The 70,609-nt window shown below is 35.4% G+C and overlaps 7 protein-coding genes across 16 annotated transcripts; 1 reads left to right on the top strand and 6 right to left on the bottom strand.

The window, feature by feature from the left end:
- Positions 1 to 23,313: 23,313 nt before the first annotated feature.
- Positions 23,314 to 26,593, bottom strand: LOC110702146 (pyruvate kinase, cytosolic isozyme). Its single transcript, XM_021879822.1, has 4 exons — positions 26,395 to 26,593; positions 25,954 to 26,213; positions 24,674 to 25,135; positions 23,314 to 24,448 (listed from the first exon to the last, which is right to left on the bottom strand). Exons 2-4 carry the CDS (start codon positions 26,209 to 26,211, stop codon positions 23,636 to 23,638), a joined length of 1,533 nt encoding a protein of 510 aa, XP_021735514.1. The 5' UTR covers positions 26,212 to 26,213; positions 26,395 to 26,593; the 3' UTR covers positions 23,314 to 23,635.
- A 1,201-nt stretch (positions 26,594 to 27,794) lies between these two features.
- Positions 27,795 to 34,552, bottom strand: LOC110702145 (transcription elongation factor SPT4 homolog 2-like). Its single transcript, XM_021879821.1, has 5 exons — positions 34,361 to 34,552; positions 34,131 to 34,222; positions 33,814 to 33,869; positions 29,323 to 29,384; positions 27,795 to 28,125 (listed from the first exon to the last, which is right to left on the bottom strand). The coding sequence occupies exons 1-5, from the start codon at positions 34,448 to 34,450 to the stop codon at positions 28,072 to 28,074; spliced, it is 354 nt and encodes a 117-aa protein (XP_021735513.1). The 5' UTR covers positions 34,451 to 34,552; the 3' UTR covers positions 27,795 to 28,071.
- A 1,713-nt stretch (positions 34,553 to 36,265) lies between these two features.
- On the bottom strand, positions 36,266 to 41,415 carry LOC110702144 (WD repeat-containing protein 26-like). Of its 3 annotated transcripts, none has more exons than XR_002507453.1 (5): positions 41,124 to 41,415; positions 39,939 to 40,723; positions 38,800 to 38,901; positions 37,598 to 37,962; positions 36,266 to 36,665 (listed from the first exon to the last, which is right to left on the bottom strand). XR_002507453.1 is itself a non-coding variant. In XM_021879820.1 (4 exons), exons 2-3 carry the CDS (start codon positions 40,590 to 40,592, stop codon positions 38,803 to 38,805), a joined length of 753 nt encoding a protein of 250 aa, XP_021735512.1. In that variant the 5' UTR covers positions 40,593 to 40,723; positions 41,124 to 41,415; the 3' UTR covers positions 36,266 to 36,665; positions 38,800 to 38,802. The 3 variants fall into 3 exon arrangements, 1 of the variants encoding a protein (XP_021735512.1); XR_002507452.1 differs by having other exon boundaries at positions 37,598 to 38,227; positions 41,124 to 41,414; XM_021879820.1 differs by lacking the exon at positions 37,598 to 37,962.
- On the bottom strand, positions 36,267 to 38,646 carry LOC110701869 (uncharacterized WD repeat-containing protein C343.04c-like). The gene is made up of 4 exons (XM_021879478.1): positions 38,572 to 38,646; positions 37,598 to 38,227; positions 36,594 to 36,665; positions 36,267 to 36,383 (listed from the first exon to the last, which is right to left on the bottom strand). Exons 1-4 carry the CDS (start codon positions 38,644 to 38,646, stop codon positions 36,267 to 36,269), a joined length of 894 nt encoding a protein of 297 aa, XP_021735170.1.
- An 801-nt stretch (positions 41,416 to 42,216) lies between the features above and the next one.
- LOC110701868 (protein FAR1-RELATED SEQUENCE 5-like) lies at positions 42,217 to 45,788 on the top strand. Its single transcript, XM_021879477.1, has 5 exons — positions 42,217 to 42,331; positions 42,820 to 43,199; positions 43,319 to 44,037; positions 44,401 to 45,562; positions 45,675 to 45,788. The coding sequence occupies exons 1-5, from the start codon at positions 42,217 to 42,219 to the stop codon at positions 45,786 to 45,788; spliced, it is 2,490 nt and encodes an 829-aa protein (XP_021735169.1).
- Positions 45,789 to 50,620: 4,832 nt separating this feature from the next.
- Positions 50,621 to 57,490, bottom strand: LOC110702143. 3 transcript variants are annotated; one of them, XR_002507450.1, is made up of 8 exons: positions 56,806 to 57,490; positions 56,050 to 56,148; positions 54,701 to 54,878; positions 53,549 to 53,646; positions 51,681 to 51,742; positions 51,461 to 51,593; positions 51,048 to 51,145; positions 50,621 to 50,955 (listed from the first exon to the last, which is right to left on the bottom strand). XR_002507450.1 is itself a non-coding variant. In XM_021879819.1 (7 exons), exons 1-6 carry the CDS (start codon positions 57,274 to 57,276, stop codon positions 51,476 to 51,478), a joined length of 1,026 nt encoding a protein of 341 aa, XP_021735511.1. In that variant the 5' UTR covers positions 57,277 to 57,490; the 3' UTR covers positions 50,621 to 51,145; positions 51,461 to 51,475. The 3 variants fall into 3 exon arrangements, 1 of the variants encoding a protein (XP_021735511.1); XR_002507451.1 differs by having other exon boundaries at positions 50,621 to 50,936; XM_021879819.1 differs by having other exon boundaries at positions 50,621 to 51,145.
- A 2,170-nt stretch (positions 57,491 to 59,660) lies between these two features.
- On the bottom strand, positions 59,661 to 66,850 carry LOC110702142 (methyl-CpG-binding domain protein 4-like protein). Of its 6 annotated transcripts, none has more exons than XM_021879811.1 (7): positions 65,178 to 66,850; positions 63,843 to 64,039; positions 63,592 to 63,714; positions 61,894 to 62,018; positions 61,678 to 61,785; positions 59,972 to 60,068; positions 59,661 to 59,827 (listed from the first exon to the last, which is right to left on the bottom strand). In XM_021879811.1, coding segments are annotated over exons 1-5 (1,920 nt in total). In that variant the 5' UTR covers positions 66,651 to 66,850; the 3' UTR covers positions 59,661 to 59,827; positions 59,972 to 60,068; positions 61,678 to 61,783. The 6 variants fall into 6 exon arrangements, with proteins under 6 accessions (XP_021735503.1, XP_021735505.1, XP_021735507.1 ...); XM_021879813.1 differs by having other exon boundaries at positions 61,921 to 62,018; XM_021879815.1 differs by having other exon boundaries at positions 61,894 to 61,944; positions 63,577 to 63,714; positions 65,178 to 66,848.
- Between the last annotated feature and the right edge of the window lie 3,759 nt (positions 66,851 to 70,609).

Genomic DNA, 70,609 nt, shown 5'->3' with positions numbered 1-70,609 from the left:
GCTGAGTAATCACCACATATCAGAATATAGAGTATAATTGAATAATAGACAATACTAGCTCAATTAAACAATGTAGTTCGAAGCTACATTACACATTGTACTCTGAAAAATAACCTTTATTAACCCAACCTCGAACAATAATAATCCTTTACTCAACTAACTCGTAACCAATAAGTGTGCCATGCTCTTTGTTTTATACCTAGCCCTGGGCATGAGTAATTCGAATAACAAACCAACAAGTATAAAAACTTGAATACTCCCAATAACTAGAAAACACCTTGAACCAGACCACATACGAGCCAATTCCCACTGTAGGGGACCATAGAAAAATAAATAATAAAGATTGTACCTCATTCTTAACTCATGATCATTATCTCATTACCAACAAGCCAAGGACTAAGGTCTATAACGCCGAGCCTCAAACCAAGAACAATACAATAATTCTCAACCATTTGATCTCATACATCGATCAAATAACCATTCACATGATAATAAATAATATCTCAATATTGGCACAGGTTCCCAATTCATATATATGACGACATATTCGGCTCATCAAATATCTCAACTCTTATAGAACTAATACTAATACCCAAAATTAATCAAATCTCCACCCAAAAATAATACTCTGAATTAACAACCCTAAAACCTTGATAAAACAATACTCCCTATAACAACAACATTAAAAACCCTAGAAATAACACAATCAATCAATGCGATAATTAAATCATATAATACCACACACTGATTATATATATATAAATCATGATCATATATAATTCACAAATTATAAAATTTACACATAACAATACGGAGTACAATTAATACTAACAATTTATAATCAAACAAATCAAAAAAATTAATTAAGGTAGTGTGATTACATAAAATAAATAATACAATCAAATTATAAACCAACGATATAAGGGTTAATGGTGTGATTAGTGATTACCTTTCGGAACAATTAAACATATACGAAGTATAGAGCAAGGTAAAGCATTGACTCACAACTTGCAATTCACACGCATGATATTGAAAAGATAAGTGGGCTCATATAAATAGAAAGTTTGGTGGAAGATTAGGCTACAAAATTGGTAGATAATTTGATAATCAAGAGTAAGTGGAAATTGTAAACTCTTAAATTGATGGAAGCATGATCACGTACAGTAAGGAGAACGGCTACTCCCATTTTTTTTTTCTAAGATACAATAATTTTATTAGGGTATAAATAATTTATAGTTCGTAAACAAGAGTTCTACTAGACATAAAATAGGTTTTAAAAATTACTTTATTTATTTTTTTCTGTAAAATATATTATATAAAATCGTAAAATATCCGGGTATTACAATTTACCCTCCTTAAAACAAGTTTCGTCCCGAAACTTACAGTAGAAAAATAACTTACTTGTAAATTTGAAAGAAAGTAAAAAAAAAAATTAAACTTCCCCATATATAGCATATAGATAGAGTACTGAAATAATAGGGATATTACAATGAGCCTTTAGGGAATATTTCAAGCGTTAACCCTTAACTTGAACCCCACTGTGATCATACACTAAAGTACGGTGGCGTCCAAAGGGAAAGAAGATAGAGCAAAAGAGTCGCCAAAAAGTTTTATGAACTTGTAAACCGTTCACGAGGTGAAGGTTACACCCCTTAGCGATCCATGAGATCGTCAAATCCATAAGGTCTTTAACCAAATAGGGTTCGGGGATGAAGGTACAAATCCAACCTAAAAGAAATTAAACCTGCCCTAATAATAGGCCTCTACTTTATTCAGATCGTATTCATGTGCGCTTTCTGACTAACATGCAATCAATAGGATTACCCTAAACCTGTTTATCTATGTTGGTTGAATATTAATGCACAAATAAACTATTATTGGCGATCACTTGAATTATAATCAAATTAACCCTAAACAAGATTATTAATTATCTTATTAAGCGTGATTACAAGTACAAATTCCCTTTAAACATGAATAAAAGGCGTGATCAAGCAATAACAATAAATATCAAGCAACATAATAATAATCATCAAAATAATAATTAAAATAATCATAATAATAATTATAAATCATAATAATAATAATAATAATATTCATAATCATGTTAAAGCATAATAATAGTAAGATCCTAGGCATGATACTAACAAGATTAATAACAAATCCTAGCATGTCACTAAGCAATAAAAATCATATATTTAGCCCTAACATGATACTAATGATCATAAATATTAGGAAGAACATAGGAGGCATCATACTTTTAATCATACTTAATATTAAAGTTACCCTAGACATGATACTAGGAATCATAATAACAACCTAAGCATGAACTCTATATCATAACATCAATAAAAAACCATTAAAGTACTTACTTGGATGTCTCGTACCTCTTTCTAATAACAAAATACACGCGTTGGTAACTTCAAGGAAAGTAATAAACAACAATTAAATTAAATAATTGAAAGAGAGATTTGGGACCAAACCCTTAGAAACTAAACCTTTCACGTCTAGGGAGAAGGCAACTTCGAATATGACTAGGTGTATCTAGATCTAATGAGTGCGGAATTTTTATATTTGAGAGAAGGCTAGTTTAGAAAAGAGAGAGAGAGTAATCAAGAAAATCTTGATGAGAGTTGGTGAATGAAAACGGGGTTTTTAGAAGATTATTTATAGAGAAAATCAGCCAAAAAGATAAAACTTCAAAACAGAGTTCTGACGCGGATAAAACAATGTTAGCGCCAACGCCGGACATTGGCGCCAGATGCCAACATTAGCGCCAGGCGCTACAGCTGGCGTTGGGCGCTGACTCAGAAATTCACACGTTTTCTTAAAATCAGATAGAAATTGCAGTACAGGAGGATAAAATCGTATTTTCCTCAAAAACGTTCTTTGATTCTGATTAAAACTCTAAAAAAGTCAACAAAAGTCAATTTATCAATGCTAATTGAATTAGGAATGAAAAGAACCTTTTAAAAGAATCTAGAAGACTAAAACCATTCCTAATTGCATTAGGAATGATAAATCTATATTAGGCCCTCCTCTAGATCATTGGGCCGCATATAAGGCTCAAACCGGGCCCAATTTAGTAATTTGGCCATAACTTTCTCAATATTCATCGGAATTGGGCTTATAATATATCGTTGGAAAACTCTTTTCAAGCCTCATCCAACTACACTATTATTGGACCCATATCATGGACCAACCAAACTGGATTGGCTGTTTTCTTAAAATAGGTTTTCAAAAACAGAGAGAAGAGAAAAGAAGTTAAAACTATCCGCAACACTAAATTTTCCACACTTTCACTTCATTCGATTATGATTCGACGCGAAAGGTACTCATCACTGGGTTTGGTTTTGGGGAGATAAAAATGGATGTCTATAGAAGCCCCCACTTTGACTGAGTTTGGAGAAACGCAAGTTTCGAAAAACAAAAGTCAAAGTAGCGATAGGGACGGAGAATGATTCAGAACGTTCTGAGATCCTAAATCAATCTTGTAACGCCGATACCTACAAACTAGCGTTAGTAAAACAGATAAAAGAGTTAAGAAACGCGTATCTTGCACCGTCGAGCACACGTCTCTGAAAGTAACCGATTTGTTGTTGTATTCTGTTTTGATGACCTCCTGCCAAGAGAATGCCATCCTGCTTAAAAACCGCTACGCATGTAACTGCTTCCAATATTGAAGATTGCTTCGCTTGAAATGGTCCTCTTCCGATTTGTGACCATCTTCCACGTCTAAGGGAACATGGTCGTAGACAACTTCTCTTGAAATCACCTTCAGTTGTTTATGACAACTCTCCACAATCTAGGGAACGCTATCTTGATGTTTCAATGTTCACTCGTCTCTGAACAAAGAGCTTCTATTTTTTTTGAATATGTTCATGCGCCTCTGAACAAAGAGCTTCTTTTTTTTTAAAATATGTCCACGCGTCTCTGAGCAAAAGAGCTTGAAAGAAACGTCCACGCGTCTCTGAACAAAAAAGCTTTAAAGAAATGTATACGCGTCTCTGAACAAAAGAGCTTGAAAGAAATGTCCATGCGTCTCTGAACAAAATAGCTTGAAAGAAATGTCCACGCGTCTATGAACAAAAGAGCTTGAAAGAAATGTCCACGCGTCTCTGAACAAAAGAGCTTCGATGCTTGAATGTTTGTTGCGATAATATTCCGAAGACCAACGCTTGTCGATCTCTAAAACTCGCTTGAACTTTGCTTCCGCTATGCCAGTACGTCGGCGCTTTTGATGCTCTTGAACCATTATGTCGGTGTCTCCGTGATGAGCCAATGCTTAGGCGCTTTAAGCTAAGTGAGACGATCTTTCGTCAGGTCGATCACTTATTGCGATTGTAATCAAACCGACTACTTAATCATGTCAAATTGCTTATAGGGGCTAACTAGCATACCAAGGAACCCAAAATTGCTGTATGAAGTCGAAATCACCTTTCTGAAAGACTTCGAGCTCTGTCGCTGCTGAAATATCTCTGGCGCCAAGAGTTGACTCTGTCGCCAGACGTTGTGATCTAGCGCTAGGCGTTAAAACCTGCTGCCAGACGCTAGATGTTGTCATCTGGCGCTGGAGTAGGGTCTTCCCTATTCTGCTGCATCTGTATTTATTTGTTACTATAGAACTTTGCTAATATCTATAATTATCTTAGGGTTGACCTAAGGTTTAGCGTTGCTTGACTCATTGACTTGACACGACTCAAGATATAAACTTGACTCGCTGTGATTGACTCGAGGTTGACTCGACTCAAAGTTTTTGACACATGTGTTAGACTCAAATCAAGGTGATATGACACGACATGACTTAATGTGTACATGACTCGTGTGTGCATTGTAATGTGATCGTGCGACTCGAAAATGTAAAAAAGCAAAAATTTTCCGTCATTTTTGTGGAGGGTACCGACTTTCTCCCGAAAAAAGAAAGACACGAAAAAGAATTGAAGTGAAGTTTTTGAAGGTGCATGTTGAATGAGCTTAGTCAAATGTTGTTTCTCACAGTACAAGGATTGTAACATCTTAGACTATCCTAGTTAACTTGATAATGAAAGTATTTAGGTAACTTAGGCGCGGAGGCTAAGCACTTCATACTTCGATGCAATGATGATTATGATTTGATATGAGTGATTTTGATATGACAATACATGCTTCAACGTTGTGTTAAGATTTCATGACAAAGGGTTCCTAAGGGAAGTATATTTGGTAATGTATTTGTGTGGTGTGTGAAAGTGATACTAAAGTTAGGCCACAAGGGCTAAGTGTGTGGAAAGATATTATTTTTTTAAAAGAGTCAAATGATGGTGACTCTTAGGTTAGGTAAGCTAATGATGTAGGGATCAAGCCCCCAAGTCTAGCTCTACATGGATAGGGATGAGCATAGGAGATCCCTTGATATGATCATGGTGTAAGTGTGTGAATTTGAATATGAATGCATTTTTATTACGGCCGCACCTCGATGTGAGGTTTCCTACGTATCCGTTAGGAATCAGGCCGAACGTAGCTCTAGCCGAACCTCGCACAAGTGTGTATATACCTCAAAAAGGTCTTTTGAAGGGTTGTAACGTGGTTAGGCTAAAGGTTATAGAAGAAAGGGATAAAAGCTCAAGACCCTAGATAATCCCCCAAGGTGTGCAACCTTGCTTTTGAATCTTTATATTTATGCTTGAGGTTTTCTACTCTTTTTTAGCTATTTCTTTTGCTTTAGCATTTATTTTATTTTTATAAGTGTGGGTGTAGACACCCATTTGTGTCTCCCCAAAACCAAACCCAGTGATGAGTACCTTTCACGTCGAATCATAATCGAATGAAACGAAAGTGTGGAAAGGTCTAGTGTTGCGGAAAGTTTTAATTTCTTTTCTCTTCTCTCTGTTTTTGAAAACTTTATTTTAAGAAAACAGCCAATCCAGTTCGGTTGGTCCATGATATGGGTCCAATAGTGGTGTAGTTGGATGGGGCTTGCAAAGACCTTTCCAACGATATATTATAAGCCCAATTCCGATGAATATTGAGGAAGTTATGGTCAATTTACCAAACTGGGCCCGGTTTGAGCCTTATATGCGGCCCAATGATCTAGGGGAGGGCCTAATATGATTTATCATTCCTAATGCAATTAAGAATGGTTTTAGTCTTCTAGAATCTTCTAGAAGGTTCTTTTCATTCCTAATTCAATTAGCATTGATAAATTGACTTTGTTGACTTTTCAGAGTTTTAATTAAAATCAAATAGTATTTTCGAAGAAATTATATTATTTTATCCTCCAGTACGGTAAACTTATCGGATTTTTGAAAACGCGTTGAAATCAAGCTTGGCGTCCAACCCCAGGCCTTGGCGCCTGGCGCTAGCCATTGGCGCCTGGCGCTAAGGCTGGTGTCTGGCGCCAGCTAGCCAGGGTTGGCGCCAGCTCTGTTTTCTGAGCGTCAGACTCTGTTTTGTTAATTTATCTTTTTTGGCTGATTTTCTCTATAAATATCGTATTAAAAACTCCGTTTTCATTCACCAATTCTCACGATCATTCATCTACAATCAGTTTTAATTAGCATTCTTTAATCTTTCAATTCTTTCTCTTTCTCCTCTTAAACTTGGTTTTCTCATACAAAATTCCGCATTCACAAGATCTAGAAACACCTAGGCATATTCGAAGTTGCCTTCGCCCTAGACGTGAAAGGTTTAATTTCTGAGGGTTTGGTCCCAAATCTCTCTTTCCATTATTTAATTTGATTGTTGTTTATTATGATCCTTGAAGTTACTAACGTGTGTATTTTGTTATTAGAAAGAGGTACGAAGCATCAAAGTAAGTACTTTTATTGATTAATTGATATTATGATGTAGAAATCATGTTTACATTGTTATTATGATATTCCTAGTATCATGTCTAGGGTATTTTTAATATTAAATATGATTGTTGCGATGCTTCCTATATTCTTCCTAATATTTATGATTGTTATTATCATGTTAGGATTAAAGATTTGATTTTTATTGCTTAGTGACATGCTAGGGTTTGTTATTAATCTTGTTAGTATCATGTCTAGGATCTTGCTATGTTTGTTATGCTTTAATATTAACATGAACATGATTATGATTATAATTATTATAATTTATAATTTATGATGATTATGATATTATTATTATTATTATTATTATTATTATTTTGATGATAATTATTTATTATTATTATAATTATTGTTCATGATTATTTATTATTATGTTGCTTGATACATTATTCTTTATTGCTTGATCACCTTTATTGCATGTTAAAGGGAATTCGTACTTGTAATCACGCTAAATAAGATATTAATAATCTTGTTTAGGGTTAATTGTGATTATAATTCAAGTGATCGCCAATAATAGATTTATTTGTGCATTAATATTCAACCAACATAGATAAACATGTTTAGGGTTAATTCTATTGATTGTATGTTAATCAGAAAGCGCACATGAATACGATCAGAATAAAGTAGAGGCCTATTATTAGGGCAGGTTCAATCTCTTTTAGGTTGGATTTGTACCTTCATCCCCGAACCCTTATTTGGTTCTAGACCTTATGGAGATGACGATCTCTTGGATCGTTAAGGGGTGTAACCTTCACCTCGTGAACGGTTTACAAGTTCCTTAAAAACTTGTTGGCGACTCTTTTGCTCTATCTTCTTCCCTTTTGGACGCCACCGTACTTAAGTGTATGATCACAGTGGGGTTCGAGCTAGTGGGATTTTAAAGGCTTGAAATTATTCCCTACAGTGGGCAATCTCGATCATGCGGTCTATCACCCACTTAGCATTCATGTTTCTCAGGCACGATACCTAGCACTCGATAAGAGACGCAATCTGAGACGTGTTCATATCAAAGCCATGTTTATGTCAATGACATTGGAACACTTGCCCTTTTGTACACTTTAATTATTTTCTATGATTTTTTGAAATCACTCAAGCTTTTTATGATATTGAAAATTGAATAAGTTTCACACCATCCCATCCCAAGGTTAGGTAGATATGGGTTGAAAAATGAAAGTTCTATCGTTAGACGAGGCTCAAAGTGGTTTATCAAAAAAAGGATTGCATATTTAAAGGGTGAAAGGTAGTATGATGTGGCTACAAAGGGTGCCTCAAATCATTAGTATACCTTGTGCTTAGTTTGACATGGATTTTTTTTTTTGATAAAATGCAATGGAATGCGATGATCATATGCAAGGAAATAAATGCTCATTTTATTAAAAGGGAAAAAGAATTAATCTACAAAATTAATCTAAGGGAAAAGAAAGGTGCCTATGCTAGACTTATTGGGGAGAGGAAAAAATGAAAAGAAACAGAAAAAAGAGGTCATGAAATCTTGTCGTTGCAGCTCGCCTCTTGCCTTGTGTTCATCATCACTTGGTGTTCTTGCCGACTGGAGGTATTGGAAGCCTGTTATTGTCGATCAAATATTGGATTGCCTCCTTTAGCTTCCAATAGCTCTCGGTAGTATGACCCCTACCTTGATGGTACTTGCAGCGCGCATTTGGATTCCAACTAGGCAATCTCTTCTCGAGCGGGGGATCTTGAAGAGGTCCAATAGGAGTAATGAGTCCCTTGGCATGGAGTCGATCGAAAGCATCATTGTAACTAATTTCGATAGGGGTAAAATCCTTTTTTTGTTGCTTTCTAAATCCTCGATTATCCATGGCTAAGATCTCATTAAGGTCGAAAGTACCAACACTATTACTAGAGTAGGTGTTTTCGGAAGAAGAAGGATAGTCGTTCTTCTTCCCTTTACAGCCACTGTTACTATCGTTACTAATCTTGGCCTTCTTGTCGCGCGGAGGAACATGAAAGAGATTTGAATCAATGAAGTCTTGAACACGATCATTGAGGGCGAGACACTTTTCGGTAGTGTGACCGCGACCTCTATAGTATCGACAATAGGAATTTGGATCCAATTGGGAAAACGTTTTTCAGGTGGAGGGTCTTGACTGGGACCAACGGAGTGAATATGACCTTGGTCATGAAGACAGTCAAAAGCCTCATTGTAAGTCATTCCTATTGGTGTGTATTCTTCAATGATTCATTTTGCCCGTGGCTTAGGAGCATTGGGTTCTTCATTAAATCATTGGCAAGAATTTTGTTCGATAACCATCACCCGATTTGCTAGTCCTTCTACCACATTCAAGAGCATGACAACGACATCTTGCAGTTTTCAAACGTCCTCTTTTAAACTTGACGAGTCTTCCCTGGTATTATCTAAGAAAAGACTTTCATCCCCCTCAATTATGGCCACTTCATCGAGAGAGGTTATATAAGTTGTCTCGATTATGGGCTCGCCTACAGGTGTGATAAGAAGTTATGGATCGAAGGATGTTTGATCTTCTTCAATGGCTAGAACCTCGAAAGTTTTATTGTCATCGATCAGATCCTTGAATAGCTTCTTTGAGTTTCCAACACTCCTCAGTGTCGTGACCCTTTACTTGGTGATATTTGCAGTGCTTATTAGGGTCCCACTTGGGTGGCCTGGCTTCTGGAACTGGATCTTTGATGGGCCCTATGGGCATGACTAGTCCTTTGTGATGTAGCTTCTCGAAAGTTGTTTCATAACTCATACCAAGTGGAGTGAACACTCTTTTCGACCTTTGGATTCGTGATTTAGAGGCGTTCGTAGCATGTACTTCATTATTGGGAGAGGAAGAAGAAGGATGACCGTTCTTATTTCCTCTCACACTATTATCTTTCAGAAGGTCATCTTCAATGTCAATGCCTATATTATACACAGCTGTGAAAGTATTCAAGTTGTGTTGATATTTTAAGTGTTTTGCATATTTTTCTTGAAGGTTTTTTATGAACATCCTTACAGAATCTTTTTCGATAGGAACCTTAACCATATTAGCATAAGTTTCCCTCCATTTGTTGAAGAAAGAAGTGAACCCTTCGTTTTCTTTTTGTTTTAACATCTCAAGTTGTTTGTGGTCTGTTTCATCTTGAATGTTACATTTATATCTATCTATGAAAGCATTTGTTATGGAATCCCAAGAAGAGGTTTTCTCTTTGTCAAGGAAAAAGAACCATTGTTGACAAACGGACTCAAGGGATAAAGAAAACAAAGAATGAAAGACTTTCTTATCAATCCCCTTAATATTCATTATGGTTTCAAAAGCTCTTGGATGAAAGTAAGGGTTATCTGTTGCCTTGAATTTTGGGATGTCGTTGGCATTGAACTTATGCGGAAGAAGTTCCTTGTCCAGCGAGACCCCTTGTGAACTAATGCCCTGAAATTTATAGTCACTAGATAGCTTGCTCAAGCTTTCTTGCATGAGGTTCATTTGTTGTTGCTTCACAGGGTCATCAATTTTGAGGGTTAAAGCCTTTAACGCCTCAGTCACGTCAGTCAATTGACTCCTAAGTTCATTGACCTCTTCTTGACTTGCCATTATCTTTTTAGCTTTCTTCTTTTGACGGATCGGTTTATCAAAAAGTAAGACTTGAATAAAGAGGTTGTCCTTGATTAATCGCCCTTCTCTCCTCGACCAAGTAATGTGGAAAAGGAATTTGGGGATATTCATTGTTAATTATTTGACTCAAACTCTATTCAACATGCAGTGGATGGAGGAAGTGAAGAAAGATGATGTAGATGGAGGGATGTGAGGAATTAGGAATAGAATGTACCCCCAACTCAAATGACGGAAAAGACCGACTCATGCATGAACCTAAGACATGGTCATGGTGACATATACTCGAAGTGTGTGCTAAGACTAGTGAGTGTAGGTGATATGTTAAGACTCGTGTCATGACCATGTGGCTAGACTATGTGACTAGACTCAATTAATGACTTAACAAGGTATTATTGACAGAATGACAGTAATATTTAGCCGAATTAATTAGCAAACTGGTTAATTAGACACTAGGTGATGACTCGATCAATAATCCGAACTGTCGTCAAAATGACAGGACTGGCGCCTCTCTTTGTAGTGTAGCGCCAGACGACAGAGCTGTCGCCAGGCGCCACACTCCACAGAGTGGCGCTACAGTTTAGATTTTGGCGCCAATGCTGGAGCTTCAATCTGAGACTGTTTTCGGTGTTATTAATCAACAGGGGTATGCCTAAAGTCGTACTAGGTTAATTATGATTAAAATATTAGACTTTATTGTAATCCCCCATATTTTTAACTTAATCATAATTTATTTATATATTATTCTTACAAATATTTTTATGTCAGTTTCATTAAATAAATTATTTTTATGAAAAGATTTAAGTAAACTAATGTGTTTTTACTAATTTACAAACAATTTTAACATTATAGCCCAAAACCCAAATATTACTCCTAATCTAATTAGGAAACCCAAAGCCCAAATAAAACCCTCAAAAACCCTTACCCTTCTCCTACTTTTCACGTAAAAAAAAGGAAAAATTGATGGGAATAATCCCACCTTTTGAGCATCGGAGATTAATAATCCCACCTTTGTACCTAATCCCACCTTTGAGATTAATTTATTTAATCTCAACACAAGTCACACAAACGGTTAAGAAAACATAGTTTATGCACAACAAATAATGCACAATTAGTCAAGTAGGCACAATATGATGCAATGAGTTTGCAACCTAACCATGGCTCTAGTTCTCTAAAGTTCGGGATATGGTTTAGTCAATAGAGGGTCCATGGTTAATTGTCCGGATGCACCGTGCGGAAGCCTAACCGTGAAGGGTTGGCGTGAGTGGATGGGACACCGCGAGTTTTAGAAAAAACTCGCTTCCATGGTTTGGTGAATTCAACAATCTCGGATGTACTTTTTGTTGCTCAGAGCGTTCAATAAGGTAGATGGAGCATGAATTCCCAGAGGGTTATGTCCATATGTAGAACACATATGGGTTTCAGAAAAGTGAGAAAAACTCAATCAGGAAGTAGGATCGAGCAAACAATGCAAAAAACTGGTTAAAATTAGAACGCATATTTCTGGCTCGGTATTGGAAGAATTTGGCGCCAGCAAACAAAGATTGGCGCCAGGTTTTAGCTGTACCGCTTAAGGACAAGCCTGTCGTCTAGCGCTACAGTTAAATGTCTGGCGCCAATACTCTGGTCGCTGACGCTAATTCCTACATGCCTCAATAGCTTTCTGTGCTCGATAAAATTTTCCAGTTTCGTGCAGTGTTATTTCAGTCCTAGTTGTGAAACATATTTCTCAAATTTCCTACGTGTAAAATCCTATGTTTTAACTCATTACGGATGGTCTTTCCAATGAGATCTTTTTTATGCATATGACAATAATGTTAATCAAAGTTACGCACATGAAATACTTAGAACGTTTCGAGTCTCATCCACTCATTCTAAATCATTGTCGAAACAAATTCAGGAATTAAAATAGAAATCCTCCACAGTGGAGTCGCCAAAAACTGTAAGGAATATTTCAAGCGTTAACCCCTAGCTTGAACCCCACTGTGATCATACACTAAAGTACGGTGGCGTCCAAAGGGAAAGAAGATAGAGCAAAAGAGTCGCCAACAAGTTTTATGAACTTGTAAACCGTTCACGAGGTGAAGGTTACACCCCTTAGCGATCCATGAGATCGTCAACTCCATAAGGTCTTTAACCAAACAGGGTTCGGGGATGAAGGTACAAATCCAACCTAAAAGAAATTAAACCTGCCCTAATAATAGGCCTCTACTTTATTCAGATCGTATTCATGTGCGCTTTCTGACTAACATGCAATCAATAGGATTACCCTAAACCTGTTTATCTATGTTGGTTGAATATTAATGCACAAATAAACTATTATTGGCGATCACTTGAATTATAATCAAATTAACCCTAAACAAGATTATTAATTATCTTATTAAGCGTGATTACAAGTACAAATTCCCTTTAAATGAATAAAAGGCGTGATCAAGCAATAACAATAAATATCAAGCAACATAATAATAATCATCAAAATAATAATTAAAATAATCATAATAATAATAATATTCATAATCATGTTAAAGCATAATAATAGTAAGATCCTAGGCATGATACTAACAAGATTAATAACAAATCCTAGCATGTCACTAAGCAATAAAAATCATATATTTACGCGTTGGGCGCTGACTCAGGAATTCACGCGTTTTCTTAAAAACAGATAGAAATTGCCGTACAGGAGGATAAAATCGTATTTTCCTCAAAATGTTCTTTGTTTTTTATTAAAACTCTAAAAAAAAGTCAATTTATCAATGCTAATTGAATTAGGAATAAAAAGAACCTTCTAGAAGAATCTAGAAGACTAAAACCATTCCTAATTGCATTAGGAATGATAAATCTATATTAGGCCCTCCTCTAGATCATTGGGCCGCATATAAGGCTCAAACCGGGCCCAGTTTAGTAATTTGACCATAACTTCCTCAATATTCATCGGAATTGGGCTTATAATATATCGTTGGAAAGCTCTTTTCAAGCCTCATCCAACTACACTATTATTGGACCCATATCATGGACCAACCAAACTGGATTGACTGTTTTCTTAAAATAGGTTTTCAAAAACAGAGAGAAGAGAAAAGAAGTTAAAACTATCCGCAACATTAAACTTTCCACACTTTCAGTTCATTCGATTATGATTCGACGCGAAAGGTACTCATCACTAGGTTTGGTTTTGGGGAGACACAAATGGGTGTCTATAGGGCCTCATCACTCTAGGTGGCCAGCCATATGTAGGGTTAGAAGTGGTTTTGGGCTTCGTGCCCTAGTCAAAATAATGAGATTATAAATAGACTAGGTGCCTAGGTTTGCAAGTAAGCAATTAACAAATCAGTGTGATCAAACCCTAATTAGCAAACACGAAACCCAACCCCTCTCAAAGTCCTCTCTCTCACGGCTCTCTACTCCTCCTCGGCGCACGGTGGTGTCACGTGGTGGTAGTGGTTCGTGCGGTGGTCGGTTGTCCATAAAGGTGGTGATCGAGGTTTTCCTCAATCACTCGACCAATCTTGTATTGGTGGACGACTAGTTCGAATCTCGTGGACTAAGTAGAGGAGCAACACTTGGGGCTCTATTCTCTCCCTGATTTGCATGTCGAATAGCTTCGTGAAATTCACGCGTCAAAGGTATGATTATGTGTCTTGTGTGTTATGCATGCGTTTCTAAATTAGGTGCTTAATTGAATATGATTCATGTTATTTCCGCTGCGTAGTACCTATAAACTCCTACAGTGGTATCAGTTAGCCTCTTGCATGAATGCGCTAGATCATAATAATACGATTATTTGATGTCCATGTTAATTTTACAATTAATTAAGAGGGAGAAATTAATTTAATTATGGTTCAATTATTATTTTTAATGTGATTAAACTTTTGGAATCGATTAAATGTGATTTAATTATGCTCAAATAGCCATGAATATGACCAAATTAAGCCCTAGAGTGTTCGAAAATTTCGAACACCCTAACCCAAATTTTTGAATTTTTCAAAAATCCTAGCCCCAAAATATGATTTTTGTGCTTGATTTTGATTTAATTCGATTTATTTTATGATTCATAATTTTAATCAGATTGATTTATGCATAAAAATGTTTTATGTATGATGATCAATTTATTTTAAAAGTTAGAATTAAATTGGGATTGATTTTATGATGAACCCTAATTATAAAGTTGAATATGATTTAATTTTAATCTTATGGATGATAAGTGTTATTTTAATTAAATTAAAAACACAAAAAAAATATTTAGAGGCGGCATCCAAGACTGGGTTGCGCAGCCACGGTGGCTGCTGCCGCTGCTGGTCCAATAGGGAGGGAAGGGGAGGGCGGAGGTTGGAGGGTGGCTGTGGGCAACAGCGTGCAAGCATTGCACGGATGCTGCCACAGATGCTGGTCTGTTGCCCTTGCGGCAGTGGCTGCCGTCAAGGCAGCCAGCCATCGTGGCAAGCTTCGCCTAGCCAACCACGATGGCCGGCGATAGTGGCTGGCGGTTTTTCAAAAAAAAATTGTTTTGAAAAATTATTTCAAGATAACTATGAATTATTTTGGGATAAAATCAGTTTTATTTTGGATAAGATAAAATATTTTGAAAATATAATCTTTTATTTTAAAAGATAAAATCGGTTTTATTTAGATAAAATCTTTTATTTTAGGATAAAATCAAATATTCAAAAGTTGTTATATTTGATATTATCCATATTTAAAGTTGTTAAATTGGTAATTATCCTAATTAAAGTGGTTAATTTTGGATAAGATTTATTAGGATGTTCTGAGCATATTCCAAAAGGATAATAATTTATTTAAATAATGTGATTATCCCATAATTAGATTAGGATATAATTGATTTTAAAATTATTTGATTGGCTAGTAATTAGGATAGAATCTCCTAAATTTGTTAGGATAATCATGGAAGATTAAATATAATATATCTTTCTAGATTAAAATATGATTCGATTCTATCTCATGACTAAATTAAATATATGATATTTTATAAATGGTCATGAATAATATATGATATTATCTAATTATGATTAAAATATGAGATATTTTAGGAAATGTGTTGACTTTATTATGAACATTCGATGTTGTAGTTTAGACAAGCATGTTGAGTGATTTATTATATGACACTTTTATAATATATGATATTATGTTTCTATATATAGACTATATGGCCCATAGATTCTTAAATACGATCTGCGCATCGTGAAGTATTTTTGTAATCTAAATACGGTATGCGTACCGTTAAGTATTTTTGTAACTTTTATTTAAAGTAAATAGAATATTTATTTAAATAGTGCTAGTTCAAAGAAGCCCATGAAGTGAAGGTCCAAAGGAGCAAGGTGGATGGAGATCCATGATGATTCAAGTGGGAGCATTTTCATTTCTAGTTTTCTTAGGATTAAGGGGTCATACTATGTCATGCTTTATTTTATTGCATTAGTAGATTATGCATATTATATTTTATTTATGTTGATTGATGATGCGCTAGAGTTCACTAAATAATCACAACATAATAAATCTAGGTCCCAGTAATATTGAGATTGTTTTTCCAATTAAAAACCCGATGAAACCTTCGATATTTATGATGGGTCATGCCAAAGCTGGGTTTCATATTATATCTTAGGGGAGTGGGGGTAAAAAAAATTTTACACTTTTGATTGGTTATGCTCAACAAGGTTACCTAAAGAGTTTAAAACCTTGAGGCAAAGGGAAATAATTAAACATGTGATGATTAATTATTCAACCAAGAGTTACAAGAGTTGTAATCAGTAAAGAGTTTACTCACCTTGAAAATGTAATGGTTGATGGTAGGGCCAAATTCCGGTCAATTATTGCACAAATAAAGGATCTTGGAATCACTTAAAATTCAATTGGGATCAATTAATTATTGAATAAAGTGTTTTAAAAATACCAAATGAATGCGTTTATGGTACTTTAATTATTAAATTAAACATAATTATTAAACTTTGCCTTATTTTGACATAGATGGGTAGTCGTAATCACAATGACAACAACGTTTACAACCTTCGACCATTCCTTGAGAAGGATAGGTTGACAGGGGTTAACTTTTCCAACTGGGAAAGAATGCTAAGGATGTCATTGACACCCCATTTCCAGGACCTCTACCAGAAAATCTAACTGCGGCAGAGATCAAGAAGCACAAGGAAGCTCATGACAGAGCTATACCTATCACTTACTTAATGATTGCTACCATGGAGCCTAGTCTTCAAAAGCGTTTTGAGGATCGAGATGCCTACTCAATCATGCAAGAACTCAAAGCTTTGTTTAAGAAACAAGCTAGAGTTGAAAGGTATGAGCTCCATCGTGAGATACTGGATTGTAGGATTGAGAAGGGCGCCACAGTTCATGATCATGTTTTCAAAATGACCGGCCTAATTCAAAGTATGGAGAAACTGGGACACCCATATAGTGATGATTTGGAAACAGACATCATTCTCCATTCACTACCAGAAAGTTTCAACCAGTTTATCATGAATTTTAACATGACTGCCACTGCAAAGACTATGAATCAATTGCATGCAATGCTGGTTAGTGCTAAGAAACAAATCCCTAAGGAACCTAAGAAAGAAGTTCTTATGATTCAAAAGGGAAAGGGGTTCAAGAAGAAGAGGCAAAAGGCTAGTGCCAAGAGCAAGGGCAAGCAAGTTGCCAAGGCTCCTGAGAAGCCTAAGACGACTCCAAAGCCCAAGGCTGCAAGTGAAAGTGAATGCTTTTACTGCAAGAAGAAGGGGCATTGGAAGCGAAATTGCCAGAAATACCTAGACTTCCTCAAGAAGAATGGAGCATCAACCTCAGGTATTATGTTATAAACATTTTAACTTTCACTTAGGTATGTGATACCAAGTTGCAGTGCTTAACATTGTGATGTTACGCAGGAACTGCAAACAAGTGAAGCTAGCAAGGAAATAGAGCTTGAAGGTGCACTAGAAGTATTTGAGTGGCCAGAGATAGCTTCATAGTTTTAAATTTTGATTAGTTTATCATGATTTTAGAACAATTTCCAGTTTTGATGAGACAATATTTCGATTTTCTTGTTTTGAATACTGATTTGGTTTACTTGGCTTGGACAAGTGTTGATCCATGACCAAGATAATAAATTGCTTTCATTTTGCTAGATATGAGTTAATTTCGTTTTATGGCATTGATATAAGTAGATCACAAAAGTAAAATTTAGATGATTCAAAATACACTTTAAGGTTAGGTCACATTAACCATTTGCACATCCAAAGTTATGGATGGACTCTTATTCTTATATGATTGTGAATCACTTGAGAATTAGAAGTCATGCTTGATAAGTTAGGATGACCAAGTTGCCTTTTAGTAGAAAGGGTAAAAGAAGCTAAAATGACCTTATGGAACTTATACATATGATGTATGTAGACCAATAAGATCAAAATTAGCAAAGAGATTTAACTACTTCGTTGCTTTTACTAACGATTTAAGTAAATATATCGATAATTACTTAATGAAGTAAAGCTTGGAATCATTGAAATCTTCAAAAATTCCAAAATGAAATGTAAAATCAGTTTGAGATAAACAATTTAACACCACAATATGATTGTTGTGATAAATATTTAACTCAAAAGGAATGATCATCTAAAGGGAATTGTTGAATTAATTCACAATCCAGAAACATTATAATTAAAGTGTATGTTTATGAAGAAGGAATCAAACCTTTCTTGCCATGGTTCGATCCAAGTTTTAAATGATTTACAAATATCGTTTTGAGGATATGAATTAGAACAACAACAATTAAGAATATACTAAACAGAAACTTAACCAAAGCAGTAGAGAAGATGTCATAAGAGTTATGATTTGGAAATGTTCCAAAAGTTATCTTTTCTAAACAGGATTAAGGGTTATGAAATCAATGTAAAATGTTTACAAAGATGACATAATACACCCTAAATCAGAAAAATAGTTCTTCATGGGTTTTCTCATGGAAACTAAGAAGTATTATTCCTGCAATCGCGTGGAAACAAAGTGTTTGTTGCTCGCGATAATGTCTTTATAGAAAGAAATCTCTTCCTAAAAAGCCAAGTGGGAGTAAAGTTAGATCTCGATGAGATTTGAGACGAGCAACAAATGGATGTAGATAACACTACATCAGAGACGAATGCGCATGAAATCAGCTAATTTGATAAAACATGTGTCGAAGCAAGCTAATTCAACTAGCGAGACTTCTATCGTCCTATTAGAATGAAAGGCTTCAAAGAGTTGAAGAAAATAATTCTATTGTTGCTCATACCTATTGTAGGTTACTTAGGATCAAAACAAACAGTTTTTTGAAATTCTGAGAAAAGGTGGATTTTAAATTTTGTTATTAGAACGGTTAGAATCCATGCCCTACAAGCAAGCTTTGGATAAGTGCCAACTCAGAAAATGGCTTAAAGCCATGAAATCCAGTATGGACTCCATGTTTGTAAAGATGTGTTAGTCCATAATAGTCTTACAAATAGGGTCAAACCTATTAGTTGGGTAAGCCTATTCGGATTATTCTAGTTATGGATATCAAAATCAACTTCATGAAATGTTCTTGATGGTGAACATGTATATGATACAACATATGAGTTTTGAAATCCAGAAATCCTAGAAAGTTTAGCAAACTTCAGAAATTCATTTATGGATTGAAGTAAGCATCAGGGTGTTCGAACATTCGTTTTGATTAGGCAATCAAACAGTTTGATTTCCTTAGTAGAACGAAAAAGGGAATCTTGTAGAGACAAGAAGTTTAGTGGGAGCAATTGGTCTTCTTAGTGTAGTATGTAATTGACATACAGTTCATATGAAATGATAAATCAATGCTTGAATAAGCCAAGCAGTGGTTAGAAAGATTGTTTCTATATGAGAGACTTAAGAGATGTTGAGTACATATTGGGAATTAAGAACCATGAAGTGAATCTTGAAGAATTATTGGAATGAATCGAGAGACTTATGTTGATAAGGATATTGACAAGTTCATGAAGCAAGATTCTAAGAGAGGATGTCTTCCCATGTTTCATGGTATTACACTCAGTAAAACTCAGTGCCTTCAAAAGCTAATAGAGTTGAGTTGTATGGATAGTGTACCTTATGCTTCTGCAAAAGGTTCATTATATGTGCCATGAAATGTACAAAGCAAGATGTTGCATATGACTTGTGCATGTGTAGCAGTTTTTCAAGAAAATTCAGAATAAGCATATGGAGAGTTACTAAGAACAGATCCTTGAGTACTTGAGAAGCACTAAAAGGAATTCTTCTAGCTATTGCGTTAAATGGAAATTTAAGCAAGTTGTCAAAAGGTTACACAAATGCAAGTTTTCCAACACAGGCAAGATGATTCTAGATGGTGATCTAAATACATATTTGTGTCTGGATGGAGAAGGACAGTGAGCTTGAAGAGTTCAAAGTAGAGCACTGTTGCATACTCAATGTCAGAATATGTGTATTAAACTATAGTAAGATAGTTAGAGAGGAAGTTCGGATTAAAATTTCATGTGACTAAGAGGTCACCCTTGCCCAAGAACAAAGGAGCCAGGGTCACATCACAAATCCAAACTTATAGATATGAGATATCACCTCAATTATGAGATCATTGACTAGCGGAAGGTCAAGTTCTGCAAAGTTTTATTATGAGTGAGAAATCACTAAACCCCTTCCATGGACTTAGGTATGAGAGTCAAATTAAATTCTTAGGATTGAAGCAAGTTATGTAATTTAAGTTGTATATGTTTTGAGAAAACATATTACATGAGAAATGCATCAATGTGCAGAATTATGTTTAAAATAGAAATTATTATTTCTCTTATTTAAGTATGGTTTTGGAAATTAAATAAAATGTCCAAAATAATTATGAATTGATGGGCTCATCAGGTTGATGACCTGGTGAATTGAAACCCCACAGGTGTACAAAATTCATATATTATTTAAGTTCCTAGTTCGAGATCATTAAAGTGGACATAAATGATTTCAATAAATGAACTAGCATGTAAGATTGATTGGATAGCGCAGTTTCATGGGCCATAGGGTCATAGTGATGCTCGGTCAATCACTTGGATATGCATGAATGATGCATGATCGAACTAATGATCTACTTTGAATTTCAAGTATAGAGCTTCCGTATATATTAGTGGATTCCTTTGACATGAGTGGAACATTGATTTCATTCAATGGATGTTGTGACTGTGGTACACTCAAACGTCTAGCCGTAATTGGAGATTATGAAGGGTGTTTCCTGATTATTTCAGAAGTTGAGTGGGAGGCATGTTGCTAAAAGATTGGATAGAGTCTACCTATTAAATTAAGAAATGTGTCATGGCCGCTTAAAGAGGGAGAATTCAGAAAATACGTGGCCGCGTTCAAATGCATTACACAGTAATCATTTGGTTTTGTAATTCTAACTCAGATTTCAAGAAACGATTTGTAGATTAATATGATCTCGACATGTGATGCAATCATATTATCAAATCGACACATAGACTTAAGGAATTTGAATATTGCACCCTTGTCTCAGACAAGTGGGAGATTAAAGGAGTTATGTCTTCGTCGTGTGCAATTACTAGATATAGAAATGGATCAAATTATGGAGATAATTAAGTTCGTACATTTGGGTCGTCGTTTTGCCATAGCTAGAGGTACTGACGATCTTTGAACTAGTAAAATATCCCAAAGCCCAATTGGACGGATCCTATAAGGTCACACAAAGGGGCTAGATCGAGCATTAGAGGACGAGGCCCATCATGGGCCTCATCACTCTAGGTGGCCGGCCATATGGAGGGTTAGAAGTGGTTTTGGGCTTCGTGCCCTAGTCTAAATATAATGAGATTATAAATAGACTAGGTGCCTAGGTTTGCAAGTAAGCAATTAACTAATCATTGTGATCAAACCTTAATTAGAAAACACGAAACCCAGCCCTCTCAAAGTCCTCTCTCTCACGGCTCTCTCCTCCTCCTCGGCGCACGGTGGTGTCACGTGGTGGTGGTGGTTCGTGCGGTGGTCGGTTGTCCATAAAGGTGGTGATCGCTGTTTTCCTCAATCACTCGACCAATCTTGGTGGATGGCTCGTTCGAATCTCGTGGACTAAGTAGAGGAGCAACACTTGGGGCTCTATTCTCTCCCTGATTTGCCTGTCGAATAGCTTCGTGGAATTCACGCGTCAAAGATATGATTATGTGTCTTGTGTGTTATGCATGCGTTTCTGGATTAGGTGCTTAATTGAATATGATTCATGTTATTTCCGCTGCGTAGTACCTATAAACTCCTACAATTGCACCCAAAGTGATTCCAACTATTCCATCTGAACAACAACAATAAGAAATTGGTTGTAAGTCTAGACATATTTGACCCATGATAATAGCAATTACACCTTTGGATAAATACGATCTATGCCTTGTTAATTCATTGTCTAGCCTATCCAAGCACTGAAGAAGTTATGAGATATATATGATTCGGAAAAGGCAATAATATTAACAGTGAGGTAGGTTGTGTCATGTATTACATGATGGAATCATCGGCTAGCACAGTGGCTAAGTCTGTTCCTGCAGCCACTATTATTGGCCCCCTGATGAGCTCTGCTACTACAAACTATGGAGTACTAGTCTACTATTACAACAACTAGTTGAGCAGGGTATGAGAATAGGGAAGGGACAAAAAGGAAGTGAGAGCTTACCCCATGAGAGGAGTGAGAGCAAGGCCATTAGAGAGCAAAAATCTCTGGTATGAACTGTGAATGACAACATTATGCAACTTTGTTCTGCTATTCATTGAAGGGATTTAATTATGGGTAGAATATTTATAGATCATATATAAGTCATCATTTGGAATGCTGTCTTGTTTGGCTCTCAAAATTCCCTACTTGCCCTTGGTCACTCACTTATATCACCAGTTACCATTATATTATAATTCATCATTTGGAATGCTGTCTTGTCTGGTTTGAGTAATTAAGCTTCTTCTAGAAAATGTAATATAGATTTATTTATTTCACAAATAATTAGAATAAACTTTAAAGTTACATAATGAGATGAGATTTTATTTTATACTTTTTATACTACTTATATAATATGTGTACATTTATATATATTATCATCTCATGCACATATACGTAATCAGTTAGCGTGAAAAAGGTAAGTCTGAAGCAATTTCGTCACGGATATTTTGTTTTTATTATCGCCCAGAACGTTCTGTTCAACCGAATTCATATGTGAAAAGCCAAGGTGTTAAGCTACGAGTAGAATATTACAGAGTAGAACTTAATATAATCCAAGGAAATATATATATATATATATATATATATATATATATATATATATATATATATATATATATATGTATGTATTTTAAGACATCCAAGGAAATAAATAGAAATTTCATTTTACACTAAAAATAATACAGCACAGGCATGCCACTGTCCTGCAGCCAGGATTCACATGCTGCTGCTGCTGCTGCCGCCGCCTCCTCCTCATTACAGTTACCTTCCTGATACCATAACATCCATACGGTTGTTGCCAATCAAGTTTGAAATCACTATAATCAAAACCACTCAACAGCCTGAATTCGGCCTTTACTTTTAAAAAAGAAGCCTACTTTTTTATGGGCAGAAAAGAAAAACCCCTCACTGCCCTACCAATGAATGAGAGTGACGGTACCAATGAAAAGAGCTTGGCATAATTTGGACTAACCATTTGTATTTCTTTCACTTTGGCATGATACTACTAGCCCGACCTGTCTCTTATTAGAAAAAGAAAGCAATAACACACGACTTCCACTCCAAATTTATCTACATGGTCCCCTTAATGATACACTTCCCAATTCTCCTTCATCCCTATCCTATCCTCACCACAACAAAAGTTAAACAAATTACCATTAGTCTGCTGCGTTTATTTAATCTAACAGATGTGACAACTCTATATAATGCACAAGTATACAATGAAACACAACGACTTTATAGCTTAACCCTGGGAACTTGAAAAGAGATTTAGAGAAGAAAACATTATGGCAGGAGGTCTGCAGGAAGAAATCTGAGAACAAAACACAGTTTGCCTGAAATATCTGTCCTTGGTTTATTTCTAGCTTAAAAATTGCAAAACACTGATCCATAAGATCATAATTATAAAAACTAATTGCTCCAAAAATAATTCGGCCAAGATATTACAAAGCATAAAAGCATTATCAAAATAAGGCAACTCGCCACCATTGCTCCCATTCTTCCTATAGACCCGAATCAGAGACTAATGTCTCACCCAATCACTTCACAATGCAAATCTTGATAACAGAAGCAGCTCCAATACGATGAAGTGCTACAATAGCATCACCGGGAAGACACAAGCCCCTTTCTGTTGCTTTCTTCAGAGCAGCCTCCAGAATCACCTCTGTAGACTCTGAATCAGTAGCCTTGGCAGACCCCTCAGCTAATAGAGGGATTAAACCTCTGTATACAAGACTATGCCTTGCTGGGGTCTCATCACTACAAGTCCAGTCGAAAGAATCAGTTGTCAAAACTGGGACAACTACTGAGAGGATTGGTACAGCTGGCCTATACTTGGCAACCAATTTGGCCGTTGTACCACCACGTGTCATGACAACAATGAGCTTTGCCTGGGCTTTATTAGCAGTTCGGACAGCTGAAGATGCAAGACTCTCCAAGGGGCTCATTGGTAGAGGAGTAGCCCTAATCATCTCTTTGAAGATAGCTGCATAATCAAGGGAAGATTCTGCCTCGATACATATACGGGCCATGATCTTGACAGCAAGCTCCGGGTAAGCCCCAGCTGCACTTTCACCGCTAAGCATAACACAGTCAGTTCCATCAAGGACGGCATTAGCAACATCGGTGGCTTCAGCACGGGTTGGCCTTGGAGATTTAATCATGGATTCAAGCATCTGTGTTGCAGTAACTACTGGCTTGCCAGCAAGATTACACTTGTAAATCATCATCTTCTGTGCCAGGAAAATTTTCTCAACTGGAATCTCCATTCCAAGATCACCACGTGCAACCATAAATGAATCAGTCTCCCTTAAAATCTCATCAAAATTGATCACTCCCTCCTGGTTCTCAACCTGAATAAATTCAACAAACATCAAATGGATTCAATCAGACAAAAAGGTCAAGTGGATGCTGGTATGCTACAAAAAAAAAAAAAAACATTAACATAACTCAAATGCCACTACAGCAAAAATAACAGGTCAAAAATCTAGGTAATGAGAGACCTCACACCCAATACTACTAAGTCAAAACCTGGAAGGGAAAAAAAAGAAAGATAAAAGAATTAATGTTTCACTCACTTTTGACATCAACTGTATATGTTTGGCATGGGGGCCAAGGACCTTCCGCACATGAACAAGATCAGATCCCTTCCGGACAAATGACAGAGCAATCATATCAATGTTGTTGGGTACACCCCACTCCAATATGTCTTCTGTATCCTTCTCTGTCAGAGTAGGCAGATCAACTACAACTCCAGGAAGATTTACATTTTTCCTCTCACCCAGTACGGCAGTGTTCTCACATCTACACCTCACAGTTCCACCAGCTGGATCACAGGACAGAACAGTGAGAGTAATAGTACCATCAGCACATAAGATGATGTTTCCTGGTTTAAGATCCACAGCCAGCTTTTTATAGCTCATACAAATCATCTCTGTGTCACCCTTAATGGTGTAATCAGTGGAAACAGTGATTTCCTGTCCCTCTGTCAGTTGGATGGGCTTCCCATCCTTGAGAAACCCAGTACGTATTTCAGGTCCCTGCAATATCAGACACTCTAGGAGATTATTTCAAGTAAGAATGTAAATGTAATGATAAATACAAATTTAAAATAGATAATCATTAATCAAAGGATCCAGCAAGCCAATCAGGTTATGTAATAGTCAAAGAGATTCATGTAAAAAGAAAGTACCCAGGGATCACAAAATAAAATACAGTTACTCTGTAAGAGCATAGAAAACATGAAAGCAGTCACATTACAATTAACCATCACATCAAGGCTTCTGACTCAACCCTGGTTCAGGAAGTACACACAAGGTCTAAGGAGCCCACCCAGGTTACAATTTTGTTGGGATGAATGAGACAAACTCCTGGATATAAGTCATTTTCCCAAACATGGCAATGATCCCATATGGGGGGGTCTCAAGGTTTGAGCTTAATATCCCTCCATACTATGCAAATTGAGAACAAGGCAGAAGTTAAACAAGCATAAAGGCTTCTTGGTACAAATTTTCCTAACCAAATCCTTAGGTCAAGCAGCAGCAGACAAACCAAACCAAGACAGTTGAGCAAATATGAGGCCTAGAAAGACAAATCAGTTTTGAAATGATGTGAAAGACAAAGTTGATAAAATCTAAATGCTCGAGGATATAATTTGCAGTACAGTTAAATCTTACCTAAATAAAGGCTATAAACGAATAAAGCAATATTGATTGGAAATAAAAAAAATGAAAGATTTATCATCAAATAAAATCCATCCTCCCCTAGGTATTGTTAGCACGATATTGATGAAACATATGATTGCATTAACATCGGGTTGGATGAAAACAAGTAATTGAATGAGAGAGAAAGGGGAGACCTTGGTATCAAGCATAAGAGCACATAAGATCTGAGTGTTTTGCATAGCAATTTTGAGATTTTCAAGAGTCTCCTGATGGTACTCATGAGTTCCATGGGAGAAGTTGAATCGGGCAACATTCATACCCGCTCTCAGAAGCTTCTCCAGCATCGGCACAGACCGTGAAGCCGGCCCTAGCGTACACACGATCTTCGTCTTTGGTACTCTTCCATCCTCGGGAATCTCCTTCAATATTCCTTCGATATCGATGTTCGCCATTTCTAACAACACAATCAAATTGCTTATATTATCAATCAATCAATCAATCAATCAACCAATCAATCACAAAAGAGCACAGATCGGACTAAAATTGAACAAAATTTCAGATGTAAAGTTTATATAAAAATTGAATCTAATAGCCAATATATAGATTATAGAGAGAGAAAGAGAAAATCGACTCACCTAAAAGTAAGAATTGAAAAACCCTAGAAAAGACGCAGATGGGATTTGGGAACAAGTCAGTGGGCTTGAACGAGAAAGACGACTCGGCTTTTTTGAGAGGAAACACAAGGAACAACGGACAGCAGTGGTTTTCACTTTCCCTTCAAAGATATTTTATTATTTATTTCCCTACCTTCTTTTGTTTTTTTGACAACATTTCCCTACCTTCTTTCCCCTCTCACAAGTCTACAATTTTTTTACTCAATCTACTATCTCTTTTTATGTCATGTTTCCTAGTAATTTTATTTAGAAATTCTACCTTTTTAATTTATCAAGTTATTAACTTTTTGTTGAATTAAATTTTTATATACTACACTTTGTATTCATCTCAAACCCTATAATTCCACTCTTTAGGAGGCATCCGTGTCAGATAAACTACCCGCCTCACAATGTCCTAATCCAAAGTCTTTTTAAAGGTATACGCATGAGTTCAAATGTTTGAATTGCCTACAAGTCTGTTCTTTCTAGGACGGGAAGAAATTCCTTCTTATAAGCCTTCACCTATTGTCTAGAGGTGTATGGACTATGGAGAATATATACCAATATACTCAAAATTATGTGGGTATTAAGGGTCTTTTCTCTTCAGACTAATTTCAAACCAGTTCAATTCTAATATCCTCCTCTCATAAAATATTCAGTTAAGAGAAGTGTGATCAAACACAATCACTTGAAAGTATAGAAAAGATTTGACCTTGTTATCTCAAGATTTATGTATCTCTAACCAACTATATCAAGTGTTGCTCGATTAATCGTGTGATTGATTGAAGTACAAAAGAGAAAAAACAAGTGGCTTATGAGTTTGTTGGCCTTGTGTCTCACGTGCACCACTTCTCCAACCATAGACCATGAGAGCATCTATATTTTGGCATATGCCTTATGTCCTTATCTTGGAAAAAATATATACATAATAATAATATTATTGCATAATTAATAATGGCTCTTCAGTCTTCACCTTCTAATCAAACTTTACAAATATCTCTTATAGTCTGTAACAATTTAAGTCTTTAACATCCTAATTGGGCTGAGATGCTGAAAGTAGCCATCAACTGAAAGATCAAATGCACCAGAATTTTCATTAATATATCTGCTTTGATCTTTCTCCCCCATAATCCATACTAGTACTAGTTATTTTTTTTACTTGTTGTAAAGGTAAGGAGAAGACGTCTTATTGGATCAGAGCCTCTCAGTGGTGGGGGGGGGGGGGGGGGGGCTTAAGGAATTCCCACCCTCCAAGTGGCCTCTAGTGGAGATTGATTCACAGACAATCCTTTCCACTAGACCACTACTACTCTTCTTTCCATGTATAATTGTCACAATGAGGCGGAAGGTGGCTATTCGATTATGACAAACAAATAGCAGGCTTGATTAATCCCATATTCGCATACCATATTGACTTGAACCTATAAACAATAGTACTAGTTTTTCAAAGCCACAAATTTATAAATTTCAACACATTTACCTACGGCATCGAACCTTCCACATTCAAACAAGTACAATTAAAAAGTAGACATTTTAATTAGAAAGTTATGACACTAATCTTCCCAAACATTAGTTAAGTGACTGAGTTTGTAGCTTAGCGTTAGCTTGTGTACAACAGTCATTGCACTATCATCATTGCCATATCCACAAACCTATAACCTAAGACTTTTGCTTCGGAGGCACATATTGAACACGTTCATCCTCACAGATAGCCTGCAAAAGAGATGAGAAATCTATCAATTCCTTAATATGGTCTTTGAACAAGTTACAGTGAAGAGACAGGGAAAACGGAAGGACTGTAGGAGTCAAGAATACATATTAAGACAGACTTATTGTTGCAATTGATTCAACATGTATAGTTTTTGCTCGTTCACATCAAAATTCTATGTACACAAAAATAGCTAAATGCACACATCATACAGGTAGGGACAAAAGGCACCCCTGATGTGAGTAAACAAACATGCTCTCCCTATCTTTGACTTTGAGAAAATTTCATGTCGAAATCTTTCACAATAAAAAAAACATGACTAGAACCCACAAGCTCCTTTAATAATACTTCCTCCGTTCTTTTATTATTGCACCATAAGGGTTTGACACAAATTTTTTGGTAGTGGAAAAAGGATAAGAGAGAAAGGTAGAAATACCAAGTTGCCCATGTGATTGTATGCACAAAATAAAAGTAAGGGTTGAAAAGAAAGGGTATATTAGGTATTTTTAGTGTGAACACATAAATTTCTTTTCCTAAAATGGATATGGTGCAATAAATGTGAAACTTCCTTAAAAGGTAAGTGGTGCAATATTAAAAAAACGGAGGAAGTATATAGATTCATTTCAGGAAATGAAATGAGGTCATTTCACCTTTTAGGATGCTTGCTTAACAGCTAAAATGGTCAGTGTAAATTTTAGTTCACACTCATGCATCTCATTCCAGAAAGCATGGTTTCTGAAATAGCATATAGTCAAAGCTATTTGTCAAATATAAAATCATATTTCAGAGGATAGAGACATAAAATCATACAATAACATACGGAATTACGGAGTAATAAAAAGGAAGTCAAACAGTAACCAAAGTGGACAGTTGATAGCATTGAACTAAAAGGGTGACATCAGAACCACCAAAAAGGAGAGCTATAAGGTTGCACAAGAGGGTCAGAGGTATGGTATAACATGGAAACCAGAAAGAGGGTGAAAGCCAACTTTTTTATGATTTTTCTGAAAGGGAACAAAGAATTGTGTCCTCCTCAATTCATGTTTTACAATAAAGAACCTTAAAAGACCAAAGCTTAAATACTGCACCAAAAAATCCAATAATTATCACACACACAAACATTGACAATTTCTCAACATAGTTTCAACATAAGTGTTCCAGGTAGAAGATAATAGTTGCCAGATGTAAACATCAATATGCACCTGAAATTCCTCAGGAAGTGCCTCTGATACAGCAAGGGTGTAGCATCCAGGAACAAATCTTCCTGATAAACAGGAAAAACATCGTCATATTATGCTCCACATCTTTCAAAATGATTTGATAGGAAAAATTGGAGGACATGAGAATGAGGGATTCATATCCCTTGTTTGGATGTGACACTTCATTTTCCTTTCCCTCAATTTCTTCCAGCATTGAAACAATATTTCCTTTTTTTTTTCTCCCTGGGGGGGGGGGGGGGGGGAGGGGACAAATGAAAGAATTTCAACACAATTAAAAACACATATAGACATCATGCAGAATATTTCTATTAAATTGTCAAATATTAGGGGGAGTAAATTGCTTATCTGTAATAAAAATATCTTTAGAAACTATCCAATCACTAAATAACATTGACAAGTAACTCAGCTCAGGGATCTGCAAGGGATTGTCCCAGCCTCCCAGGCCTGCAGTGTACATCACGCATGCACGAAAGAGGCCCAATCCAGCAGCAAAGAAGGCCAATCGAATAGCAATAGGAGGCTGAGCTGTTATTCTGAGTTGGAAAATCTGTTACAAGAGTTTGTTAGGAGAAGGGTAATTAAGTAATCTGACTAGAGTTAGTTATTTTTGTTAGCTGAGCTGGAGTGAGGGAATATTGTAATAAATTGAGTAAGGGGTTGGGAAGGGAATTCATTCAGAAAAGTTGTTACCAGAAACTTGGAGAGAATTCCTTCCTCTCGGAAGAAGGAAGTTGTATTGGGAATACTTTGTTTTCAATACAATCTATCTTGGGCTAATTTCTTCTGTGCTAATTTGATTGTTTCTGTTTTTTATCCTAATTCCTAACAGGATACCACAGTAGATCGTATGACAGGTCATTAAAAAGACTTTTAAACCAACTCCAAGTTGCAGTTTTAAAAAAATCAAAAAAATCAAAAAAAAAAAAAAAAAAAACAAAAACAAAAACAAAATTGATGTAGTTATAATCAATCTTGTATGATTATCAATAAAACCACAGTGCAAGCTGTAATTTAACATAGACCTGCCATCATAAACTGCATAGTAGAAACACGTACTGTCGTTTAATGGGGATTAACAGACATGGTTGTGGCAGATGATTAACATTCTCAACAAAGGCATAAAAGAAAACAATAACATGGACTCAGGCTTCTACCATTATACCCATAGTGATTAGCCATTAAATATCAAACCATAACAAAAGAGAACCAAAACCCATAATAGAACATAATATCAAACAGTAGATCATGGATGAAATATTGTGGTTAGTGACATGACAAAATAAACAATATTACAGTTGACTGTTGACACAGAAAGTAAGCAAAAAGAGTAGTATGAGAGTATACAATATCAAACTTTGAGCTTTGAAGCTAATAAAGGTCATACAACTACTAGTGTTCATGTGTCAAAAAAAAAAAAACTACTAGTGTTCATAACTTCACACGGAATTTAGAAATCTACAAGACTAATTTTAAAATGAAGATGCATAGTTTAAGAACCTAGGAGCAAAGCCAGAACAGATTCAAACTTTGTAGGGGCATAATTTTGTGGCTAGGTGCTTAATCAAGGTGATTCGATTAAACCCTTCTTTTTGTAAAACACTAACCATCAGGGAGGACTGGAGAAACAATTTATGAAAGGTGAGATACTAAGAGAAAGCTAGAAAGGGGAAAGGGGCTACAACTTTGCACGTGTGTGTTGATATGGGTTAGATCTTCAGAGATTTAATTATTTTGATGAAATATTTGTGTTCCACACGTCTGTAGGAAGGTGAACCAATATCAATTGTCTAAAAAGGCCTCTAGGAAACCCAATTTAATGTACTTTGGAAAAGGCACACTAGAACAGTAAGCCAAACCCCATCAAATTGATATTCGAAAAGCAAAACAGCATGAAAAGAATCAATTTCAAAAAAAAAAAAACCTGCCCCAAATCATTCCCCCACTATAACAAAATGTTTTGAACCTCTAAAGTAGTTTTAAAAATCCTCAATAAGAGAGCGGAAGAGAGAGCAGACCCTTTTCTGTTTTTAAGATCAGAGAGAGAATGTGGTTGTGAAAGAGAGTGGAGCTAAGTGGGTTCAATAAATGGAATAAGAGAGGATAGAAAGAAAAAGGGTAGTGCAAAGAACATTAAGGAACAGCTCAAAATGAAAAGATGCAACCAATTAAGGAATGGAGGGAATAATTAATTTGAGATAGTAAGTTGGGTTTAGGGTATTCTAAATCAAGAAGCTAGTGGGTATCATTTTGCCTGTTTGGAGAAGACTTTAATCACCCTTGAAGCATTTGTTACTCCAGAAATACATTAGACTTTTTCCCTTCGATTTGTGCTTTCAGTAAAATATTGTTTTGAAAACAGCAAAAGGCTAGGTGGTAGCTGGTGCATAGCCATTTCTATGGTAATTGTGTGGAACATGTGTAAAATACCCCCTACCAAGGCTACCATCCTAACTATTTTTATAGTGTGGAACACATATTCAGATACAACAGATGTGAAGAAAGAAACCCAAGCAGACTGTTAGTCTGTTACACACACACACACACACAACCCAAAAAAAAAAAAAAGCACAAACCTGAGACTTTAAGGAGGTAATATAGCAAGTATGACACTTCTGAGTTTTAAAGAATTTAGACCCAATCAGCCAAATACATCCACTTTTGAAGTTATCTTCCTAATAGATAGATAACGGCATAAAGAAGTTTGAAACAAAGCTCATTCCAAATTATGTGAGACATAACAGAATATTCCTTCAATTTCACAAATGACAGCTATGTAGAGCCCACAAATCAAGCATAAATTCTTAGAGAGCTTAAAAGAAATACGAGTGGAAGTCCCATTTATTTCAACAACTAAAATTATCAAGAAAAAGGAAGGGATCGCTCTTAATGTAAAGGAAGTCCCAATTTATCTCCTTGATAAACAAAATATCAAATGGCAAAAATGTAAATAAATCTACAATTTTGTCTAGTAAATGACAGCTATGTAAGGCCCACAAATCAAGCATAAAAAAGAGCTTAAAAGAAATACGAGTGGAAGACCCATTAATTTCAACAACTAAAATTATCAAGAAAAAGGAGGGGATCGCTCTTAATGTAAAGGAAGTCCCAAACAAAATATCAAATGGCAAAAATGTAAATAAATCAACCATTTTGTCTAGTCAACATGACATTTTGGTAAATAAATCAAAAACGGTGGGCCCCAGATTTGACAAAAAAGTTGTTGATTTATTAACATTTTTGCCATTTTATCTAGTCATCATGGCATTTTGGTAAATAAATAAAAAACTGAGGGACCCATATATGACCAAAAGTAAAAATTCAATTTAGTTTGTTTAGAAATCAGTAAGTTCATAGAACAGCACAACAATGGATCAAATTAATTTATATCAGTTACAATCGGTTTTTTTTTTACTTCCTTCAGTTTGAATTAGATGCATCACTATACCCAAAAAGCTCTCACATTTTTAGTAAAGTGATGCATCTTTTTTGAAACATAGTAAACGTTAAAAATCAATTTTATAAAACATAAGGTGAAGAAAACAAGCCCTAAGCCTCTAGACGTTGAAGAAATGGTGCATTATAACAAGGATCCTATAGCACCATTTTTTGTTACAAGATTCATGTTCTTGGCTACCTCCACTCTATATTTTCAAGCAAGGACAAATAGTTATACTCATAAATGTAGAATTAAATTGGCTAAGCCAAAACCTAACGGACACGTGCACCATAAGGAATCACTATTTAAAAATCTCATTATGAACTAATTGTGTATATAAGCCTAGAACAAGCAGAAAGTCAATGCCACATCATGGATAAAAATCAATGTAAGATAGTGAATGAAAGAAATGAACAAATCACTTATATTAAAGAGGAAGCAAAGAAAACTCTGACGACAGAAAGGACAACTTAGAATAGTTAGGGCAGCTTCCTAAAGATTAAGAAGAAAACAAAAAGGAATTTATAGAACTGCTAGATCGAGACTGACCAAGCCCGGGAGATATAGTAGTAAAGAAGACAGACAATAAACATGCCCTTCTCACAACATATATATCACGTCCAATATACCACATGGGCTGTTTTGTTACACCATCACCTTTATGCCAATTCATTACCCAATAATGTGCACAGAGTGTGTTACCCACCTAAACCTCCATCCCTCCCAATTTGTTACTAGAACAACCAAAACACCCTTCAAAAATTGCTCCTAACATCATTAAAAATGCCCAATGAATCAATGATGGAAAATTTATCCACCCAATTTACTGCGTTTAATTATAATTCATGAGTTAACATACACAAATGAGCCACTGGTAGTCCAATGACTCCATACCAACCATAAATTATATATAAATGAAGAGTTGAAGACAATAGGTCAATAGGTATGATTTTGAAGAAAAAAATTTGTTTCAACATCAAAGAGGCAACAAGGAACCCAAAAAAAAAGGATGAGCACAAATGCAACAAGTGACATACCAATGCGTAGCCAGCGAGCAGCCCAGCTCCGACTTGGATCCATAACAGAAATTATCCTAGAAAAAAATATGATTCTGGAAAATCAGGAGTTGCACAAGGGAGTTTCTAACAAGCAGCACTACATGCACAAGTACACAACACAGCTCTAGTATGAATATGATATGCATTTCTCAATACGAACATGATAGAATCTTATCAAGTAGAACACTTTCAACTTTCAAGGGATGAATATAATTTACAAGTAAATAAATGATTAAAAACAAACTAAAACTTGAAACTGATACCCAGAAACCCTTAAAAAAAAAAAGGGAACATACCCAGTGAAATTAGGAGTAGTACACTCAACAACACGCTCATGATCTTTATCCAAGCCAAAGAAGGGACAATTTTCGCATCCTGATTCCCTAAACTGTAAAATCAAAAACGTGGGTGATAAACCCTAACAATTAAATAAAGCTAAACTGTAAAAACAAAAACATTGGTGATAAACCCTAACAATTCGAAAATACAAAGACATGGAAATAGAAAAGAAAGAAAAAGAGAGAACCTGATCATAGGTTTTGACAAGTCTGCAGCGAAGGCAAGCTCTAAGCTCATGTCCAAAGCTGGTGGGTATCTGTGCCACCACGCTTCCCATTCTCTCTCTCTTTCTCTCTGCGTTGCCGTTGCCTGCCAATGGAATGTTTATTTACCTCCCCAATTCACAACAATTCAATGGTTACGACTTTCGACGGAGTACTAGTGTCCAGTAGTATAGTATTTATTTTATTTTATTTTTTTGTTTGTAAGAAGAAAGACCCTACCGTGTCAAAACCTCTCATAGGTTCTCCGGCCCCAGGCAAGTAGGCAACTAGACAATTTGAAAGAGTAGGGGGAAGATAAAGGAAATTCCACCCCCCAAATTGTCTTTAGTGGGGATTGAACCCTCAACCTCATGGAGTCATGGTTGAAAAGTATTATTCTTTCTATTAGATCAAGTTTGGTTTGGTACTCCGTAGTATTGTATACTATATGACACCCGCCTCACAGACTCACAGTTTTAAAAGTTTTAGTACTATGAAATTCAGATCAATTCAGGTCTCGGATCATATTTAGGTTCGACTTTCCTATCCAAAACTAATGAAATATTAATTGTATTTTCATGTAGGCGGTCGAGTTTATGTTTATTTACCTCTCGTATCTACAAGAATGGAATATTATAAGTTACGAGTACTTCATATACTCCGTGGATTACAAAAAAAAAAAAAAAAAAAAAAAAAAAAAAAAAAAAAAAAAAAAAAAAAAAAAAAAAAAAACTTAAGAGTCTTTGCTAAATATACGTATAAAATTCAAGTTGTTTTGTTTAAAAAAAAAAAAGAAAAAAAAAAATCGAAAACTAGGTAGCTACTAAGAGTTATTCAAGTTGTTGGATCTCTCAGCATTGCACAGGATCAAAGCTAGTTAGCTACTCCCTCCGTTTTTAAATACTTGCTCCACTTTTTAAATATTTGCTTCATTTCCTTATTTGAAAAGCTTTTAGTTTTAATTCCTTTTATAGAACTTTTTATTTCCTTTTTTTTTATCGTACACAAACTCACATCGTAGGTCTAATTTTATTTAGCAGGAGTGCTTTCACTCAATACAACTCCAATTAGTAGCAATTCCATAAATACAGCTCCTCTTTTATACGAGTACTATGGAGAGTTGGAGACCATACATAGTTATAAATCTCACTTCCTCTTTTTTTTTAATACAAATATACTATATATGGTCTCCATTTTCACTTTTCCTTAATTTGATGCGTAGCAACAATAATTGAGTCACACCCAACAATTAAAACAATGATAATATAATAATCATCTATATACTTCAATCAATAACAACTTTAAGGGGTTGTTTTGTTGGGGTTAATCATCACAGGAAAGAGAATGAACAAGCCTCATTCCCTTTGTTGTCGTTTGTTTGTCACTTTTTGTCATTCCCTTTATCCATTTATATTTTTGAGTTCACCCAAATTTATTCTACATTGATTCTCCACACCCCCTAACCTTTTCCATTACCTTTCCTTAGCCACCACTACACCACCACCCTCTTACCTACCCACACTATCGGAAAACCCAACCACCGCACCGCCACTCTTCCCCCACCCTTCGCTGCACCTCCTCCGCCTCTCGCTGCCGCTCCCCTCCCCCTGCAAAGCTCCCCCTCCCCCGAAAAACTTGCTGATAATCTCCTTGTTGAAATAACCCACTTTATTTAAGTTTGATTCAACTTGAGCTTTTTGGTAAAATCCACTACTCCATATGTCGAAAGCTGAAACTCGTAGATTCATAGTAAACACTTTGACTCTCTCCTTACAAAGCATATTAGGATTTCTACAAGATTTGGATACTAATTTTAGTTGCTCTGAATTTAAGATTAATCTTAGTTAGTCAAAAGTCAAAACTATCAAATAAAGGCATAGAAAGTGGTGTCTAGAAAATTAGAGGATCAACATGTGCAATGGTAGAAGTAAGATGTAGATAATTCCACAATTTACACTTTACAGTAATGATGGCAGACAGAGGCGTAGCTGCAAGGCTTTCTTGATGCTACCAGTGCCAAAAGCAGAATATGTACACAAAAGAAAATAGGCATGTGATGTTATGTATGAGAGAGAGATGTATTGCTATCCTCCTTGCTTCCCTATCTTTTTCCATCTACAAGTTTGAAATTTTGAATTACTAACAACCCCATATTATAACATTCCTGTCATCGCTTGCTGATGCCATCATATGAAGGTTACACGGATTCCAACTCACACAATTGACAGCTCCTGAATGTCCAGGCAACGTCAAGAGGAGCTCTCCGGTGCTTCGGTGCCATATGTATACCTACATTTACAAAACACCCTGTCATCAATCCAAAACTTCTGCTCATATATACAACAGAATGTTTGCCAGGCACAAATTTTGCTTTGTGACTATCATAGGTACAAATCCAAACTTCGAAGTTCTTAAAGTATCCTATGGCGGGAGGATGCAAGCCATGCAACAGTCATGGGTAATGGTGTAAAGCCAAACTCAGACAAATGGTACGGGGTACCCAGTAATCGAGTATACTAAAGTTAAAAGGCTTTTTTTCTGATCTCTAAGCCAAACAATACAAGCATAGGAGAAGAAGGTAATTGCTGCTAACTCAAACTACTGGGTACCAAAAACTTTCTTTGCCGTCTTTACAGTATTCTTAAATGTGTCAGATTCCCAGCAAGTAACTGAATAACATTCCTATATTTCTCTTGCCACATAGTAATTTTAAGAATAACACCCCAAATAATGCTTAGATATTTTCATATTTTAGAATCAGAGATGAGAAGCAAAAAGTAACTAAAAAACCAGTCTACTCAAGTCTACTTTCAAACTTAGAAGGTTGGAAGTTAATGGAACAACAGTAAATCACCATCAAGCGCCTCAAGTTGAGAGTTATGACAATCTTCTTCATAGCCTCTAGATGGCACAAAAGGAGAATAGAGTGGAATTTACTGTTTTCACCAACTATTAACTGATGATTCAGCACCTATGGAATAAGGATAATACTCCAGCAGAACCGATCAAATATGCAAAAGAAGAATTAGATCCCTGTGAGACTGAGTATACACCACATCTGGAACATTTTCAGCCCATTTTTTTGGGGATGGGGTCTAAGGTGATCCACTGGATTTTCTAGAGACAGTCTATCTAAGGCTACCTGTCTACAAAACATAAACAGAAAGAAAAAGAAGCCAATCAGATGAGAGGGAAATTATATGTTCACATACAATTATTACCTGTGAATCCTCACTACCGCTGGCAATAAAGCCTTGCTCAATGCCCCCAAAGCAGGAACGAACGACAAAACGGGAACGTTTGTGTCCTTTGTTCGTACAGATAACTTTGAAATCACCCTCTAGGCTCCAGAGATGTATCTCTTCGTTAGCAAGGTTTACAAGCAAGAACTTGCTGTCCTTAGATAAAGAGAATGATGTTATAGCTTGGTCTTCTTCAATCAATCTCTCAAACTTCGCTTGTCTGTCAAGAAACACTATAGCACTATCCTGGCAAAGGCTTAATAGACTCTTTCCATCATTGGTTATAGCCATTTCCGATGTCTGTAGTGTCCTATGACCTCTCCAACATTCCTCTTCTCTTCCATCTAGATACCATATGCAGATACTTTTATCAGTGGCACCACAGAATACTCCTTTTCCGTCAGGAAACCAACCACATGAAACCAAAGCAGTGCCAAGGTTTTCATAAACATGGAGACATTTACCAGACTGGACATCCCAACGTCTAACAACTTCTTCCAGTCCACATGTAAGAAGTTGGCTGTCATCGGGACTCCAAGAAACAGTACAGACAAGTTTGTTATGACCAGCTAGCAAATGCTTTAGACACACCCGGCCACTCTTAAGAGTCTGCGGACAAAGTATTGTGCCACAGAACTTTAGAAACAAAAAAAGGGAATATAAATAGTAAATAGATTACATCGTTCTCACAAAAAAGTAAAATGTTATTCTCTTTGTTTAACAAACACTATTTTACTCATTTGTCACCCCCTCCCGAAAAAAGCCACATATGTAGTTTCTGAATGGTCAAAGATGTGAGTGACTGACTATGGAACCAAGCTATTCAAACCCTGTAGAATAAAACTAAACTTCTTAATTTCCTCACTTTTTCTAAATGGTACTTATTTTACTTTCCTCACGTATTCTAGATGGTACTCACTCAACAGGGGCTTTTAACTCCAGATTTCTTCAACCAACATGATTCTATATCCCTTTGAATCCACAAGGGAGATAGACCCAGAGTACAAAACTTCAGCAATCCTTGGCATATAACAATGCTAAATAAAGGAATAAACAATTGAGCATTATCATACAAAACTGGTAGAACATTAATTGACCTGCCTTTTAATCAAGTATTTTTACAAAATGCACATCTTCATAAGTTACATGCAAACCAAAAGAATAAAATGAAAAATATGTACCTCTCAAATATATACCATCCGATCTGTAGCTGCTGATGCTAGGTACTTCCCATTGTGTGAAAACTGCACATACCAAACTTCACCGCCGTGTGCTTGAAGTACCTGATCCATCAGATCAAACAGCACATGTGAAAGGCAGTATATGGCGAGCTAATAAAGCATATATGCAAAGTCGCAACCTAACATTCTTGGTTCGTGTAACCGAGCCCAATTTTTGGGCTTAAGGCTTTGAGATATTTCTAACTAAAACATCTTCCACAAGCAAATTGGGGTGTAACAATAATGGAAAAAAAAAAAAAACATGCCTGAGATAAACATTTTGAAAAGGCTTAGTCTTCTTACTTTGACTGCAAAATCTCTCTACAATCACTCCCTATACGATAATGCAATGCTAAATGTCAAATATGGCTTCTAGATTAACACCTAAATCCTAATTGAATAAGCAGATCAATCATTATGTGTTAGCTAAGTAAAGACAAGAAAACTAGTGTAGTTTAAGAAAACCCCATTCACCCATCTTACAGTTGGTCCATCTTCGATCTGTATAATGTGTTATACAGGAATGTTTAACAATGTAACTGAACTATGAGCCATCATACCAAAATAGACAAAATAAGGATATTTTCCTTTGTTTATCTTGTTATACGAACCCACTAGTGGAAGTTATTTTCCACAATGCTTTAGGATCCAGCATCACTAATTTCGTGGTCAAGTCTTTTTGTATAGTTCCTTGCATTAGTCTAGTTTTGTATGATAATCCATAGCTTAGACCAATTTGTTAAACATCAAAGTATTAATTTTATTGCAACCACAAAAAATATTAATCTAACTCAGGAACTGGGGGCTGATTCCTTCTAATAGTATAGATATGTCCAGAAATTCATTGCTTGGAAATTTATTTTGGTTAAAAAAAAAAATCACCATATATCATGATGTTATGGGAAGTGACAATGAGATTTAATGTAAAGTTACATAATGTGCAATATACTTCGTATACATGATTTGAAACAAATAATTCATCAACTTGATGGTCATGTCAATTCTATTGTTCCTAATAGCTGCTATCACAACTAACTTTACCACAATACCCTTGTACGGCAACTCAAAAACAAAACAATCCAGTACATACCGATTCTGACCTGTATATTTTCAGAAGGAATCTGGTGGCTCTCACATCGATGGTCAATATACAAGGATAATCCACTATCAAGTATGTTGTGGAACACACAAGATTCTCGTTGCCTGTCAAGAGCCTGCTCCACAAGTTGTTCTAATCTTCTTTCAGGTACAATCACTTCAGCAGGAAGCAACTTCTGCAAATTCTCCAAAATTTCTTGCCGCGAACTGACAAAAATAGTTTCAGTGCTGGGAATTATGATTTGTGAATGAGAGACAAGGCAGGCAGCAAGCTGATGAACCCTGTTCGTGTTTATACAAAGAGGTGAAATCTCATTCCTAAGCGTCAACAGCGCATCTTTAGTATTTCCACTTTGTAGGTGTTCCAGATATTTTTGCTCCAAAATAACGAATGTTGCACATTTCTTGGTCTCAGGAGAGAGACCAAACTCACGCAAAATGGTAATACTGTCATCCCATTTCCCTTCCAACACAAGCTGCATAAATGAAGTTACACTAGATGGATGCAACTTTATTTGGGATTCTTCTTCTAAAAGAGCTCCAGCCTTACCATAACCGAGAGAATACAAGGCACTGGTGATGATTTTAACGAATTCATCTCTTCTTATAAGCCCTCTAGATCCTACCATTTCATCAATGATAAAAGTCCTAGCCATTGTATTCCCCAAAGCAACAGATACCGGGTTGATGTAACAAGAAACTATTCGATTCCTTAGTACGTTTCAAAGGTGGCTCAATGTCGTCTATACCTCCCATATAATGCAATATTCAGTCCATAAGCATTGTCCTAACACGTAAAGAACCATTTATTAACAAATTGCAAACAATCAAATATTACTCAATCCAAAAATCAATTCAAGGAAGCCATTCATTTTATATTTACAGAATCACAAAACACAAAAGATAGACTCATTTCATTTCAGCCCACATAGTATATTCGTAGCAATTGAAATTCCCATCCATTTTCAATGAAATCAATCTTGATAGCAAGAACAACTAAAACGAAATTATATACAATGCCCAGAAACAATAACAAAGATAGTTGCATAATTTACATGATCAGTAGCAAAAATAATATCAACTACTAAGAAATTCAGAATGCACAACAAAATATCAGCTAAAACAAGGAAAATTACACAAGAAACAGTGAATGAATGAGATGAAAACAACATGAAGAAAAAACTGACCTGAATTGATGAAGCAAAGATGAGAGACACTAAAATGGAGGAATATTGAGAAAGAAATGGAGAAAAAAAAGATGGAAGTGTGGGGATTGGGAAGAAGGGAGGAGAGAGGAAGAGATGAAAAGAAGACCCAGAAGAGAAGAATGCGTATGGAGATTCAATTTGACGCCACACTGCAGACTCAAGTACTGTATATATTAAAGATCAATGCCTTTGCCCGTTTCGACTTGCTTCTCTCGGTAGATACCTCCAATTATTCACCACAATTGAATTCACCATATATTCTTAATCATTAGCCTTTAACTAACCTAATTATGAAATGTCACGATTTGGTTGCCTTTACTTTCAAGCTTTCCATTTAGATTTATAGGGTTATTTTAACTCTTAAAAATAGATCGGAAATTCTTTCTTTCTGAAAGAAAAATCGTGATAAGAAACCTAAAAATACCAAATCAGAAAACATAGTCTGGGCCTTTCCACTAGTGAAACCAATGGAAACCCCTTCAAAACTCAACTATGGAGACTAGGGTTTAAAAAATCAACAATGGAAACTATGGGTTTAGAAACAAAAAAGGCCGAAGTAGAATTTTGGGTGTTTTGGGGTCTCATCCATATGTATATAGGATTTATAGGCACGTTTATGCTGCTTTTACAGCTATATTTTAGGTATTTTAGTTGCATTTAAATTTACATTTGCATACGCTATCTACCTTGTGCTTTATTACACTATGTTTGTGTAATTCTTAAGATATCAAGTAATTTCATGAAAGTTTGATAGTACACAAGGGTGTACCATGCTCATGGTACACCTGCTGAGTTGGCAGGATTAATTCCATTAATTTCTAATTACGGGAATTTAAAAAAAAAAAAAAAAAAAAAGGAGACAGTTTAACATCACGTGGATTTTGCTAAATTGTTGCCGATTTTATAGCTTTCAGTTTTTGCTAATTTTTGTTAACTGATATTTTCAAAAAAGATTTAGAGAGGGAAAATCATAGAGATTTCAAACTTTTTAGTGAGAGAAAATTACAGAGAGAGAATTACAGAGAAAATTTTGAGGATTAATCATTTGAATTCGTTGTAAAAGAAGTTAATAATGGTTTATCAATCTGAATTTCGCCATGATTCTAATGCTAGATTTGTCGATGATGCAAATGATTATGATATCAACGATGAAGGTGAAGTCGAGGGTATCGTAAACCTCAATGAAGGTGAATTGTTTAATTCATTATATTTTTCATTTGTTAATCATTAATTTTGATTATTAGATTTAGTTATTACTAATAATTTTAATTTTATTATCGAATTACTTTATATTTTTAATTTCACAGTGATTTTCATGAGGTTGAAGATGAAGTTCTTTTATTATTTACATATGTTCTTTTTTATTTGTTATTATATGTAATTTGAAATCAATGTTGATTTTATTTATTAGTGCATGTGCAATTGTTAATTATATAGGTACTTTGTAGTACTCTTTATATACTTTTATTGTAATGGAATGTACTTTCCTGAAAGAGTCGTGTACTTTTGTTGTACTCTGTTTTGTATTTTCTGTAATTAATGTGCCGTTATCAATGTGCATTTAATAAAGAACATTACAAATATATTAAATAACATTTTATACCTTTAAAAGAACATCATGTTATTATGTAAGAACATCAGCTTAATATATATGTATTTTGATATCCTATTTCAGGTTTTACCGAGGCAACTGAATCAGAATTATTTGACAGAAAAGTTAAGTCTGATGAAGAGGCTTATGATTTGTATAATAGTTATGCATTTAAACATGGTTTTGGTATACGTAAAGATAGGTTGAATCGTAGAGATGACAAAGATAGGACACCTAGGCAGCGCTTTTTGGTGTGTTCTTTTGCTGGCTTTAAGCAAGAGAAGAAGCATGGTGAACAATCAAAAGTTTACCAAAAGAGGAATTTCCGCACAGGTTGCAAGGCTCATATACAGTTTGATATTGATAAGGTGTCTGGTTTGTATGTCGTGGTCAATCACACTATGGTTCATAATCATAGTAGGGTTCCTGTTTCAAAGAGACATTTGATTAGGTCTTATAGGAAGGTAATGGTACAATTTTTAAAATTATTTTAAATCATGTTCTTAAATGCGCAATATATGTTCTTTAACAAATACATGATGTTCTTTTTTTTGAAACAATGTGTTTTTTTATATGTACACAGGTTACTAATGAACAAGTTGTGATGATGAGTAGCTTGACTGAGAGTAGTATACCTGTTGCTGATGCAGTGCGTGTTTTAAAACATCAAGCTGGTGGAGAGGCAAATCTTTCATTTCTTTGTAGGGATGTGTATGGTGCTTTATCCCAACATAAGAAAATGATGTTTGACGGTTGTGATGCAAAGCGCTTGCTTAGCTATTTTAAGGAGAGGAAATCTAGTGAGTATGACTTTTTTTATGACTTTGATGTTGATGAAAAAGGTCATTTGCAATCTTTCTTCTTTCGTGATAATAGAATGAAGGTAGATTATGATGCTTTTGGTGATTTATTAGTCCATGATACAACGTACCGTACAAACAAATATGGTATGATTTGTGGACCTTTTGTTGGTATGAATCATCATAACAATAATGTCATGTTTGGTATTGGCTTCTTGATCAATGAAAAATGGGAATCTTTTGAGTGGTTGTTCAATACTTTTTTGAAATCCATGGGTGGCAAACATCCTGTGACAATAATGACTGACCAAGCTCAAGCAATGGCCAAAGCAATTAAGGTTGTCTTCCCAAATTCCAGACATCGACTATGTACGTGGCATATTGGGGAGAATGCAAAGAAAAATATCAAAGGACTTAGAGCAAAGGAAGGTTTTAATGATTTGTTTGATATTGTTTTGAAGTATACCGATACTATTCAAGAATTCGAGCACTATTGGTCAAGGTAACGCTATGAATTAATAATTTTAAAATTATGTTATTTAAATATTTTACTGATTCAATGTTCTTTAAGTTGCTAGACGATGTTCTTTATTTTCATGTTTAATGTTCTTTTGTAATTTATTTGATGTACTTCTCAAGTACACCCAATATGCTGGATTAATATAGAGAGATGTTCTTTTTTATTACATGTGACATTCTTTTTACTTAAAATAATGTTCCTTGTGTTGTTCGTTTAATGTTCTTTTATCATATATTTGATGTTCTTGTGAAGTGAACTTAATGTGCTGGAATTAAGTAGACAGGTGTTCTTTTCTATTATATTTGACATTCTTTTCACTTAGTATGATGTTCTTTTATTTTACAGCATGCAGAAAACGTACAAATGCACAGATAATAAATGGCTGCAAAATCTGTATAATATCAAAGAGATGTGGTGTCCTGCATATTCCAAAGATTATTTTAGTGGCGGTGTTATGTCATCTCAGAGGAGTGAAACTACTAACAAATCAGTTTCCCGTCGACTACATGCCACTCATGGTCTATGTGATTTCTACACTACTTTTATTGAGGTTGTTGATGAGTGGAGGAGTAGAGAAGGTAGTAATGATTATGATAGTATGACTGGAAATCGTCATTTAGTTTGGGCAGATATTGGATTGTTGGAGCATGCAAGGAAGATTTATACTATTCAAATCTATTTACATTTTGAAGACAATTTTGTCAATGGTGTTCCCTGCACGGCAAAGGTAATAGGATTTCAACCTCCACTTTATGAATATCATGTTGGGCATCCAAAAAAGGATTTGATCATGCATACTGTTGCATTTGATGAATCAACAGTTACAGTTGATTGTACTTGCAAATATTTTGGTGAGGTAGGTTTGTTGTGCAAGCACTCACTTCGTGTCTTACACTTAAACAACATTACTTATATCCCGAAGAGATACATTTGCAAGAGATGGACAAAAGCTGTTATGTGCACTAGAGTTGATGACAATGATGTTGCTGAAATGGGTGTCACTCCTTGTAGTATATGGAGATTGTATCATATTCGTACATTTATCACACTTGTAGATCGAGCACGGAATGACTTGAGTGCTCGAGCTGTCATTGAGGAAGCAATTGAAGAATGCACTGCTAGGATTAATCTCTTGATGGGAGAAGATAAAGATGTGCCACCTGAGTCATCAAAAACGAATGAACAAGATGTTACTCAAGAAAAAGGTGATGGCAGTCTATTAGAACCAGCAGTAATATTTGAGGAATTGGCTGAAGAACATGGAGGACTTGAAAAAGAACATGGAGGTTTTGAAAGAGAACATGGAGGCATTGTTAAAGAACACACAGTTCAGGTAGATGTCAAGGATCCTATCAAAAAAAGGAAAAAGGGTCAAAAGAATACTAGGTGGAAAAGCACACAGGAAAAGGTTTCCAACAAGCTCAAAGGTCAAAAGATAAAGTCATGGAGAAAGAAAAGCGCAAAGGGTGTTTCAAAGATGAAACAAAAAGCACAGACTACGATTAAGGTATATATTGTTCTTAATTATGTTATATTACATTCTTTTATGGTTATAACTTGTTCTTTCATTTTATACATATTGTTCTTTTACTTAAATAATTTTTTTTTTTTTTTGGAAGGATTTCCTCCCTGTACCTGATGGAAATGTTCTGGCACATTCCAACGAATTTGGAGGATCTTTGGAGTTTTTTGAGCCTGATGACTATTTTGGAGTGAATATTAGAGAATTATAAATGATATGTACTATTTAGTCTACGTTAACAATTTTTTTTATTTCATATTTGTCCTTATATTTTTTTTAAATTTTTTTTAATAAGATCTTATAAATTAGAACACTCTATTTCAGTTTTTTTTTTTAACAAGACATATTTTGCATATTAATGGTGGTTAATGTGGCCTATAAAAAGACATATTTTGTGTTAGTTTATAAGACATATGATGCAAAATAACTAGAAATAAAATTTCACTGAACAAAAATAACATCAGATGTTTTTAAAAGAACATTATATGTAATCAATAGAACATTATATGTTAATAAAAGAACATTGTTTGTAATCAAAAGAACATTGCATAAAATCAGAAGAACACATGTTGTATAAAGAACATTGTACATGTTCATTCTATTCTTTCTTCCAAATCAATATGCTTCCAAAGTTTATTAGCCCCAACTATACAAAAAATAAACAGTGATAATTGTTCAACATCCACCAAATTTTCAAAAAGACATACTTGTTCAAAAAGACATACTTGTTCAAATTTTCCGACAATTTAATGCCAGAAAGTCTGGACCACATTGCAGCTACATTGTACAGTGTGGCATCCCCATCAATAGGTCTATTATGGAACCTCTCTCCCATCTTAAGAATTTTGGAGAGGTTCACAAAGCCAGAAGCAATTGTTTCTGTTGCTTGGCGTAGCAAATGGGTGTATTCCTACAAAAGAACAAAGTACAGAAAAAAAAAGAACATGTAATTAATAAAAAAGTACATAAGTATAATCATGAAAGAACACTAAAAATTATAACACATGCTGAATTAGAAAATAAAAGAACATGTAAGGAATAAAAAAGAACATAACCATAGTCATTAGAGAACACTGAAAATTAAAAAAAAATACATGCTTAATTAGAAAGCAAAATAACATGTAATTAGTTGGAAAAAAACATAAGTCTAACCATTACAGAACACAAGTTTAACCATTAAAGAACATAATATTTAACCATTAAAGAACATACTTTATATATTTAATTATAAAATGCTTACCTGTAAATTAGAAGGTTCTTGAGGTTGTTGTTGTTGTTCCTCCTGAACTTGTTGTTGCTGCTGTTGTTGTTGTTGATGTTGTTCCTCCTGCTGCTGTTGTTGTTGTTGTTGTTGTTGCTGCTGTTATTGTTGCTGTTGCGGTTGCTGTTGTTGGTCCACTACACCTTCAATAGCTAAAGGCTGGCCACAACCATCTTGGATCTCAATTCTATCCAACAGTGTGCTAAGCCCAAAGCCAAGCTTCCTCTCAATAGCAATTCTTTTTGCTATTTTATCACTATCCCATTCTTTGATTAAAGGAATTTGTCTAGGCATAATGATATTTTTCCTTTGTAGTCGATCAAAGTAACAAACCTGTTAACAAAAAACCCAGTACGATAAACACATATATATCTATATACAAAATATTTAAATAAAAGAATAAATAAAAGTGGAAACTACCATAAGGAATGGTAGTGGACCAGGAAAGTATCTCTTCACATCTCCTTGATAGTAAATAGAACTCTCAATCAAGCTTTGTATTGTGTAAGAACACCAATCAAAACTTGAAATTTGACTTGTGTCAACAGCTGTGTGAATGAATCTAGCCAATTAAATAACAAAATATAAGAAAGAACATCATATATAATACTAAAGAACATGTCAGAATTAACAAAAGAACATATAGTTTTATAAAATAGAACATAACATACAATATATAATAAGTAACAAATATATTATTCTAAAAAACATTACAGTTACATATAAAGAACATGTTATGTATATAAAAGAACATAACAAATAATTAGCTAAAAGAACATTAGTTTAGGGAATAAAGAACATTACTTGAATAAGGGTTGTGTGTTAGCCACAGACTTAATGCAGCAATTCACCACTAGCAATAAAAAACTCCTCTTCCATCTATCATCTGGTGGGTTGTTTGGTTCCAACAAGTCATCAACCAAAGCCGAGAATTTTGGAATTCCACCACCACCATGATAAGCTTTCAATTCTCTCATCACCATCACCATCTCCTCATTCTCATTTGCCGCCTCAACTATCACTTTCCCTCCCATAGGCAAACCATACACCAAATGAACATCAACAGGTTTGATGTCTATTGTCCTATTTCTAGCACATACAATGCACACCTCATTAGCATCCACATTCAGAACCAATGTGGCATTAAAATTAGGGGAGCTCCTAGGCATATCAAGGTGTAGTATACCTCCAAATCCCATATCTCTTATAGCCTGCAGCTTCTCTTCTTGTTGCTCCAATCCCCTTATTAGATTCAGCAAAGGTTGTACAGTGTGCCTTTGGGATGTTGTAAATTCCTCCTTTATTTCTCCTTGTTCACCCACATCCACTTCAGCTACATCAGTTTTTTTCTCTCTAACAACAAGTCCTTTATCCTTATTGTTCTTTCTTGGAATGTCCTTTGACACTTCCACTATTGTACTTTGAGCCTTAGATTGTGAAGCTGATTGAGCAGCACCAGCTTCAGGCTTCTCCTTGACTGGAAAGTAAGGCTCTCCCAATGGAGCCCTCCTCTTTTTCAACATTATTTTTCCTTCCTGTTGAACAGTTTGCCTTTTTTCTTCAGTGGTATGCTCAACAACTTTCTTCCTGTAATATTAAGAACAAAAAAAAAAGAACACATGTTTTAAATATATTTGCTATGTGCATGAAATCATAAAGAACATGTCTTAAAATAAAAAAAACATACAAACCTATTAAAAAGAAAATTATATACATTCTACACACCTTTTTTTAGTAGCAATTTGTTTGAAATGATAGTCTTTCTTCTTCTTTGAACCTTTCTCCTCATGTTGTTGTTCTGCCTTTTCATCCTTCACTTCCAATGGTTGAACATCTAAATTCCTAAAAATATTATACAACAATTAAAAACGCACTCAACTTATGTGTAAAACCAAATAAAAAGGAACACTAAACATACATGACATAGGCATTACAAAAGAACTAATATATCATAGGCATTACAAGACATACATGTAGACTTAGTAGGAGACTTGGGATTCTACTTTGGAATAGACTTAGTAGGAGACTTGGGATTCTAGCGGCAGACATGCCATGATATTGTCTTCCTTGAATGGTTGACTATGAACTTTAGGGTGGAATTTCAAGTTTTGGACAGAAGCTAATCTGATAATTAATAAGTCATCACATGAAATTCTATGACAAAGCATACTTTGATCAGATTACTATAAGTAAACTATGTTAAAATGTAGTCACAGTGTCAAATTATTTTATGCTTTAGGATAGAATTTTTTGTGAACCACTACTTTGGAATATAACTTGAACTTGCAATTGAATTTCAAGGAATTATCTTTGGAAACCATTGAGGGGCCAATACTCCCCTGCACTTGAACCAAACCAGCCACCCACCACTCCCCTACCAGTCCACCACCTCCACCTCTCACCCCAACCCAACTCGAAACCCCACCATACCTACCCAGCCACAATCCCAACCTAAAACCCATAAAACCACCAACACACATAGCATATGCATTAAAAAGAACAATCAATTTATAAAAAATGAATACACATAGATTCAATCTAAAAGAACATATATGCCTACTAAAGAGAATATAATGCTGAATTTTAGGGAACATCAAAAGTGAATTGAACAATACTAATTGTTTTCAAATTAAAAGTACACAACGATTTAACAAAAGAACATAACACCTTCATATAGAGAACATACACTTAAATAATACTTTAAAAATTGACCCTACCATACAGATCTACCATTTTTAATGAAGTTGACAGTACATTGAAGTACTAAAAAATAAAAACATAAAAAAAACAAAACAAGGACATACTATAAATCCATAAAGAGAACTTTTTTAACTCACTTTGAAGCATCATCTTCTTTTGCAATCTCATCTAGAAGCGCGGGATCTACAATTGGACCAATTACAGATGGAGTGTACGGTTTTTTTACCACTACCTTGCAGAAACTGATTTAGAGTAGCATCGTCTTCAACCTCGACCCTTGCGTCTGCGTTTTGAGGTTCATTCGTAGCTCCGATTTCATGCTCACTTCCCTTCTCTTGTTCAATACTATTGTTTCAAAAACCCAAAAAAAAAAATTATAATCAAACAAATTAAACAAATAAGCAGTAGAATCAGCCACTTACAAATCAAGAACTACGAAGATGATAGTTCCTCGCCAAACCCAACAAAAAAGGAAAAAAAAAATTAAAAACAATTGCATGCCACTTACAACTCCTTAGAATCAGCCATTATATCAAAATTCTTTAGTTGATTGCACAAATTTTGAATTTTTAGAGGTTAATTCTTGTGAATTTGATGGGTGAAAAATCTTAGGGTTTTGAAATTTTGAGAATTTTAGAGAGAATATAGAGAGAGAGATTCTAGAGAGAGAAAGATTTTTTGGGAAATTATTTTTACCAAATGATTTTTTACAATTACTGTGGGCAGTAACACATGGGCCGTAACTACCCAAAATTACCTCCTTATTTCACGCGTTCTTTGTTTCCATCGTAATGTTCTTTAAAATCCACATGTTCTTTACATTGTTACTGATGTTCTTTCCGCCTTTTTAACCATGAATTACTATTTTGCGTTTCACTTATTAAGGGATGTCGTTTTGGGGCGTGTGTACGATGCGCATCGTACAACCGTGTGTATAAACCACCCATTATAATTTCATAATCATTTGTCGGCTTTCATAATGTTTAGAGTTAAATCGGACAACAATTAAATGAAAAAAAAAATGGATTGGCGTTATAGATTAGAGTGTTTAGAGAATGAAGACTCCAAGATATACTAACGAGTTGTAAAAGTTAGTTAGAGCAATACATAGTTTCCCGGGCATAAAAAAACAACTCCTTCCGTGTTGATTGTTGAGGGTAGTACTATCTACTACGTAAAACTAATATAACAAGCTCACATTAGTGTGGGGAAATTAACATTAGAAATTGATGAAATACATATAGACCGTAAAAGGCGTAAATCAAAGTCACCTCGTTATAAGAAAAATAAAAAATCAAACTCACTAGAACTAAAGCAGCTAGCCTGCAAATTGATTTATAATTTGATTTCAGCTCCCTTCTAAGGATTAGGTCAGTATTCCAAATTTGCCTGATTTCCCTGCCAGAGAAAGTCAAGACTGTTTCAAACAAATGACCTAGGTTATTACATCCCCTTCATGATTGTAATCAATAATTCCCAGAAACTGTATGCATAACCAAAGAGGGTAACCTGAGTACGAGTGGACAACCACCAGATGCTCTAAGGTTACCTGCTCTTGGCAACAAAAATCCCATCAAATATGTGACTGCAAGCCAGCTACATTTTCCCTGAAAAGTCAAGTCATATCAGGCACATAAAAATATCAGCTCCAAGGTATTGCAATTTAAAGCAACAAGAAGCCCATGACTTCTCATGATGCCACACACTTGCAAAAAAAAAAAAAAAAAAAAAAAAAAACTGTATAAATTGGAGCCTTAGCTTGGAGGGAATATTATTCAAAGAAAAGCTCTTTCAAATGCCACAAAAATTTTCAAGGAACTTGCTCAGCTTCTACAGAAAGCAGATCTTAAGTAGTTTGATAATCGGTTAAAAGACCATCAAATTAGGGAACACAAAAGCTCTTATAACGTAGGAATATACACCTCGATTATATCAGCTTATTCTGAGCTTTCATCATTATCTTCTGAATCAGATCCATCTTCAATCATCTTTTCAAGGGCTTCTATGTCTCCAGAGTGTGAGAGGGTGTCTATCCGTAGCTTGTCTGCATCTTCACTGCAAAATTCAGCAGCCAAAAAATAAGAAAATGGAAAAAAATAAGAACAGATAGAAATAATGATATAATTAGAGCACAAGACTTACTCTGTAACTCCAAAAATTTCCTTCACAATTAAAGAGTTGTCCCTAGCACAGAACTCTGAAAGCTGCATCACAATCAAAGCATAACTACGTGAGAGTGCAAGGGTGGGCATTTGTGCAGGAATAAATCAACTTCCATATAGCCTGTTAGTCCTATCATGACTAAAATAGTACTGATTTTCTGGGGCAAAATCAAGGACATTGAAAAGGTCAGCAAAGTAGCAAACCAGTAGGTTTTCTCATTTGACCATATTGTTACTTTCAATGGTACTCGCCATACGGGCTCTAACAAGCAGTCAAGTAATACAAATTCTCAAAGCTACAACTCTTACGCAAATTGAAGCTACTTAACAGTTTACAGGTCTGATCTTAAGAAAGTTTTCACTATATAGGTACAAGGGCTCTAACGAGCAGTGAGGTAGTACATCAAGACCTCCCAGATCCAGTCAATAGCATGATCATTAACAGGGGTTCATGTGGAAATCTCTCCAGCTTAAGCAGAATATGCAAATTAGGCGGTGAAACCCCAAGTAAACCATTTGCAACACCTTTAATCCCGATTCTAAATAGTAATTGCTACAATGATTGGGAGCAACAAGCATATACTACATTGTACCTCTTGAACAATTGTATATCTTCAACCTTTTTTTTTTAATCTTGTTACCCCTATATGGGGTATCAATAAAAAAAAATTATAAAATAAATCTATCAAGTTGACAAACAATTGAAAATACGAGGATCCAAACTGAGGACAGAGGGATTAATGAAACATATTTGAAGAAGCAAATAAATTAACATCGGATATACTTCAAAGAGAGGGAGAGTTTGTGCGTATGGAAACTGCTAAGAATAAAGTGGAGCATTAAGCGCAAGTTATTCAAAGACAATATGACAATTACATAATAATCTTTTAACAAAATAAAAGGTAATTAAATTAGGATTGTTTCTTAGGCTCTATTTGCCTCAGTTCAAATTTGCTTAAATTTTAATTTTTTTTTTTTTTAATCTTTTTATGTTGAACACCTAGAACTTATTTAAATAAGCTGAGAAGAACAAAACCTTGGGAACCATTTTGACAAAACTATGTGCCCTAGATTTATAGGCATTGGATTCAAGGCTTATTCTTCTTTTCCATTTCCTTAAATCTAGTGCTTTGGGAATCTGATTTGAGAAGAAATGGATTTTTTGGCTGAATCCTACAAATCATACAAGTTATCACTGTTTACAAGAATGAGTGAAGTTCTAAGTCAAACTGTCCTCTGAATACTCATCATATATCAGAAGGCCTAATCTTTCCCCATTATCATTGGGCATTTTTCAAGTATCTGGTATTCTGGCTGGTTTGAATAGATAACAGTTTCAGAGATTCAACAACCTGCAATTTCAGCCATGCTCTTCATAGCTACAGTATCTAAAGCACTCAGAAAATATCTTCAGAATCAGAACAGTTACAGGGGATAGAGAAACCTCTTCTTATTCTTCTTCTTCTGCTTGAACGCCTTAATCCCATAAGTGGGGTCGGCTACATGAACAACCATAAGGAAATCCAAGGAGGTCTCCCATCCTAGTACTACTCAATCATTGTGGTTCATGTCAAGCAGGATGTGACAAAATTTTACATTGGCTAACACTAGCCTACCGTAACCCTCCTCTATCCAGGGACTGGCAGCGGGAAACCCATTGGCGGGATAGAGCAACCAATCTATATAATTGAAAATGTGTCCTCCGTAACAGATTTTTCTAACAACCTTTTCCTTTCCTTGGGGGTGGATGGGGGATTTCGCAATCATCCATGCAAAAGCTGAACCAGAAATAAAATCTAAAAATTGATGGAACAAATAAGCTTATAGATTCAACGCAAAGAAGCTTACCTCAGATAAATAGAAAACCTTTCCGAAAAGAGCCTGCACAGCAAGCTTTCTCTTGAAACCCCTTTCAGTATAACCTGAAGCATCCATGACAACAGGACCTAAAGAAATGGAAATAATATCAGAGATATATGGATAATCAGTTTGAAAGATCCATAGAGAGGCAGTTTTTTGGATGCATTGACCATAAAGGACCAATGTTCCAACTTCCAAGTGACACAAAAGGGACAACATACATGCATAATGCTTGCTTTAATTGCTTTACATCTAATTGTATGTAGGGGAATGGAAGTTTCATTAAAAACAGAAATACACAATTAATGGAAAAATCATAGAATCACAATCCAATATCTAACCACAATATGACAAGATGCAAAGGTAGATTAAATACAACTCTATGTCCATGTTTTACACCATTTAGTTCCTGTCCGATAACCAGTTAACCACACTAATTCCATACATGTGTCCCAACAAGTGCAACTTTTGGACTGAGTAGTTGCATATCCTCTCTCACATACAACTTACAATGCCCTCCCGAAAATCCCAACTAGAGTCTCTCAGTTAATCAAGATGTTTGTTTATGCTCATTGTCCTCAACCCCTCTAGAATCAAGATGGAATTGCATTCTCACACCATGAGATGTTAATAATACCTAATCACATTTCACATACGTGAGGAGTCAGTGGTCACATACACTTGAATAGTTTTACATCTCTCATACTCATTGGTAGCAACTCTACCTTTTATGAGGGTCACAACTCACAACCCACAAACCGTGGCAAGTATCACACACACATATACATAGCACAACCAAGAGATATGTTGCCTGATAATGAAAAAAATGTCATCAACCATCATGATACATATGTTGTTGTGTTTTATACTCTTAAAACAAGAGCACAAATGGACAGCATCATGTACTCAGAAATTCCATATAAGTATGAAGTAACCAAGAAGAAGCCAAGACTTACATCCACAACAATATAGAGCAACTAGCAGCTTGAAAGTTATTGATTTTAAGTAGGAGACCGATTTATGAATATAAAACATGGTAAATCCGCACAAATCTAGTCAATCTGACAACAATCTAAGATTACAAGGAGATGAGGGAAACTTAGATAAAACCAGGTATTTACTTTTTTAAACAGGAAATACCTTTGTCCTTCACAATACGTCTTGATACATCATTTAGAATTTCAGCAACTTGGGAGTCACTCAACATTGAGGCTTTCCTTAGTTGAATCAGGTCTGCAACCGTGTCTCCATTGAATGGTTTATCATTGAATGCATAACGAAGGTACTTCCGCAGAACATCCTCCATGCTAAAACCTGTCTGAAAAATATCAAATTTTACAATAGCATGAAAAACTTGAGCATGCAAAACAGCAAAAGCACATTAGAGTTTCTGAAAATCATGTTTGAGAGGTTGACAGCAACATGTGTATCTTCAACTATTATACATAGGAAATAAAAAAATAAAAATAAAAAGAGCGTTCCCACAAAGTTTATTCAGCTAATCATTATCACAATGCAGCATATCATTATATAAGATATCCTCCATCCACAATAATTTTTTTCTTTCAACCTTGCCTTCAAAATTGACAATGCAAGTAATAGATCCCTCTCAATGCATCCACAAGGAAAGAATATCCCAGACAAAGTAAGGTACCACAAATAAAGTAGAAGACTAGTTGTTGGAGAGGCAAGCTCCAAAGAGACAAGAAGCAAACAACACTAGTGACACGTGTCACTATAATTGCATGGTGTAACCTTTTTTTCCCATCCCCTTCCTGTCTTCTAGATTAGGAATTAATGCCTTTTTTTATGGTGGTTTAGCTTTACAAAGAATGGGAGTATATTTGTTCAAGCATCTAGAATCCACCCCCTTTTAAACGGATACTACTGCATTTCCTATAACAACCTGTCGATGAATAGCACCTGCAAAAATGCAAAATCACAGACCACTTCTACGGGATTTCAGATTTCAAATGACACTTATTTGTGTTTGGGGGGGGGGGGGGGTTGGGTGGAATTCTATATTGCATAGGGCATATCTTGCAACCAAAGCTTCCCAAAAGCATAACTTTGATAAAAAAAAAATCACGAACTGAGGGCCCAATTTTTTTGACACAGCACATGGCTGCCATAATAATTGAGACGGGCCTGATTGACACAACAATAACAGGCTTATAATAAAAGATATTACTGTAAATAATATTAAAAGACTATCTTAGATGATAAGCCTCTAATTGAAGAACGGATAATATAAGCATATCAAATTACATTGAATAAAAGAAGAAAGAAAATCTCCGACAGTAATATTTTTACACTTAAAAGCTCGTAAATTGGTTAATCTTTTGGGCACATATGTCATTGCCATTGAACGCAGTAATTATTTTATACAAAATGTTCTAATGCATAATTTCTAAAAAATTTGAACAAGGCAAGTGTCTGTTTCTTTCTCTTTTCCCTGCTGAACAATTACTTAGAAGCATGCATCTCACCTTTTTCACAATATCCTCCAACGCAGAATACTGAACTGCATCTCTGCCTTTCTCAAAGAGTTCATCAATTGACTTATTCAGTGTGGCATTTTTCCTTACCTGCAGTTTAAATCCAACAATCACTCTTTGCAAAATGTCCAAATAAGCCAAAAGCCAGTACATACAGAGAAAGATGGGCACCATATCAATCATAATTTCCATCACATTTTAACTTTCATAATCCTACCACTTGAGTTTCATTAAGAAATAGCAAGCATCCTTCACATAAACCTTGCAACCCTATTCGGCACAAAGCTATGGGAAACACAAACAACTAAATTACTTGTATTGCGTTGGGGTGGCAGCAAGGAATCAAAATTTGCATTCAGTACACCACCAAAACAGAACTTCATCAAAATGGGTTTATAACTAGTGCACTTTCAGTGCTAATGCTTTTTGGGGTTCTCTAATACAGAAGATGAGACGAGCTTAAAGTCTAATTGATGCCATTTGACTATGAGTATTAAAAAAAAAATAACCTAAACAAATGTCAAACTCTTTGAGTCTCCAGCTTGTACAAAATTAGGGCTTGTATAACCCCATATCACTCCATTAGAGCTAAACAAGTTAAAATTAACTTACATAATCATAATAAAAAAAAAAAAAATGAAAGCACACCCAATTCAAAACACAAAACATTGAAAACATAGGAAAGCAATCAATCAATAGAAACCCAGATAAAAATAAAACCTAAATAAAATGCAGGAATTCAAGTACCAATTTACGGCGTTTTTCTCTTGGAGAAGTGAATTTGTTAAGAGCCTTAAGAAAGCTAGTAACAAAAGTAATCCCCAAAACAGCTAAAGGAACAGCAAGAAACCAAGGGAAAGAGGTCTGGCCAACTCGTGGACCAGGGATAGCTTGAGATACAGAACCAGTAAATTCGACCAAATCCAAAGCCTTTTCTTGTATCCATGGAAGATCTTCTTCAACTTCAATTTCTTCATCTTGTTCAATTTCTTGTTTCTGGGTTTTGTCATTGTCTGTTTTGGGTGTGGAGGTTGATTTGCCGAATGCTTTGGATTGTAACGAAATGGGTCGACGTTGGGATTTGTGAGGAGAGAGAAAGGAAGCGGGAAAGAGGAGAGGAGCAGCGCCCTTCCCCTTTGAGGATATCAGAATGCTTTTTCTGGGTTTCGAATTGAATGATGATACACAGAATGTTGTTGTGCTTACCATTTTCGCCATTGTCAGAGTTGGATTAACAACTTTGAAAGGTGACTGTTATGTAATGCGATAACGGCTACCAAATTCGACAATGTTGAGACTTGAGAGCGAGGGATACCTTGATGGTTAGAAGTTTAGAACTCCACTCTCAATTCCAGGAGATAAAAAAAATCGATTAATGTTGATGAAATTGTTTTAATATCGTGGCTTGCTCTTGCGCATAAATGTTACAACAATACGGACTACACTTCTTTCTTAGTAACACAAGGCAAGAGAAATGACAAGTTGACCTGTGTAAAAGATCAAATTTGTAACGCAACAAGTCGCTTTGTAATTGAAGCAAACAACAATTAAAATAGTGATGGGAAATTGGAGAGTGCAAGAGGCAAAAGGTTAAATTTGAGGGAGCCCCAATTAATCTCTGAGATTAACATTTCAAGTTAATTTCCCTTCACAATTTCTCGCATTGATTTCTATGTCACTTTATTATTTCACTTTTATTATTTTGAAAATAAACATAAAACAATATATTGTGAGAAGAGATATATTTTCAAGTTTATCACAGAGATAAACTTGAATTTTCCCGTTAAATTTTATTCTTGTAATAAAAACTCCAAAAAAAAAATGCAATTAGTGATTTTTTGTGATCCTAACATCTTTTTCATTTATAATTGTTGTGATTATAAAATTTGTTCAGAGCTATACATATTTTGAAGAAAATGACACTCAATTGTAAATTATAACAAGTTTTTACTTTATGGCTGCCCTAGAAGATTATTTTACCTTCCAACTCCGTACCCCGATTTAAAGGGTGGAATTACTTCAAGAACTACGCAGATCTTTATGGGACATGGAAGGTATATGTGTTTAGGGTTGCTGTTATTCTATGTTACATCTCAATCTTTTTCTCAAATAAAAAATAATGAATTCAAAAGACAAAGGTCATATTTATAGACTGCTCCAACCCCGAAATTTACCCCGATCGGGCGCAATCTCAGGGCATCAAACTCTTCTACAAAGCTCCTTTCAATGGGTTCGACATCCCGCCTAGTGGCCCCAATCCACGCAACTAAGGATCAAATATAGTACTCTAGCAGTTCAACACATAGCTTAGCGCCTAATATAGTACAGCAATAATAAATATAACAGGTTAACGGGATATAACATAGTTTTTTTTAGACAAAGGTTATAACAAATCAGACGAGATAGAGGTACAGAAAGATCTAGTTAGGCTTTCCTCATAGCTAAGGCTAGCTCATGGGCCTTCTGTACCGTACTTCTGTCCACTTTGATACACATGAAATAGGCTACTTCCTGCAGCATATGTACTATATCATAGACTATGGTTTTCAGCTCCGTTGAGGCCGTGCCTGGAGACTTGAGTGTCTTCGCCATTGATTCACAGTCTGTCTTCAAAATTATATTTTTGAAGTTCTTGTGGGTTTCATGGATCGCCCACCAGACTGCATACCCTTCAGCCTACTCAGCTGAAGTAGCATGAATTCTCCTCTAGCCTTGGATTTCCTCGTGTTTTTGGCTGACGGCAGCCCACTCCACTGTTGCCTGCCATCCTGGTCGGCCTGTTTTTCCCAGCTTTCTTCTTCCAAGATACATCCACAACAAGTGATAAAGTCCGGCTCCTTGAAGGAGTACCTGTTACAAAAATATGCGGGATTTTGCCTACTTTACTATTACAAGTAATCTGTTTTTTTCTGCTCCCTGTCTCATGTACCTATGCAAGCTCCAGTATTACTTGGGGCTTATCACTCATGCCTCTGAATATAATATCATTTCTGTGGGACCATATCACCCATAGAATTGTGAGAATAGTACATGGAATCTCTTGTGAACCCTCTGAACCACCGCGTGCAACAGGTGTTCAGGTTTGCCATTGCATTTAGCCCTAGTGGGCTAGCTGCCCAAATTCTTTGGGCAATTTGGCATTCTTTAAAGAGAAGTCTCACTGATTCCTCAGTCTGATCACCTAGCACACATCTTCCCTCCACTTATATACCTCTTTTCCTCAGGTTATACCTAGTAGCTAACCTGTTATTCACTAGTAGAAAAACATAAATCCGAATCGGTTTTGAACCGGTTTAGATTTGAGGGATGCTAAAAAGTGAAACTTTCACACCGGTTCAAAAACCGGTGGCATTTCTTAATCTTCGCACCGGTTCTTCAATAATTTTTAAAAATAAAAAAATAAAAAATAATGTATAATTTTATTTTTTATATTTTTTTTTATTTTTATTTTTTTGCATTTTTTCAATATAATTGACATATAAACACTAACATAAATATATATATATATATATATATATATATATATATATATATATATATATATATATATATATATATATATATATATATATATATATATATATATAAACTTATAATTTCCATCAACACAAAGCTGTAATATGACAATTTTTAAGTCAAAAAAGAAAAAAAAATTACAAGTTTAATATTGTAAACAGTAGTGTAGAGCAGATTAGCAGCAGCGAGAGCAGTAGAGCAGCATGCAGCAGGGGGTCTGGTATTCACAAACCACCACACTAGTATTTGGAAACTGGACAAGTACAGGATGCAGAAAATAAAACCAAGCTCAGGGAGGAAGTATATGAAACCGTATATGCAAGTGCTACTTGCAGCCAAAAAGATATAATTAAAAGTAAAATCTCTGTATAGAAGAAAAATGCTTCACAACACTTACTTTGAAAAAAGATGGTTTATGTTTTTGGCTGATGAGGGATGGGGCTTGTATTCAAGGTATAAATCCACCCTTGAGGTGTTAAAGCAGCAATTTTTTCCTGCAAAATGTAGGAATGCTTTTACCTAATGAATAGAGAAAGTTATTGAACCAAAAAAAAATCAAATGTAAGCTAAAAAAAAAAATCAAATGTCAAATTTACAACTTAGAGTGACCTCGGCAGAGTAGTAGCAGCTGCAGCCTTGCCAGGCCAGCTACAACAGCAGCCTCGGCAGGGCAGCAGTAGCTACCGCCTTGCCAGGCCAGCTGCAACAGCAGCCTCGGCAGGGAAGCTGTAGCTGCAGCCTTGCCAGGCCAGCTACAACAGCAGCCTCGGCAGGGCAGCAGTAGCTACCGCCTTGCCAGGCCAGCTGCAACAGCAGCCTCGGCAGGGAAGCTGTAGCTGCAGCCTTGCCAGGCCAGCTACAACAGCAGCCTCGGCAGGGCAGCAGCATCAGCAGCCTTGCCAGGCCAGCTACAAACGCCTTTCCAGGCCAGCTGCAACAGCAGCCTCGGCAGGGCAGCAGTAGCTGCAGCCTTGACAGGCCAGCTGCAGCAGCAGCCTTGGCAGGGCAGCAGTTGCTGCACCGGGCAGCGGGCCAGAGTCTCTAGTCCCTCATTCCTAGTCCCTCCTAACCCTCAATGATTCAAAATTGAATGTAGAATTCTATTATACAACCTACATAGCCAATCACAATCAAAACCCCAGAAATTAAAACCATGAAATGTGAGAAGTGAATTCTGATATCAGGAAGACAAAAATAATGAAATTAATTACCTAAAAATTTGAATGATTCGTGTATATACACTTAATCAAAACTCGAGTAGTGTAGGACATGAATATCCTCAGGTTGCAGATGACATTAGAAAAATCCACACTATATTTCCAAAATAGTGTGTCAAGTGTCCATACCAATATTAGATTGCAGAGTAACCAACATGACAACATTGGTACTATAGGTGAAATGAAATGAAGGGCTTGGGTAATATAGCTCTCTAGAACAGTTGGAAAAAAAAAAAAAAAAAAAAAAAAAAAAAAAAAAAAAAAAAAAAAAAAACCTAAATAGAGATAGGTTAGCCACTAGCAGCTTTGATAAATGAATGCAACACATGTATACAACCTATTCCAAACACACAAAAAGTAACCTGGTTCATATCTTAATTGTATCAAGATAGCCTGTGAAGGTGTTACCATGTTACTCAACTGTTTATATTCTAGACTTCGGGAAAAACACACAAAACTTCTCAGACCACTAACTCCAACAATAAAGTAAGCTTAATTATCACAAGGTTATCAGGGTTAGTTCGTGAAGGTGTTACTGTTACCATGTTACTCGGCTGTTAATATTCTAGACTTGCAACTAAATGATTAAAAAAAAAAACACACAGCTTCTCAAATTCCACTCACTCAAGAAGATTTTACATCCCACACACAAGCAGCAGGCAACGCACCACACAAAGAAGAAACATAAGCAGCAGCAGGAACACTTTACCCACAATAAAACGCAGCAACAAATAGCAATATAAGCAACACGCAGAACCCAACACATACTAAGGCACCACGAGACACAACATCACACATTCAACACCCAACAAAATGAAGATTTTCATGCAGCAAAATAATCACAAAAAAATAAATAAAAATCACAAATCATATCCGTGCATCATACCTTGTGATATGAGGATTGGGCTTATAGACTCATAGCAAGGAAACTTCTGAGCTGAGGTTTGGTATGTGGAGCTTGTGATGAGAGAGTTCTAGAAGTCTTAATCAAGTCCTTCAAAACAAATGGTGACCAAATTATCAAGGAGCAACAACAAACATGTAAAAATCAAAGAAAGTGATTGAAGAGCCCCAACAGAAATTAGAGAAGTAACAAACTCACATGAGAAACTGGATGAATATAGACTACCTGTCTTGGCCTTCCAAATATGACCTGTAGGAGTTGACACATTCACTAGGTGATCACGTGAGCAAATCTCCAATACAGTCTCTTCCTTGCTACTAAAGCTAGAAATATCAAATGAAACTCAAATTTCGGTAACAAACTAATACAATCATTGAATAACACATCACTGATTCAGTTACAATACAAAAATCAATTTCGTCCCTAAAATGAAATATATAAAAATATGCTATTAAAGCTAACTCAGCCAAAATTAATTGAAATTGGGAAGAAATTGATCTATTAAAATCAAAAAATCAGCAAAATAAATATTAGGGGAGCTAATTCACTCATCAAATAATTTTTATACACAAACATATCATTTATAGCCCAAAATCCAATTCAGTAATCATATAATTCAAAAATCTTAAATGCAATTATAAATAAAAATAAAATAAAATAATATCAGTGAAACGGTCAAACTCGGCTGCCATAGATAAATGAAGCAGATCAAGTAAACCCTAAATTACCGCGCGGGGGGGGGGGGGTGGGGAGCAAATAAATCATGGAAATCTAAATGTTGGGGGAAGAGTAAATTTAATAAAAATGTCAAAACTTAACAGATCATAAATTCAAGATCTATATGTAACTCAAAACCCTAAGAGGAGAGAGGAAGAGGCAAACCCAGGAGGAGTGTCGGCTTCCCTAAATTCTTTCGTGGTTGCCCTTCTCTTCATTAATGGAGCTTCGATCATCATTAAACAAATGAATGCGGCGGCAGTGGCGAACCTCGGGCTCTTATTCTCCTATGGCGCTGCTAAGAGGAGAATGAAGAGGGAAAGGAACCTCCGATGCTCGCGGTGGAGGAGGTGGTTGTGGTGGAGGGAGTTCAGGTGGCGGCAATGGTTCCGGTGCAGGTGGCGAGCGAAGAGGAGGGAACGAGAAAGAGAAAGAATGAAGCTAAGTGAAGTGGGAAAACAAAGAAAGAGAAAGAGAAGGAAGAATAAGGGCGGATTTTTTTTTTGTTTATTTCGCACCGATTTGAACCAGTGCAATTAATATAATTTCGCACCAGTTTGGTTTGAACCGGTGTGAATTCTCTTTACTCATATCCCGCCTATTTTTTTCGGTGGCCATTTCTCGCTGCGAATTTATTTTTCTACTAGTGTATGAAAAATTTTCCATCCAAAATCAACCACTTTGGCCAGATCTTCACCCTCCAATATTTCCTCCAAAAAACTTCTTCTCCCATCAGATCATGCAAATTGTAACCTTAAACAAAGTATGAGTTACAGAGTAAATCTTTAAGATCACCTCAATTGGATCTCTACCAAGTTCACAAATTTCATAACAACAGTAACTATTTGTACACTGTTAAGTTTCCTGCTCAAAAAGTCAAAACTTTCACCAGAGCCACAAGGACCATAAGTGACAACACACAACAGACTTGACCGTTCAATGAGTAAATTACAGTAGTTTATTTTTTTTTCAAACACCAAAATATCTCTGTAATAGAATAGGTTAAGAATAAACACTCTGCTCTTACCAATCTGACAAGATACTACAGTAGAATTACACTTATATACACCAAAGTTTCTACAACTTATACCCTACAGTGATAAATATGTACACCAAACTCCAGAAGTGGGCTGGCTTACAATCAAGTACTAAATCTTATCTTACCACTTAATAACTTACAAAGCAACTTCCTTGAGGCCGCGCTTTTGAAGAAATTTCCAATAATGATTTAGCATATGGTCATTTGGGGTTACCTGGTGCCACTTGCCAGTACAAAAAATTGCATATGCATCGGCAGCATACCTGTACAATGAAATGCAAACCAGTTATGTATTGAGGGTGAATGTTATGGACATCTTAGGAGGATTACAATAAGTCAATAACTTTGCAGATCTTTCCAACAGTACCAAGAAAGCATCAGTTTCACTCACTTTCCAATCCCATGCAGCTGAGTTACGTGTGTCCAATCATCAGATATATACTCCCTAGATAATTGCTGAATCATTGCTGCTCTCTTTCTATGCAACCCTAAACTTTGTATCATACTTGCGATTCTAGTGACATCAGTGCCAATAGTAGCTTCAGCATTGGGGCACACATCAAAAAAGTGCGACAAAACTTTCCTGACCTACACAAAAATAAACGATAAACAAATGTTTTCACAATCTTGGATCCTCAAAATGAATTCAAGTATCAATTAATCCACACAAGAAATCATGACCAAATAATATACAGTCTTTCACCAAAGAAATCCCCTCCAAAGGATACACAAATGGGCATGAGAGGAAGAAAAGAGAGCAAAACTTTAATGATTATTAAAAACTCGTTACATAACCTCATCTATTAAGCTCATTCACTTGGACAAGCCATGTTACATTACAAGACAATCGAGAATTTATAAATTGCAATAAGTACAGTGTTACTACAAAGTAATAAGCAACAAAGGATTAAAATAGAAAAGACACCAAAATGGGTGTCACACATGTAAATAAGTAGGGCAGAGGACAAAGAAAATGCAAGGTATCGTGAAAAAGTGAAGTAGTTTTTGATATCTTTCTATGAGAAATATCCCTTGGATACTAAATGCCATATACTTCAAAGTTTACAAAAAAATGAAAAATAAATAAATTGCATGAGATAAAGGCTTTAAATAACAGCTTCATATTATATATTTAAGACTCAGCTCAAATTGATCATCCAGCAAAAGCAAGCACCAAACATCTCCCATTTCCCAACAACAAAGCTGACTAAATAATCACAAGGTATGAGCTATGGATAATTATCTGGCATATAACAGGCTTTTTCCTCAACTAAAATGCCCAATACATACAAAGTTGCTAACGATAAAACACTATTTATCTGAAATGACGCGTAAAAATTCGGAAACCCAGCACCAACATTTGTATTCATCAAGCTCTTTGCAAACCACCAGGATAATGAAAGCAACTTCAACATATCAAGTGTAGCTGTGACTCCTTATCAAGAGAAACTCATCAAGAAAAAGAGTTTCATATAATGTGGACAGAGAGGAAGCAAACCTTAGAAACTAGAGATAACTTATGCCTTAATCTACAGTCATTTCAAATATTTCATAGAGCATAGTACTTCTATAATCATCACCAATGTCACTCAATTGTTTTAAACCTGAGACACGTAAATGCTCAAACAGCAGCATAGGCATTGCAGTTCAAGAAAATAATGTCTATGGTCAGGGCTAAAATAAAAATAAGTTATTTTAGTACTTAACGCACATCATAAAAACATACCTGGGGTCCAGTAGTGATATTTAAAAGCATACAAATCACTAACACTCTCCAAGGGTCATGGGCATGCTGCTCTTGCAGAAGATTGTAAGGAGAGCAGGGTGGCCTCCAGGTACAGTTTGGTGCTTTTCTTTGGTAAGCATCAGCTCGCTTCTCAGCAGCACTAAGAGTCCTACTTCCACATTGCTGTTTACGTTTCTTCTTACCTTTTCCAGCACTACTGTCTTCTTTCTTACCCCCTACTTCCTCTTCCCTATTCAAGTAGCTGTCCCCTTGGTAAGCATATTTGGAAAGTACCTCTTCAAATTCAACGTACATAGTCTTGTCAACCCTTCTCTTTTTCTTATTTCTACAGTCAGCCTCGTCTCTTTCACCATCAAACTCATTTTCCTTTGACACCTTTCTAAAATATGGAGAGATAACCTTGGATGCCAAAGCTTTTGAACAGTTTTGGTTAGCATGTATAGACCTCAGTGACAAGGGATCAAGTTCATTCTCCTGGCCAGCTGCTGAGTCACATTTTAAAGATGCAGTTTTCTTTTTCTTCTTGTTTTTTGGTTTTTCGGAAATGTTGCCAATCATCAAGTCATACCCGCCTTGATCACCACATAAAGTCGGTTCATCCAGACAATTGTCAACCTTCAAATGGTGCAAGGGTTCCTCTTCATCAACCTTAACAGACTCTAACATAACCATAATATTCTCTTGTTCTGCCTCTTTAGTAATGAGAGCAGCAGAAAGCACAGCATTATTCTTCTCCATGCAACATTGGTCAGCATTATTCCTCAGCTTTTTAACTTTGTCTCCTGTTTCCAATTCCTCTTCAATCACAGAAGTTTTCTTGTTGCTATTTCTTTGCTTCCTTACTTTCGGTAACGTGATATTGCCATCCTTATCATTTAGAATATTTTTCTTCCTTTTCCTTTTATTCTCTTCCTTGCTATCATTCTTCATACTTCCCTTTGTGTTCTCCTCGAGGACTTGATTATTTTCCCTGTCTGTTGCCATCATAAAAGGACTATCATGTCCTCTTACTGAATTCATGTCCTCATTTCCCCCTTTAACATCTTCCCGAATGTCTGGTTTTCTCTTCCTTTTCTTTATTTCCTTTTTCACAAAATATGGAGAAACGACTCTTTTCCCATTCTCATTCATTAAACTAACAAGCAACTCCCTTTCCCTATTCTTCTCAGACCCAACAACAAACTCATTATTCTGTAGTCTAACAAAATAAGGGGAAACGACTCTCTTTTCTTCACCCTCTAACACAACAACCTTGGCATTTCGCTCAACAATTCCATTTTCATCATTTTTCCTCAATAATTCTCTCCTTCCCTCGATAATTCTATCACCTCTAATTTTATAATTAGAGGATGCACTTAAACCTAATACGATAATAGGAATATTATTCACAACGTTAAGATTAATAGTATCAGGAGGTACCTTATTTTCTTGGTGCCGCGGAGCAGACGCCATTCAAATTCAAATTCTGTTTATTGGAATCAATCTCTCTCCTTCCTCCATTTCCGATTAAAGATAATTAGGGTTTCAATTTTCATTAATAGTATCAAGGTCTTCAGACTCCAAATTTCTTTCTGGGAAAGTAGGAGATGGCTCTACTTTTGGCGGGTCATATGCGACATGGCCAAAATATACTCTGCACTTCCGCGGTGCATTACATATTTCCTAACCGCCCCAAGTCAATCAAAATTTATGGGAATTCCAACTTTCCACAATCACAACCAAATAACTTAGTGAAATTCCTAGGAATTTCATTTGGGAAATAGTTTCCCATGAAATATAAGGTGCTATGGGAATTTATTTCCCTTATCAACCAAACAAGGTCTAATATTACATATTAACATCTTGTTTATATGGGGATGCGGTGGTCAATTCGTACTCTTTAGTAAGGATACACTCGTCATTCAATCGGTGTCTTTAGTTACTAGTTAAACGCTCGTTAACAAACGCAATATACTCCGTTCTTACCAAACTATTTGTATGACCCCATTGGTAATTCCTCTACACAAGCTAACTGCACACCACACCAAAAGATAGAAGAAGGAGATAAAGATGATGGTAAAAAAAATTCCAGTAGTAAATGAATTTCTAGTTGTTTTTCCTGAGTAGATTCCAAAAATGTCACCTGTGAAGGATATTGAATTTACCATAGACTTTGTGCCAGGGGCATGACCTATTTCAAAGGCTCCATATAGGATGGCCTCGGATGAGATGAAAGAGCTGAAGACTCAGTTAGATGACTTGTTGGAGAAGGGATATATTCGGCCTAGTTCATCACCATGGGGTGCACCAATTTTGTTTGTGAAGAAGAAAGATAGAAGTTTGAGGTTGTGCATAGTGATGAGCCTATTTTATATACTACCTCCACTTCGGATTACTCGCAACAGTTTCCTTAAATGGCTGCTTCACATTACTTGCAACAAATCATTTTCTTTCCCTTTTTAGTAAGTTTTTTGGCTATAAAATGACAATTATACCCTTACTTTTTTTTAAAACATCCTAATTAAATTATAAATCTATTCTTATTACATTAATCCCTAAAGTTAATTAATTTTACCTTACTACCACATAAAAAAACTTCGTTAAAATTAAAAACTGCCCGAAAATCATATTTAGAGGCTGAATTTGGTCATTCTTAAAACGTTGTTTCCACATGGAAAACACTACTTTTTCATCAAAATCGGATGAGTTCAGAATCTGATCGGGATTAAAATAAGATTAATATTAACGAATGGAAATCTAAAAATTAAAACACGAATTTACGTGTTCAAAATAATCTAGAATTAAGTTAAACTAATCAGTAGTTATAATCACCAAAATTTCAAAACATCATTACTATAAAAGCCCTAAATCAATTGTTCACAAAAACCCGAAAATCATGATTTTCAATAATTAAAAACCCTAGGTTATAAAATTTACAAAATCTGAAAATTATGACATTTATATAATCCGAAAATTCGTCAAAATAAAATTTGAAACCAATTAAATTAATTTCAAACAATTAAATCAAAACCCATAAATCAATAATTATAATTACACAAATTAATAAAACAAAGGAGAAAGAAAATAAGACTAACCTTTTTGTGTGGGAAATTTTTGGGGATTCATGGGGTATTTATAGGAGAGAAAGTTGTAGGGTAAATAGAAAGATTGGGCCTCATAAAATTAATGGGCAAAATGAATGAAATGGACTAAGATTTAGTTGTATTGAAATAAATTATAGAATGAAGGTTCATAAAATAATTTGTACCAAAATAATTTTTGACCCAAATTAATAATTTGAATATTTTGAAATTAAATTACGGAAAAATACAAAACAATATTATAAATAAAATTAAATTTCATTTATAACATATTTAAAAATACGGGGATTACAATAATAGTTTGTTTGTTTTTGATGGATGAGTATATATCGTATCTTAATCTTAATCTTATTGTTTGTTACTTAAAAACTAGATATTTTGTTAAATAATGGGTAAAATGTGTAGGATCCGTTTAAGATCCGTTTTGGACCCGGATCCGTAGGATCCAGCGGATATGGATATGGATCCCTCAAATTTGGACCCGACGGATGTAATCCCCCGTATTTTTAAATATTTTATAAATGAAAATTTATTTTATTTATAATATTTATTTGTTATTTTTCATAATTTAATTTCAAAAGTTTCAAATTATTAATTTGGGTCGAAAATTATTTGACCAAATTATTTTATGCACCTTTATTCTACAATTTATGTCCAATCACACAAGTCTAACTCATTTGTTTACTTAATCGACCCATTATTTTTATGAGGCCCAATCTTCCTTTTTACCCTACAATAATTCTCTTCTATAAATACCCCATGAATCTCCAAAAATTTCCCACACATAAAAGGTTAGTCTTATTTTCATCCTCCTTTGTTTCATTATTTTACTTAATGTTAATTTAATTGTTTGGGTTTTGATTTTAGTATAAACATTATATTTTTAGTATCAAATTATATTTTGATGGTATAAAGATTATAAATTTCAGATTATATTTATGTTATAAATTTTCATATTTTATGAATTATAAACCTAGGGTTTCAATTTATTGAAAATCATGATTTTAGGGTTTTTATGAACAATTGATTTAGGGCTTTTATAGTAATGATGTTTTGAAATTTTGGTGATTATAACTACTGATTAGTGATAAGTGTCATTTATGTCGCTATTTTTAGGAGTTTTCTAGTTAGTTTTTCATAGTTTTTCTATCTTTTTACTTGGTTTTAATAACGTTTTACTACATTTGTCATGTTTATGTGTGAAATGTCGTTATTGCTCAATTTTGGCTTTTCTTGCATATTTTGGTGGCTTATGACATTAGATTAAACTTTATTGGTTTACTCTTATGTTTAGGAACACTTGGATAAGTTCATTGCTCAAGATTGAAGAAATATAAAGCATAAAAGAACAAGTAATGAAGAAATGTGCACTTGATTTGCAAAGATCATACTTCAAACGCCTATATCTTTTGATCTACAAAACGTTTTGGGGCGATTCCAATCGGAGATGAAAGCTTATCTTGAGAGCTTTCCAACGACAGGTCATATGCTCAATTCCGATGTAAAACGTGGGAGATATGCTCATTTGAAGCTGAGCAGTTTGCCCAATCCGCAGCCAGGAGCGCCCGCTCCTCAAGGCCGCACGCCCGCTCCTCACAGGGTGTGCAATTTTGAAGTTTGGCAGAAGGTTTGGAGCGCCCGCTCCTGAGGGGTGCACGCCCGCTCCTCTACGCGCTGCTCGACTTTTTGCGGAGCTTCCTAGGCAATTTAGTAAGGGCTATAAATAGATTTTTTGCTCATTTTAGAAGAGAGAATTCATATTTTCAGTAGTTTTAGGTTTTTAGAGAGAGAAACTCTCAAATTTTGGAGAGAGAAAGTGAGAGAAACAATGGTTTTCATGGATTTTGGATAATCAAAGGAGGAATTTGATGATTTGAAGATCTCCATTTTATATCAATGAGCATTTCTTACTCTCTTCTCTCTTTATGATTTATTAATTGCTTTGTTAATCATGTTTGAGTAGATTTCCTTCTACTAGGTGTTGAGTGAAGCTTTGTTATGGTTAATTGAGTTATTTGAGATAAATTTGATGATAATTGTGTGATTAAATTGATTGAATTGATGATGGCATGTTGTTTGTTTTAGATTGGATTGATCTCCCAAGATAGCAAACTTAATTGCATGTTAGTTCTAGTTTGACAAGGGATTGTGAATTAGAATTTATATATTTGATTGCATTTTGGGTAAATTTCTTCTATGCACCTACCTAGTCAATGAGGGATCTAGGCTAGGAATTTGAGAGATTGCTCTTGATGGTAATTAATTCCCATTTTAATTCTTTCTTTGCATGATTGATTATCAAATCGATTCCCATTAACTTGTTAATTGTTC

The sequence above is a fragment of the Chenopodium quinoa genome, unplaced genomic scaffold (assembly GCF_001683475.1).
Source record: "Chenopodium quinoa cultivar QQ74 unplaced genomic scaffold, ASM168347v1, whole genome shotgun sequence".
Taxonomy (NCBI): domain Eukaryota; kingdom Viridiplantae; phylum Streptophyta; class Magnoliopsida; order Caryophyllales; family Amaranthaceae; genus Chenopodium; species Chenopodium quinoa.
This window is presented reverse-complemented; position numbering and strand designations above follow the sequence as displayed.

Bases quoted from the DNA above. Each gene is read 5' to 3' on its own strand.
- LOC110702146 (XM_021879822.1), bottom strand. From the start codon at position 26,211: ATGGCGAACATCGATATCGAAGGAATATTGAAGGAGATTCCCGAGGAT. The intron at 25,136-25,953 runs GTCTCCCCTTTC...CTGATATTGCAG, and splicing joins CTCTTATGCTTGATACCAAG to GGACCTGAAATACGTACTGG. The intron at 24,449-24,673 runs GTGAGTGAAACA...GAATTTATTCAG, and splicing joins ATATACAGTTGATGTCAAAA to GTTGAGAACCAGGAGGGAGT.
- LOC110702145 (XM_021879821.1), bottom strand. From the start codon at position 34,450: ATGGGAAGCGTGGTGGCACAGATACCCACCAGCTTTGGACATGAGCTT. The intron at 34,223-34,360 runs GTTCTCTCTTTT...TTGATTTTACAG, and splicing joins TTGTCAAAACCTATGATCAG to TTTAGGGAATCAGGATGCGA. The intron at 28,126-29,322 runs GTGCATATTGAT...TCTCTTTTGCAG, and splicing joins CACTTCCTGAGGAATTTCAG to GCTATCTGTGAGGATGAACG.
- LOC110701869 (XM_021879478.1), bottom strand. From the start codon at position 38,646: ATGCCAAGGATTGCTGAAGTTTTGTACTCTGGGTCTATCTCCCTTGTG. The intron at 36,666-37,597 runs GTAATAATTGTA...TTGTAAATGTAG, and splicing joins GCGGTAGTGAGGATTCACAG to GTATACATATGGCACCGAAG. The intron at 36,384-36,593 runs GTGAGTTGGAAT...TGGCACTGGTAG, and splicing joins ATTCAGGAGCTGTCAATTGT to CATCAAGAAAGCCTTGCAGC.
- LOC110702144 (XM_021879820.1), bottom strand. From the start codon at position 40,592: ATGGCTAGGACTTTTATCATTGATGAAATGGTAGGATCTAGAGGGCTT. The intron at 38,902-39,938 runs GTCAGAATCGGT...CTGATGGATCAG, and splicing joins TTCCTTCTGAAAATATACAG to GTACTTCAAGCACACGGCGG.
- LOC110701868 (XM_021879477.1), top strand. From the start codon at position 42,217: ATGGTTTATCAATCTGAATTTCGCCATGATTCTAATGCTAGATTTGTC. The intron at 42,332-42,819 runs GTGAATTGTTTA...ATCCTATTTCAG, and splicing joins TATCGTAAACCTCAATGAAG to GTTTTACCGAGGCAACTGAA. The intron at 44,038-44,400 runs GTAACGCTATGA...TTTATTTTACAG, and splicing joins TTCGAGCACTATTGGTCAAG to CATGCAGAAAACGTACAAAT.
- LOC110702143 (XM_021879819.1), bottom strand. From the start codon at position 57,276: ATGGCGAAAATGGTAAGCACAACAACATTCTGTGTATCATCATTCAAT. The intron at 51,743-53,548 runs GTAAGCTTCTTT...ATTGTGATGCAG, and splicing joins AGGTTTTCTATTTATCTGAG to CTTTCAGAGTTCTGTGCTAG. The intron at 51,594-51,680 runs GTAAGTCTTGTG...TGAATTTTGCAG, and splicing joins GAAATTTTTGGAGTTACAGA to TGAAGATGCAGACAAGCTAC.
- LOC110702142 (XM_021879811.1), bottom strand. From the start codon at position 66,650: ATGGCGTCTGCTCCGCGGCACCAAGAAAATAAGGTACCTCCTGATACT. The intron at 64,040-65,177 runs GTATGTTTTTAT...ATTTTTGTGTAG, and splicing joins ATATCACTACTGGACCCCAG to GTCAGGAAAGTTTTGTCGCA. The intron at 62,019-63,591 runs GTAAGTTATTAA...TGATATTTCTAG, and splicing joins GGCCTCAAGGAAGTTGCTTT to CTTTAGTAGCAAGGAAGAGA.